Source organism: Miscanthus floridulus, chromosome 8 (genome assembly GCF_019320115.1).
Source record: "Miscanthus floridulus cultivar M001 chromosome 8, ASM1932011v1, whole genome shotgun sequence".
Lineage (NCBI taxonomy): Eukaryota > Viridiplantae > Streptophyta > Magnoliopsida > Poales > Poaceae > Miscanthus > Miscanthus floridulus.
This window is the reverse complement of record NC_089587.1, coordinates 149,328,188-149,400,276: the sequence shown is the minus strand read 5'-3', so window position 1 is coordinate 149,400,276 and position 72,089 is coordinate 149,328,188. Positions and strand designations below refer to the sequence as shown.

At 45.0% G+C, this 72,089-nt stretch overlaps 2 protein-coding genes and 1 pseudogene across 3 annotated transcripts in view; 1 reads left to right on the top strand and 2 right to left on the bottom strand.

Annotated features, from left to right (window-relative positions):
* Nucleotides 1-18,349: 18,349 nt before the first annotated feature.
* LOC136473675 (uncharacterized) lies at nt 18,350-18,979 on the bottom strand. Its single transcript, XM_066471324.1, has one exon. The coding sequence runs from the start codon at nt 18,827-18,829 to the stop codon at nt 18,548-18,550; it is 282 nt and encodes a 93-aa protein (XP_066327421.1). The 5' UTR covers nt 18,830-18,979; the 3' UTR covers nt 18,350-18,547.
* A 2,051-nt stretch (nt 18,980-21,030) lies between these two features.
* On the top strand, nt 21,031-63,484 carry LOC136470002 (uncharacterized; annotated as a pseudogene).
* Nucleotides 63,485-71,009: 7,525 nt separating this feature from the next.
* LOC136473674 (uncharacterized) overlaps nt 71,010-72,089 on the bottom strand; it is a 1,275-nt gene continuing 195 nt past the window's right edge. Inside the window, exons 2-3 of one of the 2 annotated variants that reach the window (XM_066471323.1) lie at nt 71,894-71,984; nt 71,010-71,770 (exon numbers count right to left, since the gene is read on the bottom strand). In XM_066471323.1, the coding sequence (XP_066327420.1) occupies nt 71,389-71,745 (357 nt within the window). In that variant the 5' untranslated portion in view covers nt 71,746-71,770; nt 71,894-71,984 and the 3' untranslated portion in view covers nt 71,010-71,388. The remainder of the gene's footprint in view (nt 71,771-71,893; nt 71,985-72,089) is intronic. The other variant, XM_066471322.1, reaches the window with a different exon arrangement.

The window sequence follows — 72,089 nt, the reverse complement described above, 5'->3', positions numbered from 1 at the left end:
CTTCTTGGCCATGATGACGAGGATGAGTAAAGGTATTCATGTATTTTTTGTTTTATTTTCAAGAGGAAAAAGAAAGTATATGACATAGGCACGACGTCGTGATGACGTAATCAAGCTAATAGCAGGCCACAGAGCATGCATGCAGCGGCTGTGGCTCAGCCACGCTTAGGCGCTCAGCCAGAGCTCATCGGCGCTGTGCGGCGAGCTGCGTGCACGTGCGTGCAGGGAGGCGGCACAGGGGCTATCTTCGTCGATGAGCTCCTGCTCAGGGCCCACTCCTGCACCGCCACCTCCTCCTCGTCGAAGTCACCATCGAACATCGAAAGCATCGTCGTCGGAGGCGACGAGCGAGACGAGCTTTTGGCCACGGCGAGGAGGAAGAGCGGCAACGAGCGTGTGCCGCCGCGGGTTCTCATCGCGCTCTTCGGCACGGCGCGCTCGGAGCCACCCCACTAGCGAACAGGCCACCGTGGGTGCTTGTTGCGCTCTCCGCCTCACGGCTCGCCGTCGCGCCGCTCACGCGTAGGCCACCACGGGCGCTCATCGGGCTCACGCCGCCACTCCGTTCGTGCGCTGGCCGCCGCAGGTGGGCTTGTTCAGTGTTGGGCTAAGTCAGCGTAGGCCCAGGTCCAAGGTGGCGCCAGCAGTGCAAAAACCAGCGTGTATATCGGGCATGGGTTCACGTGCACAGATTTGATAGATGAGGGAGCGTCTATGTCTGGTTTTCGAGTTCAGAGAGGGAGATCGGACTTTCGTAAAAGATAAGAAAGAAAAAGTGGACTTTTTTCAAAAAAAAGATAAAAAAAACAGAGAGCTGATGACAACCTTCAAAGCTAACAACTCTAAAATTGTCACGCGATCATGGACGCCCAATCGACGTTTGTTTGTCCCTGGGAGGCTTCGGCTTCGTCGCTGATAACATTCTAATGGATGTTTTTTACGGACTTGCTAGTGTTCGGATCCTGCTCCGTAGAGGGAGTAAACGAGCGCATAGCGCGTCGAGTTCGCGAGGGAGCACACCAGCAATGGGCCCGTGTTGTCCCAGACTCATCCATGTCGCCCCGAACGTCGTCCGCCCCGCCGACCGCTTTCCACGCGCATCCCATGTGCCACATGATCTACTTTCGAAACATCAAGAAGCAACATTTGCAACATACAAAAGAAGACAAATGAAACACTTAAAAAATACTTGCGAAAACGCCTGAAAAACATTTGAAGACCATTGCAAATATGTGCAACATCCATATAAAACACTCGCAAACATATGTATGAAACATCTGAAAACATTCGAAACATATGCTTGCAACTTGAATGTATATGTAACATCCTGATATATTTTTGCAACGTCTATATAAAACACTTGCAACATTCGTCCGCAACAGATGAAATATTTGGAACATACACTTGAAACATACGTGTATAGCCATTACAACATGTGCAATATCGCGATCTACTTTTGCAACATCGATATACAACACTTGCAACACAGGTCTGAAAATATCTAAAACACTTGAAACATACTTTTGCAACATGCGCTTTTAGGGTAGCATCTGTTTGCTGCTTGGACGAATGGAGGCTCGTCGACACGGAGCTCGACGCCATCGGGGAGCTTGATGCCGCAGAGTGGCGCTAAGGTCGCCGGTGTGGAGCTCGTCGGTGGCACTGACCTCGGCAGGGGCAGGCGGATGGAGCGCGGTCGTGACGGGAGGCGCGAGTCTGGGCAGGGGCATAGGGGTGCGGGCGGGTGGCGGGGATGCGGACGTGGGTGCACTGCCGTGGGTAGGGTCTGTCCCAGAGTAGAAGCGTGCAACGTGCTGAGCGAGCAGGCGACACGGCCAGGGCGGCACATGCGAGGCACAAAGCGAGCGGGCGACTTATGCGGGACCGTCCGGACGGACTGACGACCTATAAGCAACATTATCGTTTTTTACATAATAGAAAAACATCCTGCTTTATTATCCTCTAAAAAGAGAAATCAGACCTTTCTAGTATAAAATAATCACTCTGTGATGACATAATCAAACTTACAAAACAAAACTGGCTAAAAGCTCAATTTTGAAACTAGAAGATCATCCATAGGACACAAAGAAACACAATGCCACATTCTGTAGTTGAGGCAAGCCTCTAACACCAACTCATGTGACTCACACCGCTACAACTATGCCCAGGGACGAAGCCAACCTGTTCCCCTAACCTACAGAAGAGTTTTGTGTCTGACATTTTTCAAAAACAACTCCGTTCCGACAACCTTCGTTGCTCCTATATATCAATAAAAGCATCTAAAAGTTTTATCCGTATTGTGATACCAATTATCAAATTCATATAAAATATATATACTATAAAAAAGGTTATCAATATTTATTAAACCAAATATACATATATATACTATAAAAATATATTTTATGACCAATCTAATAACACTATTTGATATCATATTTTTTTATATGAACTTGTAATAACCAAACATAAAATGTTTTACTTGGTAGGACGGTAGAATTGCTTTTTCCTTTGGAGGGATGGAGGAATATCTATATCTATGCCTACTAATAAAGAGGCAAAATTTCCGGTTATTTTTTTCGTCCATCTATTTTTTTTCATCCACCTCCCTCTAACAACCGGTAGTCGAGAGTTTCTTCTGTCCGGACGTATATATATAGCCCATGCTCATACAAATTAGAATAATTCTTGTCTAGCATGATACGGAGTCTGATTCCAAAACGTATTGGATCATCTGCAAGAATAGGAGTACGCGAAAGAAAAAATGGAAAGGGAAAAGAAAGTAAAAAGGAGAAACAAAAAAAAAACAAGTGGAACACGGAAATCCATATCTATACCTACTAATAAAGAGACAAAAATTTTAGCTATTTTTATTTCGTCCATCTATGTTTTTGTCCACCTTCCTCTAACTACCGGTAGTCGAGAGTTTCTTTTGTCCGAACTTATATATATAGTCCGTGCTCATATGAATTAGAATAGCTCTTATCTAGCGTGATATGGAGTCATGGTTCCAAAACATATTGAATCATCTGCAAGAATAGGAGTACGCGAAAGAAAAATCGGAAAGGGAAAAGAAAGTAAAAAAGAGAAAAAAAAAACAAGTGGAACATGGAAAAAAGAAATAAAGAGGAGCATATGAACACGGTAGGAAAAAAATCAAGTAAGAGTCTGAATTAGGATTCTTTTCGCTCAAAAAAATTAGGATTCTTTTCTTTGTGGTTTAATATTAAGGAAATATTTATGTTATCTTTATTCTTATCTATTTGAATTACAATTTCTATTCAGGTTATTTAGAATAGATGTATCTATTTGGATTAGAAATCCTAGCTATTCAGCCTTAAAACTTATATCGAAGTCGTGCATATTCATATAATATATAGGAGGGTTGAGATAGTTTTCACATTATTTATTATAGGTATAGATAGATACGGAACGTGGCGTGCTCCCAGTAAAAATTTCATCCAGCCCGATCCGTCTTTGTTTTTCCGTGTCCTTTTCCTCCCCAGTCCCCAGCGTCCGATTTCCCTGCTTCTTTTCTTTTTCTTTCCATCTTCCATCTCTGTTTCTCCGTTGATTTGTGCTGTCCGCGTTCATCCATGATTGTTTTATTTCTCCCCCGTCCTTTTCCGGTAGGACGTTCCTCCGAGCTGCTGGCGTTTTTGTCGGTTTTTTTTATTGATGAGTATCTCTGATCCAATCTTTTCTTATATACAGATAAGCATATTAAAAGGATCAAGATACACAAGAGAGGATCAATTAGGCTGATTCTAAATTTTTGCAATAATTAAGCGCTACACTTAGCCCATTTCACCCCTGTATCTAGAATATGTTTCCATTGTTCTCCCATACAAAAGTTTTGCACCCTAAATTCTAATTCTACTCTAGCATGGCAATTTTAGGAATGTAAAGACATTAAATGAATTACTCAAATATAAATGCTCAAAATAAAGTGAGGGAAAGGAACACGATGATGTTTTCCAGAGGTATCGGAGAGTCGCCACTCCCCATTAGTCCTCGTTGGAGAACCCACGCAAGGGTGTAGCTCTCCCTTGATCCGCGCAAGGATCAAGTGCTCTCTACAGGCTTGTTCTTTGACACTCCATCGTCGTGAATCGTCCACAACTGCTCACAAAATGATTTGGGTCATCCACAAGCTCTGCCGAATGATCACCAAACTCTCAATCATCACCGAGCCGTCTAGGTAATGGCGATCACCAAGAGTAACAAGCACAAACTCTTACTTGACCAAGACAAACCTAATGAGTAAGGTGGATGCACACTTGCTACTCCCTATGCACTAATGAAGTCCTTAATCTTGGATTATCAAATATCAATCACTCCACTAGGCTCTTGCTCTCCCTTGCACTCCAAAGATGTTTCTCAGCTAAAACAATAGGCAAGAGACCTCAAATGGACGAGTAAGATATGTATTTATACCCTTTCATTCAAAACATAATGGTTGAGGTCCAACTCAGCAAGTATCGGGATGACCGGACGCTCCGGTCAAGGTGACCGGATGCACCGGTCCGTGTAATACGTCAGCGTGTCAGAAAGAACCGTTTGCTCTGACCGAACTCTGGCCTGCATCCGGTTAGCACCCATCGGACGCGTCCGGTCATCAAAACCTTCTCTGGAACCTTACTGATGTTGACCGGACACTGGCACCCAGAGTCCGGTCATTTCTCTGTTCATCATCTGGTCTGTGGTCAACAGCCTATCCACGCTGCTACAAATACGGCTAGTGTCTCGTCCGATGAGCACTGGTGTCCAGCATCCAGTCACACTCTGACTGCTGCTGCCGATCAAATAAACTGACCAGACTCTCCAAGCTGCGTCCGGTCACAACCAAACCAGCGTACGGTCAGTCATTTGACTCTCCATTTACTTTCAATTCAAAATTCTTTATTAATAAAGTTGACTTCTATCGATCTTAGGGCTATTCCTGAGCTACCTAGTGCTAAGTTTGATAAGTGTGCACCACACCTAATTCATTAGACTCACCTAGGTTAAGCTACTAGTCCATACCCCCTTAATAATACGCCCAAAGGAAAAACAAAGTCCTAAACTACTCTAAGTGTCTCTTCACCACCAAACAACACTTAGAACTAGGCCGTCCTTAACCTTGTCGTTCATCCTTTGAAAATCAAAACGATTTCCATCGATAGGGGCATGACAATCATGATTGCCTAATCAATTTCCATTACCATGATCTAACTCAAATTGCCTCTATAAAATACACATTAGTCATAGTAATCTCGTGTCGTCATTAATCACCAAAACCCAACTGTGGACCTAGATGCTTTCAATCTCCCCTATTTTGGTGATTGATGATAACACAACCTCTAGTATGTAAAAGAGATAAGTGAGGTTTTCAACATGCTTGGTTCACATAAGGTTTTAACAATAAGAACAAAAGAGTTAGGCATGCTTATATGACTCAAGCCAACATGGTGTACTCAAAAGATATGAATTCAGCATGAGTACATGAAGTAAAGCTCATTTGAATCGGAGTAAAACACGGAAGCAAAGCCAATGAGTATAGCCAAGTGACATGATATATATATATATATATATATATATATATATATATAGAGAGAGAGAGAGAGAGAGAGAGCACACATGTCACATAAGTCTCACCATCACATATATATAATACAATGCATGAAAGTAAACGTGAATGCACGAAATATCACGCACGAAAGACCAAAATAATCGAGTCCATCTCACACGCTCCCCCTAAATCTAACATACTCGGTCCCTCTCCCCCTTTGGCATCAAGCACCAAAACCTAAAGGTCGGATGGCGGGACAGGAGCAGTCGAGTCGGGCGCTGAGGTGCGGTGAGAGACCTAGAACTGAGCTGCATCATCCTCTGACCCTGAACTCTGAGGGGTCTAACCCTCTGTAGCTAGAAGTGAAGGTAAAGTGGTCTGGGTCTGGTCAGTAACTGGTGTGGCCTGTGACTCTATAGGTGTCACTATAGAAAGGGGAGCCACATCTACCGCTGTCGTTGTTGCTGAAGCCTCAAGTGTAGAAGCCTCAAGTGACTGTCTGAGGTGGCTCAAATGATGCAATAGACGACGGAATCATCTTGGTAGTCCCGATAACTAGAGCAGCTATGGTAGGGATAGGGACTCGAAACACTGGAGGTGTAGGCTGCCCTGTAAGCTCACTGAAGGTAGCACTGAGACTCCTAGAGACTGGGGTGTCCATCACTAACACCAAAGAAGTTTGAGTCAGAGTGAAGCCCATACAATAGGAGTAAAGTGCGGACCCTGAGCTGTCCCTGGTGAAGCAAAACACTGAGACACCTGATCTATAGGTGAGGCAAACTGAGGAGCTAGCTATCTCTAACTCAGAAGCCCACTGGGTTGTACAGCCGAAGTCACTAGAGTGGTGATGGTAGGCTGACCTATCTGAAATATAGACTGCTGACAACCCCAATTGTAGTGAATACATACTGCATGAAGCCGAGTAACTACTACTGAATCATAAGCTGCTGCTGCATGGCTTGCTGCTGTTGTTGAAACTCATCCTATCATGCCTGAACCTGAGCAAGTGTAGCGGCAGTCTTCTATGCCTGACGTGCCTAGTTCTGCCTCATCCGCTCAAGTACAACTAGAAGTGCCATGTCTGTCTACAGTGGCTGTGGTGGAGCTGAGCTGGAGCCACTAGCCTCTCTATCGTGTGGACGAGGTGCCATATGTGGAATCAGCTGATAGCCATCGTCTGAGCTGTCACTTGGGTCGGTCTTGACCCCATCTTCCTACTATGCATCAAGCTCCTCCTCCTTATCTTTGCGATGCCCTTGATGATCTCATCCTACTGAGCTACTATCTCTGGTACCTCTGGGCGGTGACTTGGCTATGCGAGGTGTCCTCGCACGACTATGACATAGCATCTGGCTCATGTCATACTGTGGAAACTTAGTAGTAGCACCTATCCACTCTGCCATTGTCTCTAGGGACTTGTGTGGAACTGCCTTTTGAAGTAAGAAAGTGATCCAATGAGCATAAGGTAGCTGACGGTGACCTCTAAAGCCCTCTTCTAGTGTGTCCTCCATCTCTGAAAGCATCACATCCCAAATATCAAAGACAGTCTGAGACACCAGGTAATTCACTAGCCACAATTGAATTCGAGTCATGCCCTCGTAGTAGCCCATGCTTAGAAGTAGAGTCCTCCTCATAATAGCATCAAGGAGCCAAGCTATAGATGTAAGGTCACGTGGTGTCCTGCTCGACCACTCGCCAAATGGCTCTTTGAAGCACGATTTGACAAGATCTGTAGGTGGCACAAGTCCATCGTGAGGGTGTCTCGGAGGCTCTGTCTATCCATAGCATGCCTCGTGAAGATGAATAGGTGACTCTAGAATCCTCAGTATCTCTCTAACCCTCAAGCTCTAGAGCCTGTAGTCACGCCTCAGAAAGAAAAATGAATAAACCTATATCTCGGGTCAATCCACAAGGAGTAGAACTCACGGACCCAAGATGGAACATAACGACCAGTCCGTCCAAGGAGATCTGACAAGTCTGGCAGATAAGTGTGGTTAGGATAGATCTACTCACCTGCAGCTGCAACTAGAGACTAAGGAGCAGACCCGCTGAGATCTAAAGGCAACACCGCTGTTGAGATATGCACTATAGAAGTCCTCCTGCAACATAGTGTAGAAGTGCTCTGAGGCACGCTCATCCCACCTCGGTGGAAACCAATTCTCAAACTGTACACCTGTAATTGCTGCATGTGTCTGACTATGGTTGCCCTTAGGTCAAGGTGAACAACCGGAGGCAGACCCTATCATCTAGGAGGTGGATGAGAGCCCCACCTCTATGTCTAAGGCCTCAGTGACACCTGAGTGCGTGTGCGACTGGAGCATCGAAGCTGTGGCTGTGCTGCCTACTTTGCCTTCTCAACCTGCTCTCCCTGCTGAGCGTCCTCTGTCTGCTCTGCCGACTATGTCTGCTGCTTAGTCACCCCCTGAGTCTGACTTTCCTCTAAAGAGACACACCATCCTCCAAGCATGATGGTCCCAGGTGGACTACCAAGACTAGCATCAATCCTCTCAACGGCGACCCTCTGAGCCGGTGACAACTGATCGCCTATATGAATGCTACTGCTAGATCCACCTATCTCGGCTCACTCTGTGGTGGCTGCCACTGCTACTACTCTCTCTGCCTCAACATCATCGAACTTGTGCTTCTTCTTTATAGTCTTTTTTGCCTTTTCTTTTTGCTGAGCAGTCAGACAAGGCGGGGGCCTTGGACCCTCATCATCAGGACCATCCCCGACGTTCTTACAATGAGCCATCTCTAAAGATGACAAGAATCACTGCCACTGATAAGGAACAACTGCCAACTGACACTCGTGAGGCTTGGCCTCAATCCATACTCGTAGGCTTGGCCCCAAGTAAATCTGTCAACTACCCAACTGCCAAGCAGACTCACTGCCCGAACTGACTACACAATAGAATAGAAGGTATATATATAAACAACTTTATATACTAGGGAAGCGATTGACCTAATGGAAAGTAAGCAGTAGGAAAGTAATGAGCGAATGACCTAACATGCGAAGGGATAAGTTGTCGATCACAGCGACACCACATGGGAACGACAATAGCACTGTAAGGTCATATGGTCGAGAGAGGAATTAGAATTGAAATCAAGGCCTGTTGAGATGATTCATCGAACACGTGGTAGGCAATGGAGATGGCTTACCCTTAGGGCTAGGGTTTGGTGTCACAAAGTAGTGCGGCGATCGAGGAGGCACGACGCTAGGAAACCATCGGTGTGAGAGGATGGCAACTTGGTAACGCGGTGGTGCGCGAGCACGCTGCGGGATAGTGGAGCGTGAGTACATGGCAGCGAGCGAGGATGGCTGCGTGGGCGAGATGTGTGTGGTGGCACGGCGGCGTGATGCAGGCAGCGTGGGTGTGCAGGCTGCACGACGGCGGGGCTGCGGCGACCGGAAGAGAGCATGGCGGCGGTGGTTAGGGCAGCAGTAATGGCGCGGCGTACGAAGGAAGGACAGGGGACACAAGATAGAGAGAACGGTATATATGGTAGCCCCCCATGACAGATAAGGAAAGAAAAGAAAAATCTTTTTTGCTTGCACTTCAGTGACCGGACGCATCAGCAAAGACGATCGGACACAACCCTCTAGAGTCCCGTCAACAATAGAGAGGTCTAGATACCCTCAAATCATAACTGGACACGTCCGATGACCTTTGATCGAATGCAGCATAGAATCTAGTCCTTCCCTAAGAACCATTTTGCGCTGACCGAACGTAGAAACATCGTCACACCGGATGCTATAGGAACACTGTTCATCATCCGGTCCTCCTTCAGCAGTTGTTCCTCCTTCAGCAACTATAGAAACACTGACTGGATGCTCAAAAGCAGAGTCTGGTGCAGCATTCGATCACTCTTTAGCTGCAGTCTTCCTTCATTCCTGCGTGCCGCTTTTTCCCAATCGAGTCCCAACTTCAATAAGACCAAAATAAACACCAATTAGGACTGATATGAGAGACCTCTCCCAAACCCTCAAGTTTTTCAAAATAATTTGCCTTCGCCTATAATTATTTTTAAGAAAATAGGCAACAAAAGGAGCGAGGAGCACCATGTAACCACACAAGAGAGTTTTATGACCAATAAGAGCTTCAAATGCTCTCCCTATTTGTGGATAAACACAACATGTGCTCAAAAGATAACCGAAAAGAAATGACAAAGCAACACACATGCACATGCAATACAATACTTGAAAGTAAGTCTAGTTGCTTGTCAAGTTTGATCCAAGGTTAAGCTTCTTCACACGCTTTTTGGCGGTTATCTCAACCATGTTAGACAAGCCCTAAGTGCATTACTAAAAATTAAACATGTTTTATATTATAGTGCAATGCAAGGGACAACACAAGCTCATTTTTAGTGAAGTTACTAGAGTCAAGAACATTGAGCTCATTCCTCAACCAACAAAATGTAGCCTCATCTAGCAGTTTAGTGAAGATGTCCGCCAATTGATCCTCGATCCTTACACCTTCTAGTGATATATCATTTTTAGCAACATGATCTCTAAGAAAATGATGGCAGATATCTATGTGCTTGGTGCGAGAGTGTTGAACCAGATTATTAGCAAGCTTTACCGTGCTCTCATTGTCACACAAGAGAGGTACCTTTTCTAGAACTACACCATAGTCTAGAAGAGTTTGCTTCATGTAAAGAATTTGTGCACAACAAGCATCCGCAACAATGTACTCCACCTCGGCGGTGGATAATACCACACTATTTTGCTTCTTTGAGGACCAAGACACTAGTGATCTACCAAGCAAATAGCACCCTCCAGATGTGCTTTTTCTATTAATTTTGCAACCGGCATAATCCGAATCGGAATAGCCAACTAGTTAGAATCTAGCTCCTTTAGGATATCAAAGACCAATGCTTCGTGTGTGCTTAAGGTACCTAAGGATTCTTTTAATGGCAACAGTGTGAGCCTCCTTAGGATTAGCTTGAAATCTAGCACACATACACACACTAAACATGATGTCGGGCCTAGATGCGGTCAAATATAATAAACTACCAATCATAGAACGGTTGAGAGTTTGATCAACCGATTTATCTCCCTCATCTAGGTTGAGATGTCCATTAGATGACATTGGTGTCTTGATTGGCTTACATTCATCGATTTTGAACCTCTTGATAAGGTCCTTGGTATATTTTTCTTGAGAGATGAAAATTCCCTCTCTTATTTGCTTGACTTGAAAACCAAGAAAGAATGTAAGCTCTCCGATCATAGACATCTCGAACTCCTTTGACATCAATTCACCAAACTCTTTGCAATAGTCTTCATTTGATGAGCCAAATATGATATCATCAATATATACTTGATAAATGAAAATCTCTCCATCAAGCTTTTTGGTGAATAGTGTGGTATCAACCTTCCCAATGGTGAAGCCCTTCTCAATGAGGAAATCCCGAAGGTGCTCATACCGAGCTCTTAGGGCTTGCTTAAGCTCATATAGCGTCTTGGACAACCTATAGACATGATTAGGATATCTAGGGTCTTCAAACCCAGGAGGTTGATCAACATAGACTAGTTCATTTATGAAACCATTTAAAAATGCACTTTTAACATCCATTTGATATAATTTCATTTCATGATGGGATGCATATGCAAGAAAGATACGAATGGCTTCAAGTCTTGCAACCTGTGTAAAGGTCTCTCTAAAATCCAACCCCTTCGCAACTAGCCTTGCCTTGTTCCTAACAACGATGCCTTGATCATCTTGTTTGTTGCGGAACACCCACTTTGTTCCAATGACTCTTGCATCTTGTGGTTGTTCTTCAAGTGTCCAAACTTCATTTTGGGTAAAATTGTTCAACTCTTCATGCATGGCATTTATCCAATCCGGATCTTGAAGAGCTTCTTCTACATTTTAGGCTCAATGCAAGAAACAAACGAGTGATGTTCAATAAATGAAGCAAGTTTTTGAGAGCGAGTCATTACACCCTTTGAAGGACTCCCTATGATGAGATCTTGTAGATTTTCTTATAGTAGGAGTGAATTTCTTCTATCAACCACTTGAGGGGGAGGTTGTGGAGCATCAACATTTTGAGCTTGTGCCACCATTTGATCATGGGAGACATGAGTATCTTCATTTTCTACTCTCCCATCTTTATCATCATGTTGTGGCACATTTGATGAAGAAGGTGGTTCAATCACTTGTACATCATCCTCATCATCTTTGGGCTTGATGTCGCCAACCGGAATGTTCTTCATGGCCTCCCTCAATGGTTCATCACCTACATCCTCAAGATTCTCATGTGCTCCTTGAGAGCCGTTAGATTCATTAAATTTCACATCATAAGTTTCTTCAACCAAGCCGGTGGCATGATTAAATACTCTATATGCTTTGGACTTTGATGAGTAACCAACAAGAAAACCAATATCACAACATCTTTGGAACTTCTCTAGGTGTTGCCGCTTCTTGTAGATGTAGCATTTGCAACCAAACACCCGGAAGAATGATACGTCTGGCTTCTTCCTATTGAGCAACTCATAAGGGGTCTTGCCAAGAATTTTTTGAAGAAATAGGCGATTGGATGCATAACATACGGTATTGATAGCTTCCCTCCATAGAGCTTCGGGTGTATTGTACTCATCAAGCATTGTTCTTGCAAGGGTGATAAGTGTTTGGTTCTTTCTTTCTACTACACCATTTTGTTGAGGAGTGTATGTTGCGGAGAACTCATGCTTGATCCCTACTTCATCACAATATGCTTCAATGTTTGTGTTGTCAAATTCCTTTCCATTGTCACTTATTATCTTCTTGAGCTTCACTTCAAATTCATTTTATGCTCTCTTGGCAAACTTCTTGAAACATGAGGCCACTTCGGTCTTGTCATGAAGGAAGAACACCCAAGTATATCTAGAGTAGTCATCAACTATCATAAGACAATAGAGATTTCCTCCCAAACTCTTGTAAGTTGTTGGTCCAAATAGATCCATGTGAAGAAGCTCTAGCACTCTTGTTGTTGACATGTAAGCTTTGGTTGGATGAGTGTTTGCAACTTGCTTGCCGGCTTGACATGCACTACAAAGCTTGTCCTTCTCAAATTTCACATCCTTCAAACCTCTCACCGATTTATTCTTCATTAGCTTCTTGAGTGAGCTCATCCCAATATGTGCAAGTCTTCTATGACATAGCCACCCAAGTGATGTTTTGGTGAATAGACATATCTTCAAGTTTGCATCTTCGGAGGTGAAATCCACTAGATATAGGTTGTTGTATCTAAAACCCTTGAATATAACTTGATCATCATCTTTCTTTGACACAAGCACTTTCTTCTCGGTAAACAAACATTAAAAGCCAAGATCACACAATTGACCAAGGGATAGCAAGTTGAAACTTAATGAAGCAACATATATCACATTTGATATTAAATGATCATTTAATATTGCAACTTTGCCCAATCCTTGAACTTTGCCCGTTGAATTATCACCAAATGTAATCCTTTCTTGACCATCTACTTCTTCATCTAGTGAGGTGAACATACAAAGATCACCGGTCATATGTTGTGTGCAACCACTATCAATAACTCAATAACTTCCATCGGTCTTGTAGTTCACCTACGCACAAGAGATCAAGCTTGTTATTTAGGGACCCAAACTTGATGAGGGCCCTTTACTTTCTCAACTAGTGACTTTGCAACCTAAATTTGCTTAGGCCTATTCTTGTTGGGTGGACCTAAGAACATGACTTTTATTTTTCCACTAGAATCCTTTCTAAGCATGTAGTGAGCATTGAAGGCAAAGGGTCTAGCATGCTTGGGCAAGGGTTGTGGTGGTGGAGTTTGACAGTCATGAGCAAAGTGACCTTCTTGTCCACACTCAAAACATCTCTTTAGCTTAGACTTTGACTTGTATTGTTGTTGATGTTGAGCTTGAGCTTTCTTCTCTTGATTTACCAAGTACCCAATACCACTTCTATCCATCTTCATCACGGTATTCATGAGTAGCTCACTTTGGAAATATTGGCCTCTTGTGAACTTACTCAAACCGGTCTTGAGATGTTCTTTCTCCAACTTAAGCTTCTTGTTTTCTTCTCTAAGTTCATCATGATTTTTCTCCATCTTGAGTCTCTTGTTCTCTTCTTTAGGCATCTCATTCTCAAGAGCTATATCATAATCATTGTCAAGGTTCTCTATCACAATTGTGTTGGTGGTTGATAGCTTTTCAAGATCTTTCTTAAACTTTTCATTCTCATTCTTGAACTTGACATAATCATCATAGTTGTCGGACTCAACCGCTTTCTTGCCTTTGCTACTAGAACCTTGCTCAATGCTCTCAACAATCAAGTCATCACATGATGTAGCTATATCAATCTTAACAACATTGTTAGTAGCATCATGTGGCTCATTGAATAATAACTCATGAGAAAGAACAAGATTGTCATGATTAATCTTGAGATTGGTGTACTCTTCTTTTAGCATATTGTAACTAGTAGTGAGCTCATTATGTATTCCCTCAAGTTTATCATGTTTTTCTCGAAGCTCCTTTTTAGAGGATTTGAGCTCCTTGAATTTGGATGACACAATTTTATTTTCTTCTCTAAGCTCAACACTAGCTTTTTCGGCTATGTCATACTTTGCTAAGAGTGAGTCCTTCTCAAGTTCTAGCTTTTTATTTTTAGCTCATGTCTTTCTAATGATTTTAGTGTATTGGTTTAGCAACATGACAAGATCATCATAAGAAGGTGATTCAAATTCTTCATCACTATCACTACCACTTTCATCATTGCTAGCATTATCGTCACCACTACTATTATTATCATTTTGTACCTTTCATTCACCCTTGGCCATAAGGCATAGGTGTGTAGAGGATAACGACAATGATGTCGGTGAAGATAGTGAAGAATCAATCACAAGAGCAGCCACCTTCTCCTTCTCATTCTCACTTTCATCATCGAATGAGCCACTCGATGATTTAAGGTCCGTGAGTCAATCACCAACAATGTATGCCTTGCCATTCTTCTTCTTCTTGTGAAATTCCTTCTTCTTGCCATTCTTCTTGTATGGCTTGTTCTTCTTCTTCTCATCATCATTTTCATGACTTGAGTCATCTTTCTTGCCCTTATACTTCTTCTTGTACTTGTCTTTCTTAGGTTTGGGGCATTGATGAGCTAGATGACCAAGTTCTCTACAATTATAGCAATCCATTTTAGAGATAGGTTTCCTTCTATTACTAGTGAAGAATTTCTTCTTCTTGCCATCAAACTTGTTACCATTCTTATTTAGCTTCTTGAGCATCTTAGCAGTTCTTCTCACCATGAGAGCAAGACTTGCGTCATCAATCTCATCATCACTTGAGCTATCATGATCAACTCTTGCTTTGCCCCTCTTCTCTTGGCTAGCCTTGAGTGCCAAATCTTTCTTCTTGGTGGAAGAAGAGCCATCTTATGGAGTGATGTGCATGTACATCTCATGTGCATTGATCTTCCCCAATATTTGAGTTGGTGTAGCGGTGGAAAGATCACCTTGATGAAGCACCATCACAATATGCCCATATTTGTCAATAGGGAGGACACTCAAGATCTTTCTCACAACATCAGAGGGTTGCATTTGTGTGAGTCCAAGCCCATTGACTTCCTCTACAGGAACATTCAATCGTGAATACATCTCATTGGTACTTTCTCTAGGAAGCATCTCAAATGAATTAAGCTTTTTCATCACAAGGTGGTAGCATTCCTCACGCTCACTCTTGGTTCCCTCATGGAGCGCACAAATGTCCGACCATAGTGCATGGGCGTCTTTGTGGTTCCGCACATGGTTAAAAACATCCTTGCAAAGGCCTCTAAAGAGGGTGTTTCTAACCTTTGCATTCCACTTCTCGTAGTTAACCTCATCGCCTTGAAGGTTGGCAGGATCCTTAGGTTTTGGAAAGCCTTATGAGGCGGCTCTAAGAACTCCAACATCTAAAGCCTCTAGGTATGCCTCCATGTGAATTTTCTAATAAGGAAAATTTTCTCTCTCAAAGATAGGAGGGGGTCCATCCCCATGGGACATCTTGCTCTAGCCGGTTAAGCCTAATTTAGGGATCACAAGGCTCCAATACCAATTGAAAGGATCAAGATGCCCAAGAGGGGGGTGAATTAGGCTAATTCTAATTTTTTGCAATAATTAAGCCATACACTTAGCCCATTTCACCCCTTGTGTCTAGAATGTGTTTCTATTGTTCTCCCGTACAAAAGTTTTGCACCCTAGGTTCCAATCCTACCCTAGCATGGCAATTCTAGGAATGTAAAGACATGAAATGAATTGCTCAAATGTAAATGCTCAAAATAAAGAGAGGGAAAGGAACACGGCGATGTTTTCCCGAGGTATTAGAGAGTCGTCACTCCCCACTAGTCCTCGTTGGAGCACCCGCGCAAGGGTCTAGCTCCCCCTTGATCTGGGTAAGGATCAAGTACTCTCTACGGGCTGATTCTTTGACACTCCATCGCGGTGAATCACCCACAACCGCTCACAAAATGACTTGGGTCATCCACAAGCTCCGTCGGATGATCACCAAGCTCCCAATCACCACTGAGCCATCTAGGTGATGGCGATCACCAAGAGTAACAAGCACAAACTCTCACTTGACCAAGACAGGCCTAATGAGTAAGGTGGATGCACACTTGCTACTCCCTATGCACTAATAAGGTCCTTAATCTTGGATTATCAAATCTCAATCACCCCACTAGGCTCTTGCTCTCCCTTGCACTCAAAAGGTGTTTCTCAGCTAAAAAATGGGCAAGAGACCTCAAATAGACGAGTGGGATATGTATTTGTACCCCCATTCAAAACGTAACGATTGAGGTCTAACTCAGCAAGTATTGGGATGACCGGACGCTCCGGTCAAGGTGACAGGATGCTCCGGTCAAAGTGATCGGACGCACCGGTCCGTGTAATACATCAGCGTGTCAAAAAAAAACCGTTTGCTCTGATCGGACTCTGTCCTGCGTCCGGTCAGCGCCCACCGGACGCATCTGGTCATCAAAAACCCTCTCTGAAACCTTACTGATATTGACCGAACGCTGGCACCCAGAGTCCGGTCATTTCTCTGTTCAGTGTCTGGTCCGTGGTCAATAGCTTGTCCACGCTGCTACAGATATGGCTAGCGTCGTGTTCGGTGAGCACTGGTGTCTAGCGTCTGGTCGCACTCTGATTGCTGTTGCCGATCAAATGAACTGACCAGACTCTCCATGCTGCGTCCGGTCACAACCAAACCAACGTCCGGTCAGTCATTTGACTCTCCATTTACTTCTAATTCGAAATTCTTTGTGAATGAAGTTGACTTCTATCGATCTTAGGGCTATTCCTGAGCTACCTAGTGCTAAGTTTGACAAGTGTGCAACACACCTAATCCATTAGACTCATCTAAGTTAAGCTACTAGACCATACCCCCTTAATAGTATGGCCAAAGAAAAAACAAAGTCCTAAACCACTCTAAGGGTCTCTTCAACACAAAACGACACTTAGAACTAGTTCGTCCTTAACCTTGTCGTCCATCCTTTGAAAACCGAAACGATTTTCATCGACAGGGGCATGACAACCATGATTGTCCAATCAATTTCCATTACCATGACCTAACTCAAATTGCCTCTGCAAAACACACATTAGTCATAATAATCTCGTGTCGTCATTAATCATCGAAACTCAACTGGGGGCTTAGATGCTTTCACATATAAAAATAAAAAATAAGTATAGTTTCACAAGTTTTGGAACCTTGATCCATCCTAATAAACAAATATTCTCACCACTAAATTATCAATATCGTTTTAATTAGAAATAATCATGATCTATGCCTAAATCAGCTAAGCAGTTTCTCGTTCAATATAATTAAAATAAATATATCTAGAAAATGTATGTATATACCAGTGCTATCCTCGACGAGGGCTGCCACGTTGAAATCGAGAGAGGTCTTCATCATAAAAGCATCAACCGACAAATCAATTCCTAACACGACGGCAACTAACTTCTTAGTTCTTACTGAATTTAATCAGATACTACAATTACTCCCTCCATTCCAAATTATAAGATGTATTGGTTTTTCTAGGTACATTGCTTTTATTATGAATTTAGACGGTAAGTGTATAGCAAGAGCAATATGTCCAGGTGCTATGCGCAATTTGATTCTGTAACTTTCGTGCTGCCCCAGATAAAAAAAAAGAGAAGGCCATATACGTGTGGCTAGGTGTAGTGACGTTGGCAACCATAAAACATGATCGATTTATTTTCGTGCTGCTGTATATACAAGCTAGATAAAAAAAGGTCATATACATTTGCCTAGGTGTAGTGACGTGGGCAACAATAAAACATGATTGATTTTTTATTATCCAAACCAAAAAATTTAATTATTATATGAAAATCTTTCATTTTATTTTTCGTTGTAACGCACAGACATGTTTGCTGGTACGAGAAAATGTGTGGTATAGATGTCGTCAATTGTTGATAGACCATGCCGTCTAGGGGGGCATCTCCACCATGTTGCTTCTTGATTTTCCTCTTCCTCCGATTTCTCTTTTTCTTCCTACTATATTTTCTTCGTTCTCTCCTTCATCTATACACAAAACTTGTAGGGGTGCTTCATACTGTGATATCAGTGGGAAATCCACAGTGGAAGAAGAGGCCAGATTTTGGGAATATGTCTGCAACGAACTGAGCCGAAGCGCACAGCACAATGCACATGCGAATCTTCTCGTCACATCGGAGGCACGAGAGAATATAGTTCGGTAGGAGAATGCATCATGTATCACTCTGCTAGATGCCTTGTCTGGATTGTATGTAATAATAAAACTGAAAAAAAATAAAGAACCATTTCCCACGCAATCTAGAGCTTCCAATGCAAACAAAACAAGAAGCGAGAGGTCAGTACATTTCATTTCCACTAGCCGAAGAGGTTAAATACATCCACATCTATCCGGTACCGGGAAGTGGAGCACATGATGCACACAAGCATATCATCAGTGCGCCGCTGTAGCGACAGAAGGTAAGGTGCAGGAGCCAGGGAGGGAGTAGCAGGTGCTAATACGGCTTGAGGTAGTCGAAGAGATGCTCCCGGAATGTCGCCGCATCCGCCGTCGGCGACCCGACGGGAGAGCGCGGCACGTCGGCGTGCTGGTTCTGATCCCTCGGCCTCTGCTGGCCCGGGGCTGCTGCGGTTGCCGGTGGCAGCTTCAGCTTGTCGATCTCTATCTGCAGCGCCCTCAAGTGCCGCCGGCGCCGCTGCGGCTGCTGCTGCTGCTGCTGCTTCTTCTGCTCCCGGCGCTTGTTCACGTACTCCTCGTGGATGAACACCTCAATCATCTTCGCTCCCCAATCAAGCTCCCATCTGCTTCCAAATCGCGGACTCGCTGTACTAGAAGCTCCCAGGATCTGGAGGATGTTGACAGAGTTGAAGAGATCAGGAGCACTACAACTGATGAACTGAAGAGCACAGATGGGCAGCAGGAAGAGTGGTGGTGCTGGTATTTGTGCCGAGCTAGAGCTTAGCGTCCGCATCTTTATAGGCAACCAAGCCAAGTCAATTATTCGTGTGCTCAGACACTTGTCCAGCTTACACTGGCCAGCAGCTGCTAGGCATGGGCCATGAAAGGGTCCAGCCAGCAGTGTGACTGACAGTTTAATAGCCGCTTATTGGCAGTATGAGCAGTTAAGACATGTTAGCCCAAAGTTGGATATTACTACCAGTTAGCACTACGCGTAATAATTTCTGACATGTGATGCAACTGCATTATTTTTATTTTGTTTGTCTGGAATCGGATCCGTGCTTCCACTAGACCTTATCCGCTACTAGCACTCTAGCAGCACAAACAAAAGCAGCAGGGCTCGCTGTTCCCATCACCGTGAGTCCCGTTTCAGGACTTGATTAATCCCTGAAGATGCTTAACATTGATGGTGTGTCGAGCATGTTGTATTATACAAGTCCATACAGTATCAGCGGAGCTGCTCGAGGGGACAGTGAACAGGGGGACGGTGCGCGTGCCCGTCCAGGTGGCCTCCCTGCCTCTGCCTGCTTGCCTCCTGGGTCCTGGTGCGTGGTATGTGAGGCTCTGACAGACGGACGGATAAACTACCCGGTTCAATTAGCACTCAACTGTGGCAAATCGCAGCGGCATCAGCGATGTGTTGGCACGTGGATTAGAGAAAAGCGCCATAATGCAAAGAAAACGGCATATCATCTGCTGCAAGATGGTACATGTGCACATGGAAATTGGATTGGGTTCGAATTTGACAGTAACTTGTATTCTTTAAGTCAAGTTCCATCCTGCTGCAAGTTTCATCCTGGCACTGAGAATTAGAACTGATAAACTCACTCGTCAGTCGTCACCCCTAGTACAACAACTAATTCCAATATTCCATCAAAGTAAAGATACTAATAGAGCAGAGAAAAGGGAGATGCATACTATCACCCTGTTCGTTTAGCTGATAAGCTATGACTGAAAATACTGTTGTCTGATTTATTGTAAGAGAAAAATACTGTTCATTGGCTAAAAAAATACAGCTTATAAGCGAAACTAACGGGGCGCATATCGTGGCACAGCCTCAGCGGCTGCAGTGGCAAGATTTGTACTATGCGGGAAAATGTTGCAGGTATGAGTGAATATGAATACTGCAGCAGCAGGATCAATCACAGCCGAACAATTTCAAGACACCAGTATTAGCATTTGTCGTTTTCAGCACAAAGATCATAGTTTTCCCAATTCCTACAATTGGGCCCAAATTGAATTTCAACACGTACAACAGCCGATGCGTCCTATTCGCTTCGCTGAAAAATCAGGCTAAAAAATATTGCTCGCTGATTTGCTGTGAGAGGTTGAGTCAACTTGCACTTTGTATCAGCACTCCGAGTTCCCGAATTCTTCCATACTCCAGAAAAAAGAAAACTCCTCTAGGAAATAGATTGTGATGATTATGTGTTAAATAGAACTAACTCCATTTGACATCGAGGGGCTATTTGGTTGAAGGCCTTGATGGTCGCTAGGCCTTACCAGGACACTAAGAGCAATTCCAAGAGTTCTCAAAAATATAACTCCCAAAACTCTGTATTGAAGGCTCTCTTAAATAATTGTTTTTCAAAAACTAGTTTCCTCCACAGCAGCTCCCTAATATTTTGCACCCAAAAATATTTTTGAACTTGCCACATCGCCATTTAGTTGGATGAGGACGGGCTAGAAACAGAATTAGTTGGATTCTGACTTTTCCGTGCTTGACTTGTTTCGTTGGCCAGTTGTTCCTTCCTCCGTAGCTCCTGAAGTCTGACCTTTTCTGTCCGCTCATCCTTCCCGGTACGGTGACTCCAGGTCTCCAACCTTACAATACACGTACGAGGACAGGCTGATCTCCAGATATGCTAGCGCCGCCATCAAGCTTGTGCTCATCGCCATCACCTGTGTCCTTGCCTGTTCTCTGCTAGCGGTCCTCCTCTTGTCGACTTGTTACGACACCACAAAGATCTTCCGCAATATTGTCTAATTCTAGTTCGAGATAAGAAAAAAGGATCTGCCATGGATCAACATAGCTTTCTCATGAACCAGGTGTTAGATGATTCATCGTCGTTAGGTGATGACGATGATTTCTTTTTTGATGTCGTACATGCGGTAATTGATGAGGATGAGTCTGATGAAGAACCAAAACATTGGGGTTCTGTTCATGGGCATCGAGTGCTTCAGCGTGATAGACAGGCGGGACATCAGAGGCTATACCAGGATTATTTCGCCGATGATCCAACGTACGCGCCAAATTATTTTAGACGAAGGTATACCATAAAACACATTTTGTAGAAAAGATGCTTATATATGTGTCTAATTGTTTTATAGTGCAAGTTTCGAATGGGTCGTACATTGTTTCTGCGCATACTACAAGCTGTAGAACAACACGATGAATATTTTGTGCAAAAAAGGAATGCTACCGGTACACTTGGTCCGTCTAGCTTGCAGAAGATTATAGCAGCATTTCGGATGTTAGCTTATGGAGTAGCAACTGATGCTATGTATGATTATGTTCGTATTGGTGAGAGTGCTGCAATTGAAAGTCTCAGAAGGTTTGTCGTCGCTGTTGTAGAAGTTTTTGGAGACGAGTACTTGAGATCACCAAATGAAGATGATACCGCTAGATTACTTGCAATTGGAGAAAGAAGAGGTTTTCCTGGTATGCTTGGGTCCATATATTGTATGCACTGGAGGTGGAAAACTGTCCTCATGAATGGCAATGTATGTACAAAGGGCATGTGCATGAGCCTACAATTATACTAGAAGCTGTTGCTTCAAAAGATTTGTGGATTTGGCATGCTTTCTTTGGGATGCCTGGTTGACACAATTACATCAACATTTTGCAACGTAAAAGCATCTAGGCCCCTAGTTGGTTTTCGGTGATTAATGATAATACATGATTGCTATGACTAACGTATGTTTTGCAGAGGCAATTAAGTTAGGTCATGGTAATGGCAATTGATTGGGCAATCATGGTTGTCATGCCCCTACGATGGAAATCGTTTCGGTTTTCAAATGATGGACAAAAAGGTTAAGGATGGACTAGTTCTAAATGTCGTTTGGTGTTGAAGAAACACTTAGAGTAGTTTAGGACTTGGTTTTTCCTTTGGCCATACTATTAAGGGGGGTATGGACGGATAGCTTGACCTAGGTGAGTCTAGTGAGTTAGGTGTGATGCACACTTGTCAAATCTAGCACTAGGTAGCTCTGAAGTAGCCCTTATATCAATTGGAGCGAACTTTATTCACATATGATTGTGAGTTGGAAGTGAATGGAGGGTCAAATGTTGACCAGACGCTGGTTTTGGTGTGACCGGACACTGGCGTAGAGTCCGATCAGTTCATTTGATCAAGGTGAAGTCGTCTGGTTGCGACTGGACGCTGAGAGAAGAGTGACCGGACGCTGAGTGTCAGAGTTCGATCAACATCAATAAGGTTTTAGAGAGCAGTTTTTATGACCGGACGCGTCCGGTCAGTGCTGACCGAACGCTGGTCAGTGCTGACCGAACGCTGGTCAGAGTCCGGTCACAACTTAACTGCTTGGTGTCGGGGAGAACTGACTGGAGCATCTGGTCACCTCGCAGAGGCACATAACGGTTTGTTTTGAATGAGGGGTTATAAATACTTTCTCTATTCACTCAAGGAGATACTCTTGCCCATTTCAATAGCTGAGAAACACCCTTGAGAGTGCCAAGGAGAGCAAGAGTCTAGTGAGGTGATTGAGATTTGAGAATCCAAGATTAAGGCCTCATTAGTAAAAAGAGAGTAGCAAGTGTGCATCCACCCTTCTCATTAGGCTTGTTGTGGTCAAGTGAGAGTTCTTGCTTGTTACTCTTGGTGATCGCCATCACCTAGATGGCTTGGTGGTGATTGGGAGTTTGGTGATCATCTGGCGGAGCTTGTGGATGACCCAACTCAAGTTGTGAGCGGTTGTAGGTGATTCACCGTGATGGAGTGTCGACCCGTAGAGAGCACTTGATCCTTGTGCAGATCAAGGGGGAGCTACACTCTTGCACGGGTGCTCCAACGAGGACTGGTGGGGAGTGGCGACTCTCCGATACCTCGGCAAAACATCGCGGCATTCCTCCTTCTCTCTTTACTTTAAGCATTTACTTTGAGCAATTCAATTCGTGTCTTTACATTCATAAAATTGTCATGCTAGAGTAGGATTGGAACTTAGGGTGCTAAACTTTTGTGCAGTAGAACATTAGAAACACATTCTAGGCACAAGGAGTAAAGTGAGCTAAGTGTAGGGTTTAATTATTGCAAAGAATTTTAGAATTAGCCCAATTCACCCCCTCTTGGGCATCTTGATCCTTTCAATTGGTATCAGAGCCTCATGCTCATGTATTTAGGCTTAACTGCCTAGAGAAAGATGTCCCATGGGGATGGACCTCCTCTATCTTTGAGGGAGATGATTTTCCATATTGGAAAATCCGCATGGAGGCGTATAGATGTTGGAATTCTTAGAGCCGCCTCTCGAGGTTTCCCAAAACCTAGGGATCCCACACACCTTCAAGGCGATGAAGTGAACTACAAAAAATGGAATGCAAAGGCTAGAAACACCATCTTTAGAGGCCTTTACAAAGATGTGTTTAACCGGGTGAGAAACCACAAGGACGCACATGCACTATGGTCAGACATTTGTGCGCTCCATGAGGGAATTAAGAGCGAGCATGAGGAACGCTATCATCTTGTAATGAAAAAGCTTAATTCTTTTGAGATGCTTCCTAAAGAGAGTGCTAATGAAATATACTCACGCTTGAATGTTCTTGTAGAGGAAGTCAATGGGCTTGGACTTACACAAATACAACCATCCGATGTTGTAAGAAAGATCTTGAGTGTCCTCCCCATTGATAAATATGGGCACATTTTGACTGTGCTTCATCAAGGAGATCTTTCCACCGCTACACCAACTCAAATCTTGGGAAAGATCAATGCTCATGAGATGCACATGCACACCACACCACAAGATGGCTCATCCTCTACCAAGAAGAAAGACAAAGACTTAACATTCAAGGCTAGCCAAGAGAAGGGCAAAGCAAGAATTGAGTATGAGAGCTCAAGTGATGATGAAGTTGATGATGCAAGTCTTGCTCTCATGGTGAGAAGAACCGCCAAGATGCTAAAGAAGCTCAACAAGAATGGCATCAAGTTTGATGGGAAGAAAAAAAAAGTTCTTCACTAGCACTAGAAGGAAGCCAATCTCGAAGATGGATTGCTACAATTATGGAGAACTTGGTCATCTAGCACATCAATGCACCAAGCCCAAGAAAGACAAGTACAAGAAAAAGTACAAGGGCAAGAAAGATGACTCAAGTAATGAAGATAAAGATGAGAAGAAAAAAATAAGCCATACAAGAAGAAAGATGGCAAGAAGGACTTCCACAAGAAGAAGAAAAATGTCAAGGCATACATCGTCGGTGATTAGCTCACAGACATTGATTCATCAAGTTGCTCATCCGATGATGATAGTGAGAATGAGAAGGTGGCCGCAATTGTGATTGACTCTTCATCATCTTCACCGACACCACTGCTACCATGATGATAGTAGTAGTGGTGATGATCATGCTAGCAATGATGATAGTGATAGTGATGATGATGAATTTGAACCACCTTTATATGATGATCTTGTTAAATTGCTAAATCAATACACTAAGATCATTAGAAAGTCAAGAGCTAAGAATGAAAAGCTAGAAATTAAGAATGACTCTCTTTTAGCTAAATGTGACACAGCGGAAAAGGCTAGTGTTGAGCTTAGAGAAGCAAATGATGCTATGTCATCCAAACTCAAGGAGCTCAAATCTTCTAAGAAAGAACTTAAAGAAAAACATGACAAACTTGAGGGGATACATAATAAACTCATCACTAGCTATAACATGCTAAAAGAAGAGTATACCAACCTTAAGGTTAGTCATGATAATCTTGTTATCTCTCATGAGTTTTTATCCAATGAGCCATATGATGCTACTAGCGATGTTGTTAAGATTGATATAGCTACATCATGTGATGATTTAATTGTTGAGAGCATTGAGCAAGGTTCTAGTAGTAAAGGCAAGCAAGTGGTTGAGTCCGATGATTATGATGAGTATGTCAAGATCAAGAATGAGAATGAGAAGCTAAAGAAAGATCTTGAGAAGCTATCAACCACCAACACTATTGTGTTAGAGAACCTTGATCATGATTATGATGTAGAGCTCAAGGAAGAAAACGAGAAACTTAAAGAAGAGAACAAGAAACTAAAGATGGAGAAAAATCATGATGAGGTAAAAGAAGAGAACAAGAAGCTCAAGTTGGAGAAAGAACATCTCAAGATTGGCTTGAGCAAGTTCACAAGAGGCAAGCATCTTCAAAGTGAGTTACTCATGAACACTGCCATGAAGATGGATAGAAGTGGAATTGGATATTTGGCAAATCAAGAGAAGAAGGCTCAAGCTCAACAACAACAACATAAGTTAAAGTCAAAGCCAAAGAGGTGTTTTGAGTGTGGACAAGAAGGCCACTTTACCCATGAGTGTCAAACTCCACCACCCCAACCCTTGCCCAAGCATGCTAGACCCTTTGCTTTCAATGCTCATTACATGCTTAGAAAGGAATCTAATGGAAAAATGAAAGTTATGTTCTTAGGATCTCCCAACAAGAATAGGCCTAAGAAAATTTGGGTTGCAAAGTCACTAGTAAAGAAAGTCAAGGGCCCTCAACAAGTATGGGTCCCTAAATAAGCTTGATCTCTTATGTGTAGGTGAACTACAAGACCGGTGGAAGTCATTGGGTAATTGATAGTGGTTGCACACAACATTTGACCGGTGATCCTCGTATGTTCACCTCACTAGATGAAGAAGTAGATGGACAAGAAAGAATTACATTTGGAGATAATTCAAAGGGCAAAGTGGCAATATCAAATGATCATTCTATCTCAAATGTGCTATATGTTGCTTCCTTGAGTTTCAACTTGCTATCCATTGGACATTTGTGTGATCTTGGCTTCCAATGCTTATTTACCGAGAAGAAAGTTGTTGTATCTAAGAAAGATGATGATCAAGTTATATTCAAGGGATTTAGATACAACAACCTATATCTAGTGGATTTCACCTCCGAAGATGCTAACTTGAAGACATGCCTATTCACCAAAATATCACTTGGGTGGCTATGGCATAGAAGACTTGCTCATGTTGGGATGAGTTCACTCAAGAAGCTTATGAAGAATGAATTGGTGAGAGGGTTGAAGGATGTGAAATTTGAGAAGGATAAGCTTTGTAGTGCATGTCAAGCCGGCAAACAAGTTGCAAACACTCATCCTACAAAAGCTTTCATGTCAACCACAAGAGTGCTAGAGCTCCTTCACATGGACTTATTTGGACCAACAACTTATAAGAGTTTGGGAGGAAATCTTTATTGTCTTGTGATTGTTGATGACTACTCAAGATATACATGGGTGTTCTTCCTTCATGACAAGACCAAAGTTGCATCATGCTTCAAGAAGTTTGCCAAGAGAGCACAAAATGAGTTTGAAGTGAAGCTCAAAAATATTAGAAGTGATAATGGTAAAGAGATTGACAACACAAACATTGAAGCCTATTGTGATAAAGTTGGAATCAAGCATGAGGTCTCCACAACATACACTCCTCAACAAAATGGTGTAGTAGAGAGAAAGAACTGGACACTCATTACACTTGCAAGAACAATGCTTAATGAGCACAACACACCCAAATCTCTATGGGCGGAAGCTATCAACACCGTATGCTATGCATCCAACCGCCTATTCCTTCAAAAGTTTCTTGGCAAGACACCTTATGAGTTGCTCAATGGGAAAAAGCCAGACATCTCCTTCTTTAGGGTGTTTGGTTGCAAATGCTACATCTACAAGAAGCGGCAACACCTAGGAAAGTTTAAAAGATGTTGTGATACTGGTTTTCTTGTTTGTTACTCCTCAAAGTCCAAAGCATATAGAGTATTTAATCATACCACCGGCTTGTTGAAGAAACATATGATGTGGAATTTGATGAATCTAATGGGTCCCAAGGAACACATGAGAATCTTGATGATGTAGGTGATGAACCATTGAGGGAGGCTATGAAGAACATTCTGGTTGGAGACATCAAGCCTAAAGATGATGAAGATGATGCATAAGTGATTGATCCACCTTCTTCATCAAATGTGCCATAAGATGGTGATAAAGATGTGAGAGTTGAAAATAAAGATACTCATGTCTCCCATGATCAAATGGTGATACAAGCATAAGATGTTGATGCTCCACAACCTCCCCCTCAAGTGGTTGATAGAAGAAATTCACCTTCACTATAAGCTCATCCACAAGATCTCATCATAGGGAGTCTATCAAAGGGTGTAACGACTCGATCTCAAAAGCTTGCTTCTTTTATTGAACATCACTCTTTTGTCTCTTGTGTTGAACCTAAGAATGTAGAAGAAGCTCTTCAAGATTCCGATTGGATAATTGCCATGCATGAAGAATTGAACAACTTTGCCCGCAATGAAGTTTGGACTCTTGAAGAGCGACCACAAGGTGTAAGAGTTATTGGAACAAAGTGGGTGTTCCACAACAAGCAAGATGATCAAGGCGTTGTTGTGAGAAACAAGGCAATACTAGTTGTAAAGGGGTTCTCTCAAGTTGAAGGGTTAGATTTTGGAGAGACCTTTGCACCGGTTGCAAGACTTGAAGCCATTCGTATCCTCCTTGCATCGCATCGCATCATATGTTGATCAACCTCCTAGGTTTGAAGACCCTAGATATCCTAATCATGTTTATAGGTTGTCCAAGGCGCTATATGGGCTTAAGCAAGCCCCAAGAGCATGGTATAAACGCCTTTGGGATTTCCTCATTGAGAAGGGCTTCACCATTGGGAAGGTCGACACCACACTATTCACCAAGAAGCTTGATGGAGAGATCTTCATTTGTCAAGTATATGTTGATGATATCATCTTTGGATCATCAAATGAAGATTCTTGCAAAGAGTTTGGTGAATTGATGTCGAAGAAGTTCGAGATGTCTATGATTGGAGAACTTACATTCTTTCTTGGTTTTCAAGTCAAGCAAATGAGAGAAGGGATTTTCATCTCTCAAGAAAAGTACACTAAGGATCTTCTCAAGAGGTTTAATATGGATGAATGTAAGCCAATCAAGACACCAATGCCATCTAATGGACATCTCAACCTAGATGAGGTAGGTAAAATGGTTGATCAAACTCTCTACCGCTCTATGATTGGTAGCTTGTTATATTTAACTGCATCTAGGCCCGACATCATGTTTAGTGTGTGTATGTGTGCTAGATTTCAAGCTAATCCTAAGGAAGCTTATTTGATTGCCGTTAAAAGAATCCTTAGGTATCTTAAGCACATACCAAGCATTGACCTTTGGTATCCCAAAGGAGCTAGATTTGAATTAGTTGACTATTCCAATTCGGATTATGCCGGTTGCAAAGTTGATATGAAAAGAACATCCGAAGGGTGCCATTTGCTTGGTAGATCGCTTGTGTCTTGGTCCTCTAAGAAACAAAATAGTGTGGCTTTGTCCACTGTCGAAGCGGAATACATTGCCGTGGGTGCTTGTTGTGCATAAATACTTTACATGAAGCAAACTTTGCTAGACTATGGTGTAGTTCTAGAAAAGGTACCTCTTTTATGTGACAATGAGAGTGCGGTAAAACTTGCTAATAATCTGGTTCAACACACTCGCACCAAGCACATAGATATCCGCCATCACTTTCTTAGAGATCATGTTGCTAAGAATGATATATCATTAGAAGGTGTGAGGACTGAGGATCAATTGGCGGATATCTTCACTAAACTGCTAGATGAGGCTACATTTTGTCGGTTGAGGAATGAGCTCAATGTGCTTGATTTTAGTAACTTCACTAGAAAATGAGCGTATGTTGTCCCTTACATTGCATTGTAATATACAACATGTTTAATTTTTGATAATGCATTTAGGGCTTGTCTAACATGGTTAAGATAATCGTCGAAAAGCATGTGAAGAAGCTTAACCTTGGATCAAACATGACAAGAAACTAGAATTACTTTCAAGTATTGCATTACATATGCATGAATGTTGTTTTGTTGTTTCTCTTTAATCACCTTTTTATTGCCTATTTTCTTAAAAAGATTTATAGCCTAAGGCAAAATACTTTGAAAAAATTTGAGAGTTTGAGAGAGGTCACTCATATCAGTCCTAATTGGTGTTTATTTGGGTCTTATTAAAGTTGGGATTTGATTGGGAATAGGCAGCGCAAAGGAACTTTAAAGATTTGCTGAAAAAGAGTGATCGGACGCTGCATCGGACTCTAAAGTCCAGCGTCCGATCAGTTCATAGGAGGTAAACTGTTGCTATGAAGGAGTGACCGGACGCTGAAACACTTCTTTCCCTGCGTCCAGTCAGATGACGTCCTTGCGTCCGGTCAAACGAAGAAGAAGATCTAAGGATCGACCGGACTCTGGCTACGTCCGGTCAGTGGTGATCAGACGCATCCGGTCATGACTCAAGAGGATTTGGACCTCTCTGGAGTCGACCAGACTCTGGGTGGCAGCTTCTGGTCGTTGCCACCGGAGCGTTCGGTCAGTAGAAAACGTGCGGGTTTCAAACTCTTTCTTCTTTCCTTATCCATTACATCTAGGGGCCACCATATAACGTCGCGCCGTGACCTAATCCAGTCACCCACGCCAACTTTGCCGCTCCCGAGCAACCATGCCACGCCCAAGTCACATCGCCCATGCCCTAACCGTCGTGCCGCCGCGCTCGCCTCCGCCACCGCACAGCCGCGCCTCGTCGCCTGCCGCACCGCCGCGCCTACGCCATCGTAGCTCGCCCATGCCACTGCTCCGCACGCCCGCAGCACTCCCGCACCACCATGCCCTACTCTAGTGCCGTCACCATGCTAGCAACGGTGCACCCGTGCCCATGCGCCTGCCTTGTGCCACCAGAGCCGCCTCAATCTCATCGTTCCCCAATAGTGCCGCCGACCAGCGCTGCATTGCCTCGCCGAAACCCTAACCCTAGGCATTTTTCTTGGTGGTGCCCCTGTGATCCGTTCCTCTTCACTTTGGTCACCGATTTGTCAGGTAGCAAGCCATCGCCTCCGATTTCGTATCTAATGCTTGCTTCTTAGGTTTTCATATCTCTAGATGTATATTGAAATTATGCATATATCCAATTTATTCCATCGTGCAGCGAGTCAGTGTGTTTGAGGTCTCTTTGGTAGTTGCTAGTCAACTCGAGGCCAAGCTTGCAAGTATGGATCTAGGCCAAGCCTCGGAAGTGACAGTTGGCAGTTGATTCTTGTCAGTGGTAGTTGTTCTTTTTAGCTCCAGCAATGGCATATGTCAAGAACGCCGGAGGTGGTCCAGGTGATGAGGATCCAAGGCCTCTGCCTCGCTTGCCTGCTGAGGTGAAAGGCAAGGGGACAAAGAAGACTACATCAAAGAAGCGGAAGTTTGCAGATGCTGATACAGTGAGAGCAGCAGCAGTAGCCACTGCCACAGAGCGTGTAGAGAGAGGAGGAGCTCAGAGTGGTGTTGTCATTGCAGATCAGCTTTCACCAGCATAGAGGGCAGCCATTGAGCAGGTTGAGCGTCGTCATGGTAGTCTAGCTAGGGCTATCATGCTTGAGGGACGGGGGAGCCACAGCAGCAGACACAGCCACTAGTGTAGTCAGAGGGTGCTGAGCAGACAAAGCAGACAGAGGAGATAGAGCAGGCACCTTAGCCATAGTTACGCCGCTCTAGTCATACTCATAGCCAGGTGACACCGAGGCCAGAGACACAGAGGAGGAGTTCTTGTCCACCTCCTAGACCACAGGGTCCGCCTCTAGTGACTCATCTAGACTTGAGGGCCGCCACGGCCAAGTAGGTGCTTCAGAGGGTTTCAATACACCACTATAGGAGAATTTCTATAATGCATATCTTAACAGTGGGGTTGCATTCAGATCATAAAGGGTTTGTTCCATTGAGGCCATTGTAGCAGCAGCTGGAGAGCAGATCCGCCCTCATCTCTCTTACTTCCTAGGGCTGACTAACTTACTTGGACGAACATGCAGATATGAACTATGGGGGGTACGACCCTAGATACCCACAGCGGACCACATGGGCTGCGCCCCCAGGGGTGGCCCAACCCACAAGACGAGGCCTTGCGGGGCATGACTCTGCTCGGTGCCTCTCGCAAGACACCAGGAAGATATCCTAAAGATACTACGAGATCTGTTAGGATACGTATGATCCCAAGATTCCTGTAATTTGTTATTACTTTCTAGTTATCTTTGAGATCTAACCGACTTGTAACCCTACCCTCGGACTATATAAGGTGGGCAGGGACCCCCTCCAAAGTCACGCAATATCATACGATAGCTAATACAAACCAATAGACATAGGAGTAGGGTATTATGTCATACTAATGGCCTAAACATGTCTAACTCATGTGTCTCTGTTGCCTTCTTGTTCTTGATCACACGCTTCTCTGCCGATCAATCTACCTTCGTGGGATACCCCTTAGAGGACTACCAATGATATTCTATCGACAGTTGGCGCACCAAGTAGGGGCTTGTGTGCTATTTCCTTATCGAATAAGATGGCTTTTCCGTAGGCCCTTCGTCCCTCCCACAGCCCGACCAGATCTTCACAATCAGATCCATCTCGTGGATCATCAATGCTGATGGAGTCGGAGAGCTCCTTGAGCCGGTGCAGATCGATTCTACGCCGATCACCCCTGCACCTGTAACTACAAATCCAATCTTAGAACCACCTTCGAGGTCACCTTCATCGACAACTCGCCACCCGCTTCCTCGCTTCTAGAGGAGGCAGATCAACAATGATGATCTGATCGCATCTATCGATTGGGTTGGTCTAAAGCTCGCCGATTGCCTCTCCATCACCGAATCGGCTCTAGACACTCTGGTTCAGCGCCGACCACCCTTCGATCTAGATCTATCAGAGGCTGCTTAGAAAACTCTAGGGGCTATGGCCCTACCCTTTAGGTTTACCAATGCTGCCGCTGCTTACCAAGATGCCCTAAGGGGCAGATTCACCGACCAGGTTGGTGATGTCCATCCTCCCGCTGACCAAATCACCGACCAGCCTCCGCCAGCCATCAACATGCTCCACATCGGCCGATGCTCTGAAGCGTCCCTCCAGACCATCCTAGAGGAGAATCTAGACTTCGAGTCCCAAGGCTCTACAGAGACCATTGTCGAAACAACCACCGAGCTACTTCTTCCCCCTTCATTCCATGGCAGCGCAATCTTCAACGTTAGCATCGATAGGCCCCCTCGGAATGGCAAAACTAAGGAGGAACGCGCCGCTCATGAGAACCGAAACATCAACCGTGCACAACACCGTGCAAACAAGATGACCCTTGCGATGGCTGAGCAACAGCTTGACTCGCAAAGAAGGCCACTCCAGCGCAACCTCAACGACGAGTTTCTCCATGTTGATGGCCACGATGTCTACAAGACTCTAAGCGCCAATCTGGCCGTGGCCACCAATGAGCTTGCCCGGCTCCCACAGACACCAAAAGTCGTCAAGGTTGCCGCAGTGCTTAAAGCGGTGCATTGTTAGGTCTATGAGATCCGCTAGGATCAGAGACCTTCTTACTCCACAACCTCGATTCGCCGATCAGTCGCCACAAGCTCCGATCGCCGCCCAAGTCGCTTCACCAACCAGTGCCGCGACGATAGGCAACCCCTCCGGGATGGAGCTAGGGGCAACCACATTGAACATCACTGCCAACCTAACCAGGAGGTCGACCAGGATGTCCGAGTGCACCTCAACAATCTCCAAGATGCACGACGACGTATTGACGAACGCTGCTTCGGTCGCCATGAAGAAGAAGGATGCCACCGCTAGGAGTACGAGCAAGAGTACAGTAACCCAGACTCAGCTCTCGAGCTGCTCACCGACAGCAATGTAAAGAGACGATGGTGTCGACAACCCCAAGGGGCCCCAGCATTCACAAGGGCGCTTTGAACACTTCAGTGCCCCTGTGGTTTCAAAATCACTGGGGTCGAGCCCTACGAAGGAAGGATGAACCCGACCCAGTGGCTATAGGCTTATGCCACTTCTGTCCATGCCATCGGAGGAGACACCAGTGTCATGGCGAACTATCTTCCTGTCATGCTCACATGGGCCGCCATGAGCTGGTTTACAAGCCTTGCCCCAAACTCCATCGAATACTAGGAAGAGCTAAAAAAAGTCTTCACCGACAATTACATGGCTACGTGTACTCAGCCGGGCACCAAGCATGATATGAATCACATCAACTAGAAGTCGTCCGAGCTCCTCCATAGCTACATCCGATGCTTTTCCGAGATGAGGAACTCTATTCCCAACATCACGGAAGCTGTGGTCATCACCGCCTTTATCCGAGGACTCCACCACTGTGAGCTTCGTTCCAAGTTCAACCGTAAGCCACCCACAGGGATTGGTGAGATGATCATGACCGCCAACCAGTACACTAACACCGATGAAGCCGAGGTGCACTTCAATAAGGATGTGGGTACTCATCACCCAACATGCCGCTACAACGACTGCCCCAACGACCGATGCCACAATGACCGCCGCTACGACGACCGTAGTTACCATCGTGACAGCGGCCGTGATCGGCCTGATGGACACAAGTTTGGCCAAAATTGCCACCATCTTCAATGAACCTCGAGCCAAATGCAACTATGATGAGCAATACAAGAAGATCCTCGACAACCCGTGCCCTCTCCACAAGAACGCCAAGCATAAGATGAAGAACTACCTCGGCTGGGCTAAGGAGTTCTAGGACAAAAAGCTGGACGACGACACCAACGACAGAGCCAGAGGCCACCAACCACCTGGGGGCAATAACAATGCCTTCCAGGACCACAACAAGGTGGTCGCCACCATCTTCGGGGGCTTCGCCTCCACCGACAGTAGAAGAGAATGAAAGTTCACCTCATGGCGGGTTCTCATCGTCACTACGGAAGATGCTGCCACCAACCCTAGCTATCGCCCATGGTCTGAGGTCCCCATCACCTTCAGCAAGGTTGACCAGTGGGCGAACATCCCTACATAGGGCATTTTCCCCTCATCCTCGACGCAACTGTCCAGAAGGTGCTTTTTAGAAAAGTGCTCGTCGACAATGGGAGCGCTCTGAATCTCCTCTTCACCAGAGACCTAAAGGAGCTGGGCCTTGGGTTAGCAGCTCTCACACCCTCTGACTCCTCCTTTTGGGGTGTGGTACCTAGTACGACCTCCAAACCACTTGGAGAGATCTCCCTACCAGTACAGTTTAGCACGACAAGCAACTAACGCTTCGAGCACATCAACTTCTATGTCGCTGACTTCAACACCGCCTACCACGCCATACTTGGTCGGCCAGCTCTGGCCAAGTTCATGGTTGTACCACACTATGCGTATCTGGTGCTAAAGATGCCCTCGCCTGTAGGAGTCCTGGCCCTGCGGGCCAACCTCTCCATTGCCTACGCCTATGAGACAGAGAGTCTCGCCCTCACCGAAGCCACTGACCTCTCCATCCAGATGGCTATCATGGTCAACGAAGCTAAGACGGTGCCCGCCGACGACATGGAGATCCTAGAGCTAGAGCCTCCTCATGTATCCGCCAAGTCCAAGGAAATCAAGGAGGTCGGCCTTAGCCTCGACGACCCCTCCAAGATCGTGAAGATTGGGGCTCACCTTGACCCCAATTAGGAAGGCGCGCTCATCTCCTTCCTACATGCCAACACCGACGTGTTTACTTGGAAACCTGTAGACATGTCGGGGGTACCATGGGAGAAATTGACCACTCCTTGAATGTCTCGCCGACCGCCAAACCGATCAAGCAGAAACTCCGCCGATTCACGCCATACAAGAAGGAGGCTATTAGGGTAGAAATAAAATGGCTTTTAGCTGCTGGATTCATAAAAGAAGTGTATCATCCTGAGTGGTTAGCAAACCCTATTCTCATTTGAAAAAAGAATAAAGAATGAAGAATGTGCGTTGATTACACTAATCTTAACAAACACTGCCCTAAAGACCCCTTAGGTCTACCTCGGATAGATGAGGTTGTAGACTCCACTACCGACTGCAAACTGCTCTCCTTCCTTGACTATTACTCTGGCTATCACCAGATCTCCCTCAAGGAAGAAGACCAGATCAAGACGTCATTCATCACGCCCTTCGGTGCGTACTGCTACACCACCATGTCCTTCGGACTCAAGAATGCCGGGGCTACTTATCAAAGGGTTATCCAGATGTGCCTCGATCAATAGATTGGCCACAACATCGAAGCTTACATCGACGATGTGGTTGTCAAGTCCAAGACCGCTGATGATCTTATCGCCAACCTCGAAGAAACGTTCGCCAACCTTAAAAGGTACCGATGGAAGCTGAACCCTTCAAAGTGCATCTTTGGAGTTCCATCCGGTATACTCTAGGGCTACATTGTTAGCGCATGAGGCATTGAGACCAATCCTAACAAGGTCTCCACCATCACCAACATGAAACGACCAACATGCATCAAGGACATACAGAAGCTTATAGGCTGCATGGCTGCTTTAAGCCGCTTCATATCACGCCTCGGCGAAAAAGGGCTACCGTTCTTCAAACTCCTCATGGCCTCTGAGCGCTTTTCCTAGTCGAAAGAGGTAGACATAGCCTTCGAGTAGCTTAAGTTGTTCCTAACAAAGCCTCCGATCATGATGGCGCCATGGCCAGATGAAACTCTCCTGATCTATATCGCCGCTACTTCTCGCGTCATCAGCACAGCCATTGTGGTCGAACATGAGAAGACCGGGCATGCCTATAAGGTGCAATGTCTAGTATATTTCATCAGCGAAGTTCTTAATGAGCCCAAGACTTGTTATCCTTAGGTCTAGAAGTTGTTATACGCCATTCTGATTACGTCGTGCAAGCTCTACCACTACTTCGAGTATTACAAGATCGCTGTGGTCACCGAGTTCCCTCTAGGGGAAATCCTCCGCAACAAAGAGGATAACGGCCATATCATCAAGTGGGCTATTGAGCTCGGCACTTACTCTATTGAATTTAGAAGCAGGCCTACCATCAAGTCTCAGGCGCTTGCTAATTTCATTGTTGAGTGGACCGAGATCCAAGAGCCCATCGCTACCACCTGCCCTGAGCACTAGGTGATGTACTTCAACAGTGCCCTTAACATCAATGGTGCTGGTGCAGGTATTCTGTTCATTACACCGACCAAGGATAAGCTCTGATACGTTCTCGGGATACACTTTCCGACCTCCAACAACGCCACTGAATATGAAGCATTTCTCCACATACTCCATATAGCCATTGAGCTCGGCATCAAACGCCTCATGGTATATGGGGACTCCGTGCTGGTCATCAACTAGCTCAACAAAGATTGGTCCTGCTCCAGTGAGAAGATGGATGCATATTACACCGAAATTAGGAAGCTTGAAGGGAAGTTCTATGGTACCGAGTACCACCATGTGGTACACGATCAAAATCAGCTCGTTGATCACCTATCCAAGCTAGGCTCCTCTCATGCCACAATTCCGCCAGGGGTTTTCATTCAAGATCTTCTGGCGCCATCCATTAAGGAAGATAAGGAAATTTAGGAAGTTCCTCCCACCGAGCAGTTGGTACTTACGGTACCTTCACCGGTCGCCGATTGGAGGGAACAATTCATCAAGTACCACTCCAGCGCCGAAGTACCCACCGATAAGACTGAAACCGAATGCCTAATCCATCGAAGCAAGCATTACATGCTGGTAGATGACAACTTGATGAGGAAAAGTGCTAAGGAAGGGATACTGCAAAAATGCATCACCCAAGAAGACGGAGTGAAGCTACTTCTCGAAATTCACTCTGGTTCCTGCGGCAACCACGCGGCCTCGAGAACACGTTGAGAACACTGGTCGGCAAAGCTTTCCAAGCTAGTTTTTACTGGCCCATGGCCATCTTCGATGCAGAAGACCTCATCAGACATTGTGAAAGATGCCAATTTTTCGCCAAGAAGACCATCCTAGCTTCCTGCCCTTCGCATGCTGGGGACTGGATATGATTGGGCCTTTCAAGCCAGCACCAGGTGGTTTCCGGTACGTATACATCGCCATCGACAAGTTCTCCAAGTGGACCGAGTATAAACCGCTCATCTTGGCTACTACAAAGAAAGCAGTTGAGCTCTTCGAAGATATCATCCACAGATTCAGTCTTTCGAACAACATCATCACCGACCTCAGAACTATGTTTGCTGGCCATCACTTTTGGGACTTATGTGAAGACCGATGCATCTCCATCAAATACGTCTCTGTTGCCCACCCTAGAGCCAATGGCCAGGTCGAACGGGTGAATGGCATAATCCTTGATGCCCTCAAAAAGAGGCTATATCAGAAAGAAGAAAAGCATTAGGGCAGATGGCTCATGGAGCTACCAGCTGTAGTGTGGGGACTGTGCACTCAAGCTAGTTGCAGCACCGGTGTGTCTCTATATTTCATAGTTTATGGCTTAGAAGCCATACTACAAGCGGATATTGCCTTCCAAGCACCTAGGGTGGACAATTATGATGAAGAGCAAGCCGCAGTTGTTCGGTCAGAGGACATCGATAGGGCCGAGGAAGAACGCCTAATCACCTACGTCTGCATAGCCAAATATCTAGAAGGCTTGCAGAGGTACTACAACCGCAACATCAAAGGTCATTCATTTGCTGTCGACAACCTCGTTCTCCATAGAAAACAAAAAACCGAAGGGATGCACAAGCTCTCCTCCCCATGGGAAGGACCTTACGTCATCAAAGAGGTTACCCGACCAGGGTCCTATCGCCTATGTGACTTAGACAAAATCGATGTCCTCAATTCATGGCACATCGAGCACCTTATATGTTTCTATCCTTGAAACACTCTAGATATGTACTCTCCATTTCATGATCAATAAAGTTTTGGTCTCCATAATTTGTCTCCATTATTTCTCCATTATGGTTTAATCTCCACTTACGGTCGCCGAGCTTTTAGCTACTCCATGATGAACTCCAATACAAAATCATCATAACTGCGCCGCCCACGTTTCTCCAAATCTCCAACGTATTCGTCGAACGATTTTTCTCCAAATCACCGACCACGTTTCTCCAAATCTCCAACATTTTCGCCGAACATGTTTTCTCCAAAACGCCGAACAAGTTTTCTCCCAATCACTGACGTATATCGCCGAACACGTTTTCCCCAAATCATCGAACACGTTTTCTCCAAATCACCAACGTATATCGCCGAACACGTTTTCTCCAAATCGCCGAACACGTTTTCTCCAAATCGCCAACGTATTTTGCCGAACATGTTTCTCCAAATCGCTGAAGACTTTTCTCCAAATTTCCAAGATATTCATCGATCAGCGAGCAGCATACATTCTGCTCTATTCTCTATGGAAAAGACCTAGTCTCTAACCTCTCCCTACACATGCCACGGGCTTTGCGATCTACGTTATGGGTGGTCGGCTGTGGTTCCTTGGTCACGCCTGTTCCTCCTACACGTGCATGGGATCCACGCTCGATGTTATGGACTATGGGCTAGCCAAGGCTGAGAGCTCCATAAAGAACTAACTACTCAGATGCCACTTATACTACGTTTCTCTCCAAATTATTTTGCCAACCGTCGAGTAGCATATGTTCCGCTCTGCGCTCTATGGAGAATACCCAGTCTCTGATCTCTCCCTACATGTGCTACGGGCTCCGCGCTTTGCATTATAGGTGGTCGGCTATGGTTCCTTGGTAATGCCTGTTCCTCCTACACGTCCACGGGCTCCGCGCTCGACGTTATGGACTATGGGCTAGCTGAGGCCAAAGAGTTCAGTAACGAACTAACTGCTTGGCTTCTACTTATACTACGTATAATTGCATTGGGTTGTTACTACAACAATTTTTCGCCGCAAATATGAACAAGTCGCACAAACATGCACTTCATAACCTTTATACAAATACATAAATGTTTTCTGCACTCTCGCACGCTCTAACTACCTTCTCTAGATGTTACAGATAATTTTATTCGAGTAGATCATCGAGCTCCATCATCACCGTCTGTCTCGCCGAATAGGTCTATATCAACTTTTTCGCTACATCCTCCACCTCATCCTCCAGCTGCTGGGTCTCTGCCTCACCCAGTCCTTTGGCAAATCCAACCCCTATCGCTTGAAGGTCAATGGCTGGGTAGTGGGACCGAGCCACCACAAGGGCGTGAGTAGCGGTGGTAACAATGGCATCGCAGTTGAAGCTCTTGAAGTTCTCCCACGCTGCCTTGCACCTCTAGATGATGGTGTTCGAATGTTGTGGCCTGCTGTCAGGCTGAGGAGCCACCTCCAGGTCGATGCAGTCGAGCACCGATTTAACTCCAGTGACTATGGCGTCGAACTTGTCCCTTTGGGTCCTAGCCTCCTATACTAGCACATCAAACTGTGCCTTGACTTTATGATGGTAGCCTGCAAGCATTACAAGGTTCCATCAAACAAGAAAACCACCTTAGTAGTAACTCCGACCAGGAAGTATTCACCTTTTAGCTCCTCGGCCAGTTTGTCTACTCGCTCTGACTCCTTCGCCTTCTCCTCTCGGAGTTGTTCGAGGGCCTAGCGCAGCTGGCCGAGCTCCACATCTTGCTCTACAAGCACAACAGTCATCACCAAAGATATAGCTATTCAGCAATACAAAGCACATTCACCGATACGACATACCTTTCTTCTGCTCAGAGACTTTCCACAGCTGCTCCAACTGCTCGAAAACACCCGTCAGTTGCTCGGAGACAGTGGACAGTTGCTCAGACTTGCTCCATAGCTGCTCGAACGTGGTCGCCAGCCGCTCAGATAGGATGCCCTTATGGTATTCTAGGTCCCGCGCGTTGGACTCTGCAAGGTCTCGCTCGCACTAGGCCTTCTGGATGTTTCTCTCCATGAGGTTCATCGCCACCATGAGTTTTTCATTCTCCTCAGCGAGGGGCTCCATCCTCTTTATCAACTGGTGCCGCTGCTCGGTAGTCCGAGTTATCCCCTGCAAATGCACAATGATAATGATGAACTTCGATCTCCAACGTCAAAGACAAGCACTCCTGATGCAGTACTGACCTCGATTCGTTTCATCACCCCACCAAGGGCGGACTTCAGTCTCCTCATCTCCCTGGTGGTGTCCTCCTCCTCGACAACCACCACCTCGTCACCGCGCTTCTAGAGGATTCAGACAGATTGAGGTCGAGGTTCACCATGTTTGATCTCTTCCACCTCATCATCCTCTGATGCAGCTGGAGGCACCACCTAGGGGCTCGGTGGCTGCACCTAGGGGCTTGGTGGCTAGATAGCATGTCCGACCATGCCTTCCGATGCCTCAAGCAGCGCCATCCGCTCCTCTAGCACCATAGGCCCCTCCATTCTGAACACCCGCATGACATTGGCGGCTCTAGCCTTTGCTCCTGAAGATCCAGCGGTTTTCGTAGTTGCCCCGAGCACCGTTGCCGACTCGTCTGCTATCGGTGCCAACTGATCGCCGCAACCAAGTTCACCAATAGCGGCAGCTGACTCCTCTGTAGACTGCCGAGCACCCGAGGACTCCGGAATGGGGTCTACCACCACCTCCTCTATTTCAGGACCAGCCTTCGTTTGCTCAATAGTCTATACAGGTGGGGTTGGATCCTCCGCATGTTTTGCACTGCATCAGTTCAGCTCGTCAATCGCCAAAAAAGCTAAGTAACAATGGCAAAGTGACTCCAAGACAAGGATACTTACCGTTTGGTCTACCGGTACAATTTCTTGAACCGGCGGTGCCTGCCCGAACCTCTAGCCATGGCCTTGGGGTGGACGCCTGCATCCTAGGGTGGAGGTCCTGCCTCTTCCACTGTCAGCCTCTGCTCTGCCCGCCGCTCTGGGACTTCCTCCGCCTACTGCTCGGGGACTCCCGTCGCTTGCTTCTCGAGGGCTCCCGTCGCCTGCTGCGTGGGGACTTCCCTCGCCCGCTGCTTGAGGACTTCTTCGCCTCTCTTTGCTTATTCCTCCACGCACGTCCTGTGCAGAGGTGCTTTAGTGCTCGGTGGAGGAGCCACCAGACTTTCGTCGTCATCCGACCACTCAAACACCGTGGTCCTTCACGTTTGAGTGGTTTGGTCACCACCAAGCGAGATGCCACCCGGTTTGAGGGGAGCGGCGGCCACCATCTTCCTCCTCTTTTGGGCTAGCTTGTTTGCCACTGCCCTCTTCCCTGGATTTTCTCTGACAATGGGGATGAACTCTCTGATGAGATGCTGACTGCTCCCTCCTCAGGCTGCGGTGGGGCCAAGCGTCTACTCCCTTCGGCCATTCGCTCCTTGGCATGCTCTAGAAGTACACCGCCCTATCCTACGAATGGATCTTTGCATAAGTGAATCAGTCCAATGCTCGAAAATGACAAAAGGTAAAAAGCATCAGGAACATACAACTGAGATATTTACCTAAGGAGGTAGATTCTTGCAATTAAAGGCCTTTGTATACCCTGACATGCTTAATAAGGCAAACGGAGCGAATAGCTCTGTAGCTCGCTCTTCCACAACATCCCTTGACAACATCTATGGCCTCTCCCGAGTACCGTCGGTCTCCCCCTTGAATTCAAAGGCGGGGTAGGCTCTCTCCTTGCAGGGCTGAATGCGGCGCACTATAAAGCTTGCCACCACCAATCCACTATTGGTTTTCACACCCTTTATTAAGCTAAGGAGCTCCCTCACTTGCTCCATATCAGCGCTGCTTGGCATCTCTGACCAGCTCTTCTGGCTCTTCGGGATGTGGCCGGTGTCTCAGCGGATGGACAGGTGGCTCTGCCTCATGTAGAACCACCTAGCATTCCACCCCTTTAGTGATGTGTTCAGATGCACAGTAAGGTACTCCCCCGCCATTCCATCGCACAGCTAAAGGTATACTCCGCCGACCACCTTGGAACCACCAACGCCTCTCTTCTTCAGCCAGAACAGGTGATGGAAGAGCTTGAAGTGGGGAAGGATTCTGAGATATGCCTCATAGAAATGGATGAAGATAGAGATGTGTAAAATGGTATTTGGGTGGAGATTGACTAACCACCCAAAGCTCCAACAAATCCCTCAGAAATGGATGAATAGGAAATCCCAACCCATGCTAGAAATAATCCTCAAATACCACCACTTCGTCGGTATGAGGCGTTAGGAAGGGCTCACCGAGGGCCAGCCACCATTCGGTGGTAGCATGGTCAGGAAGAACGCCAGCTTCCACCAATTTGTTGAGCTTCGTTTCTCCCATTCACGATGGCACCCACTCTTCGTCACGCCGGGCTTCGGTGCTCGCCTTCTTGGGGCTCGTCTTCTTCGATTTGGTAGCTCCCTTCTCCGGCGCCATCTCTCAGATTTAATTAGGGTTTCGCGGTGAAAGCAAGTGTGGATGTGAATCTAGAAATGTGAGGGCTAAGGAGGAAGATGAAATGGCAAAGTGGCAAAGGTGGGAACGTGGGATGCGGCGGCGCGGTTATAAAGCACTTTCCCCACCCTTTTGTGTTCAAGGGTTTTTGGGGAACCATTTCGGTGATTTACGCCACCCCGAATTCTTTGCAACAGCAAGGTGGTCCGTTACCTGGGCTTTTTCGCGACCACGGCCCATATCGCCGATTTATCTCCGCAATTTGTTACGGCCCGCTAATTTTTCGCCGACTTCTTCTCCAATCGTTATGGCTCAGTAATTACTACTATACAACCATTACTCCAGTATTTTCTCTGTGTTTGGTTTTCTCCAAGACTTCCTCTTGTGGCTCGGGGAATGTGTCAGCATTATGTCTCGGTTCCTCTCCGCATAGGGGATTGTACTTCAATTGACTGCTGTTTCTGACCCTGGCACCACGTGACTACATCACCTACTATTAGGCTCAAGGACTAAGTGGGCACACTTCACCTCGCGGTGAATGTGTTTGTTTTATTCTAGAAGACTCTGCGCCTCTTGAAGCTAAAGAAGACTATCTCCTTTTCTCATGGTCAGACTCTAAGTGGGCACACTTGGTCCACTATGAATAAATTTTTGATTCTGAACTTGAGCTCCTTACACCCTTATGGTAAGCCGTACTTGGGTTACGTTGCTCGGCTATAGTTCATGCTGCTCGGTGATGGTACATACTGCTCGACAACAGATCACAACTGCTCGGCAACTCATCACGGTGGTCGAACTATGAGTTTGGCTGCTCGGCTTTGTTCACACCTGCTTAGACAAGCTCAAGACGCCATTGCACAATGGGTACAAGGCGCTCAGGGACTAGCTATGGGGGGTACAACCCTAGATACCTATGGCAGACCACATGGGTTGTGCCCCTAGGGGCGGCCCAGCCCACAAGACGAGGCCTTGCGGGGCACGACTCTGCTCGGCGCCTCTCGCAAGTCACTAGGAAGATATCCTAAAGATACTACGAGATCTGTTAGGATATGTATGATCCTAAGATTCCTGTAATCTATTATTACTTTCCGGTTATCTCTCAGATCTAATTGACTTGTAACCCTGCCCTAGACTATATAAGGTGGGCAGGGACCCCTCCAAAGTCACGCAATATCATACGATAGCTAATACAAACCAACAGACCACAGGAGTAGGGTATTACATCATACTGACGGCCTAAACCTGTCTAACTCGTGTGTCTTTGTTGCCTTCTTGTTCTTGATCACATGCTTCTCTGTCGATCAATTTACCTTCGTGGGATACCCCTTGGAGGACTGCCGACGATATTCTATCGACATGTACCATCATGGGTCCGTGAGTTCTATGCTACACTTTGGATTGACCCAGGCCATAGGTTTATTCACTTTGCATTCAGAGGCCGTGATTATAAGCTAATGAGCTTTAGGGTCTGAGAGATCCTCAGGTTATAGGAGTCACCCATCTGCATTCACAAGGTTTGCTATGGACACACAAAGCCTCCTAGACGCCCTCACGACAGTCCTATGCCTCCCACAGATCTCATCCGACCTTGCTTCACAGAGCCATTTGGTGAGGGGTCGAGCAGGAAATCTAGAGATCTTACTCCTATAGCTAGACTGCTTGATGCTATCATGTGGAGGACCCTGCTACCGAGGATGGGATATCACGACAGATTGACTCGCATTCAGTTGTGGCAACTGAATGCTCCAATGCAGCAGACAGTGTTTCATGTATGGGATGTCATTCTTTTTGAGATGGAGGATACACTTGCAGAGGGATTCAGATGTCACAGGCAGCTATCGTATGCTCACTAGATCACTATCACACCCAATTTTAAGGATAAAATTGAATGCAATAAGCTCATGTGTGCCCAGGGATCAGTCACACACACAAGTTGACAAATTATAAAAAGTATCACCACGGTGTATCTTACATCACGTTTAATAACAACACATAATCTTACACAACACAAAGGAAGATAAAATGATACTCTCTCATGGAACTCCATCACAGGGAAGGTCAACTGGTTGACCACAAGCCTAATAATCCTCAGGAAACTCCTCATACCCGTTGTCATCTGTTACCCATTCGGGTTTTTTATCCAAATATAGAAAGTAAACAAGCGTAAGTACTTCCCGTACTTAACAAGATAACATGGGGTTATGTAGCTCAAAAAGGATGACACTGGTTCACTGCAGTTAGCACTTTTAGTAAGTCTAGATTTTATTAACAAGTATAATCAAGTTTTGCTGAAGCTCCCATTTAAACCCACATAAACAGATATCAGAATCATTTGCATCATATTATCATCGTACACCATCATAAATGATCCACAATGAGCAACCAATTATTCTGTGAGTTTTTCCGGGCTGCTCGTGACCATGAGCACGGCTGTTATAACAGTTTGTAACCCTCTACAGAGGTGGTGCACATTCACCGCGAGTCGTGATTCCCATATGCCCGGGTTAATTACTCCCATGTCACTGCCAAGGTGAGTGGGCAGGGTACACTATGAAGCCATTTCATAGGTTTCTCTAACAAGTTAGGGCTACTAGGTTTCCTCAGCAGGCAGATGTAGGAACCCCCCTTTCGTATGGCACATATCCATCGCAGCTATGCACATAGGAACAGAGGCAGCCCTATACCCAAAGTGGCAAGCCCCTTTTGCGCCATAAAGGTAACCTCTAACAAGCTAGAAAAGGTCCTATTACTAAGCTAAAGTCAGAGCCATATGACTCTCACGGTTGCACTGTCAGTCCCAACTTTTGCCGATAGATAAGTCCTTATGGAGGGCCGAGAGCAACATGATCGAAAGTCATTTGCTCCTTCGCCCTATGGATCAGTTGTTATAAAGCATGTTTTACCTTTAGTTCCATAGAACCATTAACCCTTGTATAGATCGTATTCAGTTAGAGCACTAGCAATCTACCCATATGCAATTAATCCAAAGGAGTCAAGGGAAACATGTCATCAAATGACTAGGATGTCCTTATGGTTATCAAAGTTAGACACATGCACATGAGTAAACAATTAAAGTGAATAGGACATCAAGGTAGGCCCATGCTATACTTGCCTTGGTTAGCAAACTCCTGCTGATCCTACGGGTCGTTGAAGAACTCTGGGTCTCCAACGTTCTCCTCACCGTCTGAATGCGACCAACACGGCAACATACAACATTCCAAAGGCATTCATGCAAAGCAAACAATCCTATAGTTAGAACAGTACACCAGCAGTATAGAAAATAAGATAAAATGTTTATGAAAAGAATCTACGTCTTGCTACGATCACGTCAGCGCGAAGTTCATGAAAATCGGAGCTAAAACGCGAAAGTTATGAATTAAACGGGTTTTCCTATAGCACTTTATTTAATTAAACCTAACCATGAAATTTAAAACTTGCAAACTTGATTAACAGTGGTACTAACACGTAGATTATTAAATTACAAAGCTGACGCAATTTGAATGAGTTAATTCGGAGCTAAAACGAAGTTTTTATGAGCAAAACAAATCTAGTGGCATTTCTGTAAATACTGAAAACGTATTTTGGAATAAAACAGTGTACTTTACGTTTTCAAAACGAGAAAGCGTACTCTGGAAACTGCGCTAGGGATGGCAGGTTCAATTTGTCTGAACCCGAGGGACTCTTTAGCATAATCACCCGCGAAGGTGTATCGGCTTCTGTGAGCCATTGATCAAACGATGGAGGGCTCAGATTAGAGAGGGGAAGAGAGAAAAAGGGAGGCGCCGGCCGGAACAGTAACTCCGGCGGCAAGGCTCCATGGACGATGGTGAGGTGGTCAGCGGTGCACGGGGAACAAGGCCTATGGGCCATGGTTCAAAGAACCGAGGACACCGGGAGACGGCGGGAGTGAAGGGGAACCCGCCAAGGCCGATACGGCGGCCGGAGGGGAGTGCCGAGACGGCGGTCGCCATGGCCGGCGATGAGAGCACGTGGCCGCACGTGAAACGGGTTCTAGAAGCCATGAAACGAGAAATAAACTACATGGGGGGAGAGAGGGGAGAACGATGAAGCTCACAGCGGGGAAAAACGGGGTCGACGGCGGACCACGCGGAGGCGGACGGCGGAACCTGGCGCGCGCTGTGGCGGTTGCTGTGGCTTCCTCAGTGCCTGGCAAATGCGAAGAAGAGAGCGAGGGGCAGTAGGGGTGTGCGCAGGGGTTCGGCACCCTTTAAATGAGGCCGGGGAGCAGGACGACGCGCCCACGACACCAGGAGCAGACGGCGGTTGCGGCTTGGACTCGCGTGACGGTTGCAGGAGGAGGGAGACGGCGCTGACGCACGGGCCTAGGCTAGCTGTGGCTGAGACGCGGCGGCAGTTGCTAGCGATGCTGGGCTATGGCTGAGGAAGCAGTTCGGCTTGGCTGGGCCAGCCCAAGAAGGGAAGAGGGGGAGGGCGAGCGAGCCACAGGAATGAAAAGGCCAGTTGGGCTGGAAGTGAGGAAGGGATGGAGAGAAAAGAAGAAATCCTTTTTCTTTTTATTTTTAGAGTTTTTCAAAAGTATTTTTCAAACGGATTTGAATTCTTGTTTTCAAATTTGGTCAAACCAATCATCCCAAAAATGAATATGCAGCAGCATGTATGCATGAAGAGGTTACTAACCTTATAATTGATTTTAATTCCATAAAAACTATTATTTCCCTAGTTCAATGCTCACAAAAATTGCTTAAATAAATCAATTTGGCTATTTTAGAAAATGCAAATTTTCAGGGTGTAACAATTCTACCCCCCTTAAGATGAATCTCGTCCTCAAGATTGGTTGATCGCTTACTCGAACAGTTGCGAATAAGATTTTCTCAGATCCTCTTCTCTTTCCCAAGTAGCCTCATCCTCTGAATATCGATTCCACTGCACCTTGCACATCTTTATAGTTCGGCTTCTTGTAACTCTTTCTACAGTTTCCAAGATCTTTATCGGATACTCTTCATATGTAAGATCTTCCTTAACAGCAAGCTCTTCTAAAGGAATCTGCTCTTCTGGTACCCTCAAACACTTTTTTAATTGAGAAACATGGAACACATCATGCACACCTGACAAACTTTCAGGTAGTTCTAATTGATAGGCTACTTCTCCACATCTCTCTAGGATCTTAAAAGGTCCAATATACCTTGGTGCTAACTTTCCCTTCATATTGAATCTTTTCACACTTCTCATTGGTGACACCTTCAAGTACACATAATCACCAACTTCAAAAGTCAACTCTCTTCTACGAGTATCAGTGTAACTCTTCTATCGGGACTGAGCCACTCTTAAGTTGTCTCTAATCATTCTCACTTGTTCTTCTATGTGTCTAAGGACATCGGGTCCAAACACTTGAGTTTCACCAGTCTAATTCCAGAACAAAGGCATTCTACATTTACGTCCATACAGCACCTCGAAAGGTGCCATCTTGAGACTCTTCTAGTAACTGTTGTTGTACGAGAACTCTGCGTATGGCAGACTCTTATCCCAACTATTACCATACTGTAGTGCACAAGCTCTCAACATATCTTCCAAAATTTGGTTGATCCTTTCAGTCTGTCCATCAGTTTGTGGGTGGTAAGTAGAACTTAAATTCAACTTTGTCCCCAAAGATCTATGTACTTTATGCTATAATTGCGATGTAAACTAAGTGCCTCTATCCAACACAATTTTCTTGGGAACACCATGTAAGCACACTATTCTTTCTATGTACAACTCTGCTAACCTTGCACCTGCATAGGTAGTCTTGACTGGTAATAAATGAGCAACCTTGGTGAGTCAATCCACTATTACCCATATTGAATCATAACCTCTTTGAGTGCTGGGCAAACCTACGATAAAATCCATACCAACTTGTTCCCATTTCCATTCAGGAATCTTCATTGGTTGTAATAACCCTACAGGTCTTTGATGCTCAGCTTTCACCCTTTGACAAGTGTCACACAAAGCCACATACTCTGCCACATCTCGCTTCAAACCATACCACCAATACTTCTCTTTGAGATCCAAATACATCTTGGTACTTCCGGGATGTATGGAATAGGCAGACTCATGTGCCTCTTGCAGAATTACATCACGGATAGCCTTCACTTCAGGTACACATATCCTTTTTCTGAACCAAAGAGTACCATTCTCATCCATCCTGAATCCTAGTGCCTTTCCAAGCACTACATTCTCCGCTATCTCTTTTAGTTTTTCATCCTCCAATTGACCCTTGCGTATCTCTTGCTCTAATGTAGTCTCTATCACCAATTCCATTGCATTAGTGACAAAACTCAAGTTGAGATGCTCCATTTCAGCACACAACTCTACTGACATAAATGTCATCCCAAGTCCATTAGCATAACTCTTCTTGCTAAGTGCGTTAGCTATGACATTTGCTTTTCCCGGATGATAATGCACTTCCAGATCATAGTCTTTGATCAATTCTAACCAACGACGTTGTCTCAGATTCAGATCTGACTGGGTAAAGATATACTTCAAACTCTTGTGATCTGTATAGATATCACTCTTATGCTCAATTAGATAATGTCTCCAGATTTTCAAAGCATGAACCACAGCTGCCAATTACAAGTCATGAGTAGGGTAATTCAACTCATGCTTCCTCAATTGTCTAGATGCATATGCCACCACTCTTCCTTCTTGCATAAGCACACATCTAAGGCCCAAACGGGATGCATCACAATATATAGAGAAGTTCTTGCTTAAATTGGACAAAATCAATACTGGAGCTGTAGTCAATCTCTTCTTTAGCTCATCAAAGTTTGCCTGTCATTTATCCGACCATACATATTTAGCATTCTTTTCCAACAGAGCTATCATAGGCTTAGCAAGCTTGGAAAAACCTTCAATGAACCTCCTGTAGTATCCAGCCAATCCCAAAAAGCTACGAATCTCACTTACATTGGTTGGTGGTTTCCAATTCAACACATCTTGCACTTTGCCTGGATCCACTGCTATTCCACCATTGGAGACAACATGACCCAGAAAAGAGACTTCCTTCAACCAAAACTCACACTTGCTCTGCTTAGCATACAACTTATGTTCTCTAAGCTTTTGCAAGACCAACCTTATATGTTCAGCATGTTCTTCTTTAGTCTTGAAGAATATCAGTATGTCATCTATGAATACCACCACAAATTTATCCAGAAACTCCATGAACACCTTATTCATCAGATACATAAAGTATGCAGGTGCATTGGTCAATCCAAAAGACATAACGGTATACTCATACAAGCCATACCGTGTAGTGAATGTTGTCTTGGGTATGTCCGAGTTTCGAATCTTAAGCTGATGGTATCCTGAGCGGAGATCAATCTTGGAGAACACATAGGCTCCTCTCAACTGATCAAACAAATCATCAATCCTAGGCAAAGGGTATTTATTCTTGATTGTAACCTCATTAAGCGAACGGTAATCCACACACATCCGTTGACTACCATCCTTCTTATCCACAAAGATCACAGGTGCCCCCCACGGGGAAGAACTAGGGCGTATGAAACCTTTTTCTTGCAACTCTTTTAGTTGTTTCTTAAGCTCTTCTAATTCATTAACCCCCATTCTATATGGACGTTTAGCTATTGGTGCAGTTCCAGGTAATAATTCAATAATGAATTCAATGTCATGGTCAGGTGGCATACCTGGCAAGTCATCGGGGAAGACATCCGGGAATTCCTCCACAAGACGATCTTGTTCATTGGCATCACCATCCAACTGGTTCACTGTGGCTGTAGGCTGAGCTTGCACTACCACTTCTACACAGATTCTATCTCCATTGAGTGATGTCATAACCACAGATTTCTCCTAACACTGAATCACTGTCCGGTGTTGTTTCATCCAATCCATTCCTAGAATAAGATCAATTCCCGCTGTTCTCAACACAATAGATTTCACTTTGAAGTCTACCCCCCTTAAGGAAATGCTAGTTGAGGGACTCCAATAAGAAGCGAGCATACTACCTCCTAGTGAATTTACTAGTATGGGGTTTTTCATGGCACACAAAGGTATGCTATGCATTCTAACAAAAGCTTGAGATATAAATGAATGTGAAGCACCGGAATCAAAAAGTACTATAGCAGAGATAGCGTTGACGCTGAACGTACCCAACATGACCTCAGGCGTCTCCTGAGCTGCATCAGATGACACATAGTTCACCTCCACAGTGTGAGGTGGTCGGGCGTTGAACTTCTGATTGCCAGTCTGGTTCTGAGGAGCCTGTTGGTTCTACTTCTTTGGACACTTATGAGCATAGTGACCTACTTCTCCATAATGGTAGCATGCATTGGGGTTATTGGGTGCACCACTCTTCACTGGAGCATTGTTGGTCATTCCCTGGCGTGTTGCTGGATTATTGGTCTGTTGTAGGGGACGTTGATTACCATATTGTTGTTGGTACTAAGGGCATTGCTAGAACTAGTTACACTGAGGATACTGACCATGGTTTCCCTGGTTAGATGGTCCTTGATTCCTCTGCTGAAAACCCTACTGGGGATAGGCATGTGGGTGGGTGTTGCTTCTAGAAGCTTGCCCTTGAAGCCTCCTCTTCTTAGCTTCCATCTCTTTGCGCTTATCGTCAATCACAATAGCGCGGTTCACCAAAGACTAAAAGTTAGGATAGGTGTTGGACATCAGCTGAAGCTGCAGTCCATCATAGAGTCCCTTGAGGAAGTGGCGTTGCTTATCCTTATCCTTAGCTACATCATTTGGAGCATAACATGATAGTTGAGCAAACTTGTCATGATACTCCGCCACAGTCATGGATCCTTGCTTAAGGGATCTGAATTCCTCTTGCTTCAATTCCACCAGTCCATCGGGGATATGATATGACCGGAAGTTGTCCTTGAATTCCTGCCAAGTGATAGCAGGAGCATTGTTGGGGCATCCATACTAGAAAGAATCCCACCAATCCTGAGCTGCTCCCTGGAGTTGACCAGAAGCATACAACACTTTCTCAAGATCGTTGCATTATGCTATGTTAAGTTGCTTCTCCACAGCACGCAACCAATCATCTGCCTCCATAGGGTCTGAGGCATGGGTGAACACCGGTGGGCGACCCTTCATAAACTCCACGCTTATCTCTGACCTGAACAGGCGGTGGTATTCTTGCAGGTTCGTTATCCAAGCGTTGCATCATGGCTTGCATTAACTGCGCTTGCATTCCCATCAATTGTTCCATGGTCACAGGTGGCGGTGGTGGTGGATTTATGAGAGCATCACGTCCACAACCATGGCCTCTGCCTCTTCCTCCTCTTGTGCCCATCTGCTTTCCAACAAATGCGCAAAATTTTAGAGATTTCTAATTTATAGAGAGCTTATAAAGATAAGGAACAATACTGAAAATTTTCTAGACAAGATTCAAATACAGTAGTTCAGTAAATCTGTTATAACTCGAGTTTTAGAGATCCAATAGAGGTGTACCAAGAACAGTTGGAAATCTTAGGAGATCAGCTACCACTTCTATTTAGATCACTTTTACAGATTCTGACATACACATGGTCATAAATAGAGCTAAACCGAATCTGTTCTGGGTTCCAGTCAGTGCAGGAACATCAACTTGTGACAGCTAGATCTCACAAACCTGAACAGCTATTGACGTGATTCCAGAGACATTTGAAATATACAGAAGTCTAGTTATCTCCACAAAAAATTCAAAATTTTTGGCAGCTCAGATTTCGAGATACAAGATAAAGAACACAGGCTGCTCCAGAAAACAGCACAGCAGAGATAAGATAAAGCAAACCATCTGCATTAAGATTCCATCTAAACTTAAGGTTTCAATCTATGGAATTTGTAGACATGCCCACAAATTTCCAGCAAACAACCAAACTCCAAATCAACCAAGTTCACAAATTAAAACATCAAATCATCAAAGTTCACAAGGCCAGACAAGACTAAACATGAAGCACGAACTAACAACGTCATAGCTTTAAAACAAGGCACCTAACATCTATGGGGCGGTGTCAATCATGGTGAACGACCGGCGCTTCTTCTTGTAGATCGGTGGCTGCCCAAGTTGAGCACGTAGTTCATCAACTTATTTTTGGAGACGTCTCTCGGCCCTCTGTGATGCACGCAGCTCTCCCTTGACCTCTTCATCTACCCCCTACATGGCATGGACATGCTGCACTGTTGCTTCCAGAGTTGGGTCACTCTCTGGTGGTGCCAGGACCTGCCAGTTACCCTCATGATCATTGCGAGGAAGGAACCTGAAACGATCCTCCTTCATAGCCTCAAAACGACAGCCATGGTAGTAGATGTAGGCGTCCTGCGCTGCATCTTCCATGCCATCCAAGGCATGGGCCCTCCTGGCAGTGGCACGGTGGACAGTCTCCACCTCATGTCCATTCTTTATGTCATTCCAAGCAGTGACAACCAGCTCTACCTTCCAAAAGGTTGCCTCCAAAGGATGCTGGTACTCTGCACAATGATAGCTGATGGAGACATGCAGATCAGGATAGTAATCATCCAGCACATGAGTAAGGAGGGTGTGGTAGTAGGCCGTCTCTGGGGCTAGCTTGAAGTAGTACTTGCACTTCTAGCCTATCTCCTCATCCACCATAGGGACAGCTAGGGATGGCACAGGTGTAGGTGAAGTAGCTGATGACTCCTCAGGTGTAGCTACAGTAGGATATACAGGTGCATCCGCTAGAGTAGGAGTAGGTGTAGGTGTCAGGATAGCCATCTCCTCATCATCGGAGATGATCACAATCTCCTTCTCCGCCTGTGGAGCACGTGGGGTGAACAAGGCACGGTAGCCTACAGTGCTGAGGCGGGCAGTCTTCGGGTTTTGAGACATCTATAGATTTAAAGTGAGATAGAATTAGAATCAACAATTTTATATAATAGATTAAGGTATGAAAAGCATAAATGTTTTAGTAAATAACAAGAATAAGACAGTAAGCATGAAACTAGAGGAGCAAGATGCTAAAACGACCGTTTCTAACTAGGCTTGCGTCCTACAGTCAACACGGCTCTAATACCAATTTGTCACACCCAATTTTAAGGATAAAATTGAATGCAATAAGCTCATGTATGCCCAGGGATCAGTCACACACACAAGTTGACAAATTATAAAAAGTATCACCACGGTGTATCTTACATCACGTTTAATAACAACATATAGTCTTACACAACACAGTGGAAGATAAAATGATAACTCTCTCGTGGAACTCCATCATAGGAAAGGTCAACTGGTTGACCACAAGCCTAATAATCCTCAGGAAACTCCTCATACCCGTTGTCATCTGTTACCCATTCGGGTTTTTTATCCAAATATAGAAAGTAAACAAGCGTAAGTACTTCCCGTACTTAACAAGATAACATAGGGTTATGTAGCTCAAAAAGGATGACACTGGTTCACTGTAGTTAGCACTTTTAGAAAGTCCATATTTTATTAACAAGTATAATCAAGTTTTGCTTAAGCTCCCATTTAAACCCACATAAGCAGATATCATAATCATTTGAATCATATTATCATCGTACACCATCATAAATGATCCACAATGAGCAACCAATTATTTTGTGAGTTTTCCGGGCCGCTCATGACCATGAGCACAACTGTTATAACAGTTTGTAACCCTCTGCAGAGGTGGTGCACATTCACCGCGAGTCGTGATTCCCATATGCCCGGGTTAATTACTCCCATGTCACACGCCAAGGTGAGTGGGCAGGGTACACTATGAAGCTATTTCATAGGTTTCTCTAACAAGTTAGGGCCGCTAGATTTCCTCGGTAGGTAGATGTAGGAACCCCCTTTCCTATGGCACATATCCATCGTGGCTATACACATAGGAACAGAGGCAACCCTATACCCAACGTGGCAAGCCCCCTTTTGCACCATAAAGGTAACCTCTAACAAGCTAGAAAAGGTCCTATTACTGAGCTAAAGTTAGAGCCATATGACTCTCATGGTTGCACTATCAGTCCCAGCTTTTGCCAACAGATAAGTCCTTATGGCGGGCCAAGAGCAACATGATCGAAAGTCATTTGCTCCTTCGCCCTATGGATCAGTTGTTATAAAGCATGTTTTACCTTTAGTTCCATAGAACCATTAACCCTTGTATAGATCATATTTAGTTAGAGCACTAGCAATCTACCCATATGCAATTAACCCAAAGGAGTCAAGGGAAACATGGCATCAAATGACTAGGATGTCCTTATGGTTATCAAAGTTAGACACATGCACATGAGTAAATGATTAAAGTGAATAGGACATCAAGGTAGGCCCATGCTATACTTGCCTTGGTTAGCAAACTCCTGCTGATCCTGCTGGTCGTCGAAGAACTCTGGGTCTCCAATGTTCTCCTCACCGTCTGAACACGACCAACACAGCAACATACAACATTCCAAAGGCATTCATACAAAGCAAACAATCCTATAGTTAGAATAGTACACTAGTAGTATAGAAAATAAGATAAAATGTTTATGAAAAGAATCTACGTCTCGCTACGATCACGTCAACGCAAAGTTCACGAAAATCAGAGCTAAAACGCGAAAGTTATGAATTAAACGGGTTTTCCTATAGCACTTTATTTAATTAAACCTAACCATGAAATTTAAAAGTTGCAAACTTGATTAACAGTGGTACTAACACATAGATTATGAAATTACGAAGCAAACGCAATTTGAACGGGTTAATTTGGAGCTAAAATGAAGTTTTTATGAGCAAAACAAATCTAGTGGCATTTCTGCAAATACTAAAAATGTATTTTGGACTAAAACAGTGTACTTTACGTTTTCAAAACAAGAAAGCGTACTCTAGAAACTGCGCTAGGGACGGCGGGTTCAATTTGTTTGAACCCGAGGGACACTTTAGCATAATCACCCACGAAGGGGTATCGGCTTCTGTGAGCCGTTGATCAAACGATGGAGGGCTCGGATTAGAGAGGGGAAGAGAGAAAAAGGGAGGCACTAGCCGAAACAGTAACTCCGGCGGCAAGGCTCCATGGCTGACGGCGAGGTGGTCAGCGGTGCGTGGGGAACAAGGCCTACGGGCCATGGTTCAAAGAACCGAGGACACCGGGAGACGGCGGGAGTGAAGGGGAACCCGCCAAGGCCGATACGGCGGCCGAAGGGGAGTGCCGAGACGGCGGTCGCCATGGCCGGCGACAAGAGCACGCGGCAGCACGCGAAATGGGTTCTAGAAGCCATGAAATGAGAAATAAACTGCACGGGGAGAGAGAGGGGAGAACGACGAAGCTCACAGCAGGGAAAAATAGGGTCGATGGTGGCTCAGAGATGGCGGACCATGCGGAGGCAGACGGCGGATCCCGGCGCGCGCTGTGGCGGTTGTTGTGGCTTCCTCGGTGCCTGGCAAACGCGAAGAAGAGAGCGAGGGGCAGCAGGGGTGCACGCGGGGGTTCGGCACTCTTTAAATGAGGCCGGGGAGCGGGACGACGCGCCCACAACGCCAGGAGCGGATGGCGGTTGGGGCTTGGACTTGCGTGGTGGTTACGGGAGGAAGGAGACGGCGCTGACGCGCGGGCCTGGGCTGGCAGCGGCTGAGACGCGGTGGCAGTTGCTGGCAATGCTGGGCTACGGCTGAGGAAGTAGTTCAGCTCAGTTGGGTCGGCCCAAGAAGGGAAGAGGGGGAGGGCGAGCGGGCCACGGGAATGAAAAGGCCAATTGGGCCGAAAGTGAGGAAGGGATGGAGAGAAAAGAAGAAATCCTTTTTCTTTTTATTTTTAGAGTTTTTCAAAAGTATTTTTCGAATGAATTTGAATTCTTGTTTTCAAATTTGGTCAAACCAATCATCCTAAAAATGAATATGCAGCAGCATGTATGCATCAAGAGGTTACTAACCTTATAATTGATTTTAATTCCATAAAAACTATTATTTCCCTAGGTTCAATGCTCACAAAAATTGCTTAAATAGATCAATTTGGCTATTTTAGAAAATGCAATTTTTTAGGGTGTAACAATCACTTTTCTGATTCACAGGACAGTCATAGTGAGGCCTCCTGAGATGTTTCCAGCATATAACATGACTCAGATGCTCCGCCACAGTGCAGCAAGGACACCTAGCTAGCCGCGCCATCGTTCAGAGGTGCTAGAGACTGTAGCCCAACAGGATGAGACTATCAGGGGCATTGCAGCGATAGAGGAGGAGCAGCTAGATGCTCAGCAGGAGGGTATGGTCGAGAGCGACCCCAGTGATAGCTCAGATGATGACTACCAGGATATCCCTCAGAAGCCTCCTCGACGACATGATGGTGAGGCCAGTGGCTCTAGCTCAGCTCCAACAGCATCATAGATAGACCCCACTCTACTTGCTATTCTTGAGCGAAAGAGGTAGGATCAGGCTCGCTAGGCCTAGGAGACAGCAGCTGCTCTAGCATAGGTTCAGGCTAGATAGGACGAGTTCCAGCGACAGCAGTAGGCTATCCAGCAGTAGCAGGCCATGCAGCAGTAGCAGTTCCTCATGTAGCAGCAGTTCCTCATGCAACAGCAGTTACTTGGTTTCATGCAGCATGTTGTTACTGCTATTGGGGATCCACCGCCACAGCTTACACCTCTGCTCGGCTAGCCCGCCACCACTTCACAGACTCTAGTTGTACATCCCAGTGGGCTTTAGAGTCAGGGACAGCCAGCGACACAGTTTCCTTCACTGATAGAGTAGGTGTCCTAGTGGTTTTCTTCGCCTTTGACAGCCCAGGGTCTTTCCTTCACACCTCTACATATGGGCTTCACACCGGCTCAGAATTCATCGCTGCTTGTGACAGACACCCCAGTCTCTAGGAGCATTAGTGTAACATTTAGTGAGTTGATAGGGCAGCCTACACCGCCAGAGCTACATGTCCCTGGTCCTTCCATAGTTGCTCCTATTACTAAGACTACAGAGACGCTCCCAACATCAGTTCCATCATTAGAGCCACCTGCTACAGTCATACCTATAGAGTCACAGGCCGCACCAGTCCTAGATCTGACCTAGACTGTTTTAGCATCACTTCCAGTGATAGAGGGTCAGACTGCTCAGAGCTCAGGATCAGATGATGATGCTATCCAGTTTCAGATTGCTCATCGCACTTCAGCACCTGACTCGTCCGCTGCTGCCCCACCGACCGACCCTTAGGGTTTGGTGTTTGACGCCAAAGGGGGAGAGGGATCGAGTATGATTAGACTTAGGGGGAGCGATATATCTAGGGGGAGCTTATCTATTACATTTGGCTTTTATGTGTGATACATTTTTATGCATTCATGTTTACTTTCATGCATCGAACTATATATGTGTGATCGTGATATTTATGTGATAGTGATAGATATGTGACATGTCTGCTCTCTACTTTGATCTTTATTTATATCATGTCACTTGGTTATGCTCATTTGCTTTGCTTCCACGTTTTACTCCAATGCAAATGAACTTTATTTCTTGTACTCATGCTTATTTCATATCTATTGAGTACACCATGTTGGCTTGGGTCATATAAGCTTGCCTAACTCTTTTGTTCTTATTGTCAAAAGCTTATATGAACCAAGTATGTTGAAAACCTCATCTCTTTTACATACTCGAGGTTGTATTGTCATCAATCACCAAAAAGGGGGAGATTGAAAGCATCTAGGCCCCTAGTTGGGTTTCGGTGATTAATGACAATACGTGATTGCTATGACTAACGTGTGTTTTGCAGAGGCAATTAAGTTAGATCATGGTAATGGCAATTGATTGGGCAATCATGGTTGTCATGCCCCTATGATGGAAATCGTTTTGGTTTTCAAAGGATGGATGACAAGATTAAGGATGGACTAGTTCTAAGTGTCGTTTGGTGTTGAAGAGACACTTAGAGTAGTTTAGGACTTGGTTTTTCCTTTGGCCGTACTATTAAGGGGGGCATGGATGGGTGTAACACCTCGGGTGTTTAACATACTAAAACTGCCATATCATCATATGCATTACAAGGCAATTGGTCATATTAAAAACTTTGAGATGCATACACTAAAACAAGTTTATATTCATGTGGTATGTGTTGAATTGTATTGTTTGACTTAAGTTCAAAGTTTGTTGGATTTTGAATTTTTCGAGAAAACCCTGATTTTCAGCATTTAAATCCTACCCTAAAAATCCATTTAAAAATCTAAGCATATTTTGGGGTTGAGCCCAAAAGCAAAAGTGTAGAGCTTGTCAAGTTATACAAAGTTTGTTTTTGGAGTTTTTCAAGTTGTTTAGAAAAATTTTGAGTAATTCAAAAAGGCGTAATTCGTTAAATTTCCCTATTCAAATTCAAAAGTTCATTTCAAAATCTAGACCGAATTAGGAGATGGTTATAGAAGCAAAGTTGTAGAACTTTTGATTTTGAACAACTTTTGTTTTTGGAGATTTTTTAGTTGTTATGAAAATTTGGTAGTAATTTGTGAAATTTGGCGAATGGCAATTCTGTAAATTTGATGAACAGTGTTCACCGCTTGCGCTACACCGCCGGCGAGCTTCGGTTAGCTTCCAGTCGCGCGCGTGGCCGTCTGGGCGTCGCGTTGGCACGGCGAAGGCTTCCGCGTGGCTTCTTTGTGCTTCCTGGTCGCGTTATAAGCCAGCCACCGTCGTCGTTCTTCGTTTTCTCTTCTCCTCTATTTTCCAGTCACCGCCGCCGCTGCTCCGTCGAGCTCTCGCCGTCGACCTAGTGCCGTTGCCGTCTCGGCAAAGCCTGTCCCAGCTTCGCCTATTCCTTGTGCACCCAGCCAACCACCTTGGTCGCTTGTATTCGCCGAGAACTCACGGTGCACGCTCTTCTTCCTCGCGGCCGGCAACGTCCCCGTCGCGAGCGCTTCGCCGTGGCCAGTGTGTTACCGTGATCCTCTGCCCCTGCTGAGTCTTGTTTCAGCTTCGCCACGATGATGTAGTCCTCCTTGACCCTTTGATTTCTCATTTTGACCACCACAGCTCTCGGAACATCGCCACTGACGACGATCTGCTCCGCCGTGCTTGCTCGGAACGTCGACCCACCTCTCCGTTGCTCCTCCGGCCTTGTGCTCTGCTCAGTCGCGTTTGGGGTGAGCTGCTGATGCTTCTTAGGCCTTCTGTTTAAGCTGTATAGGTCTCATGTCGCTGGCGTAGCGCTACCGTGCCACCGTCTCCGCCATGGCCGACGACGAGCTAGTATAGGGCCGTAATCAGTACTGATAAGGACGTCAATCGATGCGCCTAGTCTTGGTAATCATTTTGGTGCTTTAGCCGTCGCCGTTGGACTCACCGTCGACGAGTTTATGCCGGTCAGCGCCGTCGCCGTCGTAGTCAAACGCGCGAGGTTAGGGATGATAGGTGGGACCCGTTGTCAGTGACTCAGCGTTCAAATGGATTTTTCTATTTTCAGATTTGAATGAATAGTGTCTGTTTTTGTTATTTTTGTGTAGATTTATTTAGAACTCCAAAAATTATGAAAAGTTTTGTGTGATTTCCCTGTGATGTATAGTATTTAAGAAAAATATGAAATAATGTTTTTCAGTACTTTTTGAATGTGATAAAAATTGCTCAATTTATTAATAAATGGATTTCTATGATTTTTCTAGACTTATTTAATTGTCCAAAAATTATGAAATTTGTTTTGCCACTTACTTATCATGTAATGAACATGTACTAAAATTTTGAGTTCAATTAGAATAAGTTGATTTATTTCATAATTTTGAATTAAATAATTAATTCATAAAAGCAAATAGTAACCTTTAATGATTTAGGTTTTTGTTTGAAATTTTGGATTTAGTGATGACCTTGGGTCATTAGTTGATAATGATCCTTGGCAATTGATGTATGTGTTACGAAAAAGATTTAGTTGTTTGACTTGCAACTGTACCGCGAAGGAAAGTTGTATTCAAATTATTAATTTTGCATCCATCATCAAGCATCATGTTTCGTATTCCGCATCATGTTAAACATGGCATTGTTATTACGTGTAGTGAACGAAGGTGAACACGTGGTAGTTAATCAAGTTGTTGAGAAGGTTAATCCGTCTGTTGAGGTCGGATAGAATACTTGTGAAACGTCGCAGGAACCAGACTTTTCCATCAACGAAGGCAAGCCCCGGATGCATACAACCCTACCTTGTGTTTTATAAATTAATTTTGCTTTTGCTTTCCGTTACTGCATTAAGTGATTAGGAGTTAAGTAAGAGCCTAATTGGTGCATTACCATCCTTGTTATTCCATATTTACCTTATTACCAGTTTTAAACTCGTATATGCCTAGTTTTGCTTAGCTATGCGTAGAACAATAAAAGTCGGGTGATTACCTGCCACCTGTAAGTTTTAAATGGAACATTGGTTAATTATGTTAGCATGTGATATGGGAATGTGGAGTAATAAATCTAGACCGGGCGGACTCGGTGTGTGTGAGCCACAAGACATGGAGGTCTTGTGAGCGGGTTCTTTCCGCCTGTGTCGATTAAGGCACGTCCGTTGTTGAATTGCATGAGGTGAGAATTTGTAGTACTAACCACATACTCCGATAAGCCTTTACTCGGCTATTCTATTATGAGAATGGCTACTCACGCACTGGGAGTGGAGAGATGGCGGGAATAGCGTGTACCCACGTGGCAATGGGCTGGATTGGTGGAGTACTGTATTCTCGGGTGGCGCGGACTCGTTCTTGCTTTAGAGGATCCGAGAGTAGGTTGATATATGTAGGTCGGGGACCTACATATGTCGTGTGGTCTAGAATTCCCAGCTGGGTTTAATCGGTTCGAATCATCATTGCTCCTCGATTATGGAGACTCAACTCACTGTTCATCATCGTAGTATTAATAACTGGAACTTGAGAAAGGTTTGCGAAAAAGATTGATATGAAGTTCATGTTCTCATTACGGATCATGGCAGATTCATATATGGTACTTAAAAAGTTTTACCTTGGTATTAAAGAATTTTGTTAAAGAGCTTTTACGCAAAAGAACTTTGATTATTGTTAAAGCCATACCTTGAATCCCATGAGCCGGCATTCCTGAATTCTATCAATTTATTTCGGTTAAGTCTTGTTGAGTACTTTTGTACTCAGGGTTCGTTGACCCCTTGTTGCAGGTGAGCCTCATGAGCAGATCTGTTTTGGATCGTGCTGCATGACTATCGTTCGTTCTGACGATGAGAAGTAAATGTGTGATCCTTGGGCAGGATGTTTATTTTGTGTGTTATGTATATATGTTAATTATGCCACTCCACTACTACTATGGTTTGTAATAATTATCGAACTTAGTTTGTAAGGTTTGAAACAACTGGTTTGTAAACTATGTTATCGTAAGACTTCCGCTGTTTTTACTCTGGTGTTGATTTTTGAATAAATGTTATAATACTACAATGACTCTGTAACGTGATCCTGCTCGGAAATCGTGGATGATTCGGGGTTCCCCGAGGACACCCGACAGTCTTTTTAAGTTATTGGAAACGTATGCATAAATGTTAAAGGTCATCGGACAGCGACAGGTGCATGTGGGCCCTATAACTTAGGAGGTTCTGCCACAATGGGTAGCTTGACCTAGGTGAGTCTAGTGGGTTAGGTGTGGTGCACACTTGTCAAATCTAGCACTAGGTAGCTCCGAAGTAGCCCTTAGATCAATTGGAGCTAACTTCATTCACATATGATTGCGAGTTGAAAGTGAATGGAGGGTCAAATATTGACCGGACGCTGGTTCCAGTGTGACCGAACACTGGTGCAGAGTCTGATCAGTTCATTTGATCAAGGTGAAGTCATCTGGTTGCGACCGGATGCTGAGAGAAGAGTGACCGAACGTTGGGTGCCAGAGTCCGGTCAACATCAATAAGGTTCCAGATATCAATTTTTGTGACCGAACGCGTCGGGTCAGTGCTGATCGGACGCTGGTCAGAGTCCGATCACAACTTAACTGCTCGGTGGCAGGGAGAACTGACCGGAGCGTCCGGTCACCTTGATCGAAGCGTCTGGTCACCCCGCAGAGGCACATAACGGTTTGTTTTGAATGAGGGGTTATAAATACTTCCTCTATTCACTCAAGGGGATACTCTTGCCCATTTCAATAGCTGAGAAACACCCTTGAGAGTGCTAAGGAGAGCAAGAGCCTAGTGAGGTGATTGAGATTTGAGAATCCAAGATTAAGGCCTCATTAGTGAAAAGAGAGTAGCAAGTGTGCATCCACCCTTCTCATTAGGCTTGTTGTAGTCAAGTGAGAGTTCTTGCTTATTACTCTTGGTGATCGACAGAGTTTGGTGATCATCCGGCGGAGCTTGTGAATGACCCAACTCAAGTTATGAGCGGTTGTGGGTGATTCACCGTGACGGAGTGTTGAAGAATCAACCCGTAGAGAGCACTTGATCCTTGCGCGGATGAAGGGGGAGCTACACCCTTGCGCGGGTGCTCCAACGAGGACTGGTGGGGAGTGGCAACTCTCTAATACCTCGGCAAAACATCACCGCTTTCCTCCTTCTCTCTTTACTTTAAGCATTTACTTTGAGGAATTCAATTTGTGTCTTTACATTCATAGAATTACCATGCTAGAGTATGATTGGAACTTAGGGTGCTAAACTTTTGTGCGGTAGAACATTAGAAACACATTCTAGGCACAAGGGGTGAAGTGGGCTAAGTGTAGGGTTTAATTATTGCAAATAATTTTAGAATTAGCCCAATTCACTCCCCCCACTTAGGCATCTTGATCCTTTCACAACGATCACCTCTATTTGCAAGGCTAACTGAAGGTCAAGCTCTAGAAGTGAACTATACCATTAATGGCCATGATTATACAATGGGTTATTATCTTGCAGATGGCATATACCCTTCGTGGGCCACATTCATAAAGACCATACCCGAGCCACAAGGTAATAAGAAGAAATATTTTGTCGTAGCCTAGGAAGCTTGTAGGAAGGATGTCGAACAAGCTTTTGGAGTTCTCTCATTTTGCTATCGTTCGGGGGCCAGCTCATTTTTGGGATGATGATACGCTTAGCCTAATCATGAAGGCATGTGTCATTATGCACAACATGATAATTGAGGATGAGCGTGATGAAGAAGATGATTTCAATTATGATGTGGTGGGAGAAAATGTGAAAATTTCCCATGACTCTACACCTGAACTTGAGGAGTTTATTTAGAACTACAAGAATATTAAGGATCAAGAAATTCATTCACGGCTTAAAGATGATCTAGTTGAGCACCTTTGGCAAAATCATCCGGGCCTATATAAACAAATATAATTGTTTTCTATATATGGTTTTACTTTACTATTTTCTAGAATAATTTTAGTTACTAAATTATTGTGGCCATAACTTATAAGCTTGAATCTATTTCATATTTGGATGATATATATTCTTGGGAATATTTAAGATTCACATAAGCCTGAATCATATATATTTTTGGACATAGTTCTAACACTTACACATGTATGCTGATAGAAACCACATAGTTCTAACACTTACACATGTATGCTGATAGAAACCACATAGTTTGGACACCTACAACTATATGCTATACAATGCAAGGTTTGATTCGAACATGAAAAGGAATTGAATTTAAGATCTTTTGGTACTGCGGTGACAGCTCATGATCTTAGACCGATAGCACATGTAGTACTGCTTCTTATCATCAGGCAGCGCACTAAGGTCCATTGTCATAATCCTCTCTTCCTCCTTTTTGTTCTTCAACTCTACCTCCTGTGCCTTCAATTCTAACTCCTTCAAGTCAAGATTTAATTTCTCATTCGCAACCCGCTCTTGTTCAAGTGCAAAAGCTTGTTTGAACCTTTCGTCTTTCTTTAGCTCCTTGTCAGTATCAAATTATTTCTTCTTCGCCCACAAGTTCTCTAACGCTTCTGTACAACCTTTTTTGCCACTTTGATATATTTCTGCTTTAGCCTTCTTATGTCCTATTGGTCTCGACGATGTATTCTCCTCTAGAGCAGCAACTTCATGTCCTTCTGTAGTAGAGATCCAAGGTGTAGCCATATTCGAATTGGAGGTTTTCTTTTGCTTCTTATTAGATGACTTTGTAGCAGCCAATTCGTCTAGTTTAGCCATCCATACTGCTTGTCCTCTCAACTGTTTCCAGCAATTCTCAAACGAAAATGATCTTTTTGGGGGGTCTTCGGACTTGTATGATTTATGTGTTTGATTTGCTCCTGTGATTGGATCCAAGCTCACATTTAGCCACGCAGAAACCAAAATCTCATCTTCCTTCTCATTGAAATTCTTTGATCTCTTGTAATTTGATCTTGCAGAGGAGGCTTCTGGATTCACTACCACTTTCTGTGATTGTTGCTCATTACAAGGGGTGCTAAAATCTTCAAAATCCACTGGATGAGTGTCTTTAGTCATGTTGGTATAATAATTTCCGTTTGCCGCCATAGATCCTATTAAAAAAATTAAAAACACCAACCTTATATAGAGAATTAGATATATTACTTTTACATCTACACTTAAGCCAACTTAACTTGGTTCATAGAATATCACACACACACACACACACACACACACACACACACACACACACACACACACACACACACACACATCTACACGAGGCAGGCATCAAGCAAGCAAGCAGCCAGAGAGGGAGACAAACAGGGACAGGACAGACAATGGTGATGGTGGCTGAGAAGGCAGTAGTAGGACCATCAGCAGCATCAGAGAAAGCAGTAGTAGTACGAGCAGCAGCACCAGAGTAATTGCATTCAATCTCCATTCTTAATGCAAACAACATAATCATCAGGCTGGTATATCAAAATCCCTACCCCATAATGAAACCAAAACATTGAACTACTTCCCTCCAAAATGAATAGAAACTCAGAATTTTTTTAAGGTACTAAGCGTTGGCATTTCTTCAAGTGGAGTGCACTCATGCTTTCAAAAATAATCTTCCTTTAGCACAAAATGCAATTGTACTACAGGGACACTTGCCATTGCCCTCTTAGCCAGGATGGACAAAGCAAATAATGATGGATTGATATTAGGTATATGATAGACAACAATTGACAAGCCAGCTTCAAAAATAACAGAAACCCAAACATTATCACAACAGAAGAGACAACTTAAAAGAAAATAAGTTAAATCATGATCACAGGTAACTGAATTGTACTATCAGATACTATGTAAACTATAGTGCCACTGATATGCTGATACCCAAACACACATTCAGTTACTGAAAAGTTCAGGGTTTTCTACAGAAACACTTGCAGAAGACATATTAGACTTATCAGGATATCACCCATTGCAAAGATAAAATTCCTAAACCACATGTTGTACATATAACAAGACAGGATCCTCAGTAACACTTGGAGCAATTAGAAGATCTTTCTGAAGCCACGTGTGCAGATTATGTTGGCATCAAGTAAACCACATTTGAGATATTTTTAGAAACCACATAAAAATGCATGTAGTTGAACAAGCATCTGGTGCAATCCATTACTTCAATCAGAATGGATTAGATTTTTACCACTGCAAAACATGTCAACATCGTCCACATCTTCCAAGGCCTCAGAGGTGTCATTAGGGAAGGAAAACACCATTCGAGCCTAGGGATCTGAAGTATCGCCGGCATATGTCGCAGGCCGAGGAAGACCGCAGTTGCGATGCGTCGCAATAGCCATCATGGGCTAGACCTCGACGTTGCTGTTCACTCCAGTTGTGGGTGCTATCAGTCGGATCGATGTCGTTGCAACCAAATTCTGGCAGAAATCGACCGCCTCTGGCCTGGGGGTTGTGACCACCAGCCGACGGGGCCACAACCCGCTTTTGTACGCCATCACGTACAGCATGCCCCAGGGCGGCGGCAGCAGGTCATGGCGGCCGCATCTGAAGGTGCTCGCGGCCAAATTGCAGGACGCGCAGCACCTCTCTATGTCGATGCTAGGACGAAGGGCGTGAAAACTGCTAGAAGAATGGCGTGGACGGGAGGAGGAGCGCCGTCGATTTGCACATATGAGGGTGCGAGCAAATCTTGGGAAGGTTTGGGGAGCTGTTGGAGCAGTGGTTTTTCTCCTAAGCACGCAAAATTCAGTTTTGGGGGTATTATTAGCCTTCTCTTGGAGATGCTCTAAGTAGCACCCCTTCCGTCCTAAATATAATACAATTCTCGCTTCCAATGAAACCATCAATCTTAAGTTTGACCAAATATAAAAAGGATAATAATATTCATAACGAGTAAAAATATCATTAATAGCTAAACTTAAGAAAGTTTGAATTCAATTTTAGGATCACTTTTTTTTGCGAATTAGATTACAGTCATTTTAGGACGGAGGTAATATTTTACTAGAAAAAAGTTCACTTTACCTCCTTAAAGTATCTTTGTATTATGAATTTCTTCCTTGAACTCCAAACCCAGACATCACACTCCTTAAACTCTCAAAACCATTCAAATACCCCTTTGTCCTTGGTTGAAATGGTTTTGAAGGTTGTTTTGTCTCTTTTTGTTAGTTAAAAAACAATATATAATAAGGTTTTGAGCCACATAAGATGTCTTTAAGCTTCTAAAAATTCCAAAAAACTATAAATCCATAAAACATCCCAATCGATGTCTAAACATGTTTTTAAAACTTTTCACAACAAAAATACGAGATGCAACTAGCATAGATGCAACATACATCAATGTGGAATGAATTGATGCTATGCATTAGCTCCGGCTGCTTCTTACACTTTTTTTGCTATGGAAAACTTTCAAAACATGTTTAGACATCAATTAGAATATTTTAGGAATTTTTTTTGATATTTTCCTATTTCCTTAGAGCTAAATATATCTTTTGGAAGCTCTTAGATATATTTTCACGAGCTCTAAATGTTTTATTTGGATTCTTTATATCCAATCTATAACTAAGATATTTTCCTAGGATTTTTCGTAGCTTAGGGACATTTTCTATGGTTTAAAAAACCCTATAATGTATTAACATAGTTATTTATAATAACTAAAAAAAAGTCAGGACCTTCTTTGAACAGTTTGAACAGTTTTGAGAGTTCAGGGGGTGTGATGTCTGGGTTTGGAGTTCAACAAAAAAAAAAATTACAACAATAGTTAAAATTAAAGGTTTTCCTATTTCATTGCTGCCGGCCTAGGAGGAAAATACAGAGTGCCACTTCCGGTGCGCTTTGGGCCTTGAGGCCGGCGCCTCTCGGTCTCGGCCTACCGTGGGGAACCGCTCACTCGTGACTCGTGGGCTTGTAGCGTCCTCCGGCCCGCGCCTCTGTGCCACCGCCACCGCAGCACAGGAAGCAGATGACTCGAATCCCCCACCTCCAACCAGTTTTCGTCAGACTTGAAACGGAACGATGCCCCCAACGGCTCGCCGCGAACGCGAACGACCGCTTTTTATCAAGAGAAAATTCCCTCATTACCACTAAAAATTATAGCATTTCCTTCATTTCCATAAAAATTTCCCAATTTCCCTCACAACCATCAAATTAATTTTGTGATTCCCTGACTGCCATTTCCATCACTTCCCGTTAGCAACGCCGTTAGATAGGGCTAGGCGCGGCCAGGCCGGCCCACAGGCGTCCGTGGCGCGCCGGTGCGGGTCAGTGCGAAGAGGCCGGAGGCCGCGGCCGGCGCCGCGCGGCGCGGCGCGATCCAGCGCGAGGTGACAGGAGATCGGGGTGGCGGCCGGCAGCGACCGCAGCAGGCGCTCCGCGGCGCGGAGCGACGACGGGGACGAGGACGGCGAGCTCGCCGGATCGGAGCCGACCTCCACGACGAGTCCCTGCCAGTCACTCCTCCTTGCTCTGGTTCGGCACGACGCCGGACACGCGTTCGTCGGGTTCTGCCGCCGAGCCGTCGCCGTAGTTCGGCTATAAAATGCCGAGGCCGCCGTCATGGATGCCATTGCGGTCCGCACCAAAATTCACAGCACACAAGCCGCATCTCTCCAATTCCTTGCACCTACAGCTACTCGAGGTTCCTAGCTATCCACTGGGGAAGACGGTAACAAGTATCATTCACTAGCAGACTCAACCGAGGCATTTTCTTCGCCGCCGGCCTCTAGCTCCGCGGCGCAATGGCGGGATGCCTCCAGCTCCTCCACCTTCCATAGCGCGCGGCGCGCGCCACCGCCGCGCACTGCCGCTTGCGAGCCCGCTCCAGCCCTGCGCGACGAGGAGGCAAGAGAGCGGAGAGACGACGGGGACGGGGACGGCGAGTGCGTCGCGCTGCGGCTGCGAGCGCACGGCGACGGGGTCATGCGATGTAACAGAGGTAAAAGGTGAGACCCAGCTGTCAGCGACAATAACTTAGTATGTTTTAACAGAAGTGGCAGTCAGGGAATCACAAAATTAATTTGATGGCTGTGAGGGAAATTGGGAAATTTTTTATGGCAATGAAGGAAGTGCTATAATTTTTAGTGGCAACGAGGGAATTTTCTCTTTTACAGTGACAAGGAATTGCCGTCGTCCCCGTCCAGCAGCTGGCATCAATAGTGGACTACTGTAAATAAATAAACGATAGAGAATCTCTCGTGCATCCGCCGGAATCAATCATCGCCGCCGGTTTGTTTAGCAGCAGCTACGTACAGCTTGACCCAGAGCTGCACAGATCATAGCATTATTAGAATCATCACCCATCATCACCAACAGGCAGCAACTACAGCTTGTCAGTGTGGAGGCCAAAGAAAGAGGAAGGCCGGTCGACGTCCATCTCCTGCCAGCACCGAGTACATAGCACATGATCGCGATGGAGACCTGGGGGTGGGTGGGCACGGCACTGGACCTTGCAGAGCAGTACTGTAGGAGTATCTGTATCTTGTAGGCCGACGTCTGTTCGGCTGGTATTAAAGTCGACTGATAAGTCGATTGAAACTATTTTATTATGAGAAAAAAATACTATAGATTCTAGCCGATAAACCGGTTGATATGTACAAGCGAACAGGCCAGTGTAGATGCAATGCTCTCTCACCTGGAGGCTGGAGCAGGAGGGCAATTTTTCTTTTGGTGCCACAAGCGATGCATCACTGATCAGTGGTTTAGTTCTAAAAAATTTCACCCCAAACTATCACATCGAATCTTTCGGTACATGCATGGAGTATTAAATATAGACGAAAAAAACTAACTGTACAGTTTGGTTGGAAATCGCGAGACGAATGTTTTAAGACTAAGGAGTCCATGATTAGCCATAAGTGCTACAATAACTAATATGCACTAATGATAGATTAATTATGTTTAATAAATTCGTCTCGCAGTTTCTAGACGAGCTATGTAATTAATTTTTTTATTAGTATCCGAAAATCCCTTCTGACATTCCTGAAACATCAGATGTGACGTCCAAAATAATTTTATTTCACGAACTAAACAAAGCCTTACTTACGTGTTCTGTCAGTCAGAGATACTGTGTTCGTGTGTGCGTGTGCCCCAGTAGATCTAATAAAAGGGCAACACCGATAAAAGACAAAGCGAGAGGTCCGGTACGAATCGCCATCCTAACCCTATCTTAATCCGTCAAGGTCAAGCTAGTACTAGTAAAATCGAAACGGAATATATGTTGAAAATTGTCCTAGCAACCAGCGAAAGCCACATCACGTCGTCATCTTCGCCTTGAAGGCTTCAGCTGTTGTACCTTCCACCTCACCTCAAGAACCCTAGAACATGGACGATCCCAAACTGACACTGATGAAGATCTTCCTTTTATGTACGCTACCAGCTCTTTACCAAATGCTATAGCAAGTGACAACTGAAGTCTTCCGAAACAAGACTGAAAACAAGAGCTGCGGGTTTGCTCAGGGCCTGTTTAGTTCCACCAATTTCCAGAATTTGACACTATATAAAAAGAAGATTCCCCATCACATCAAACTTGCGGTATATGCATGGAGTATTAAATATTGACAAAATCAAAAACTAATTGCACAGTTTAGTTGTACTTTGCGAGACGAACGTTTTGAGCCTAATTAGTGAACGTTTGAACAATTATTGCAAAATACAAACGAAATGCTACAGTAACTACTGTATCTACAGGCTCTCTGACGGCGCCGATTCCGCGCCGAACTAAACGAGGCCTCAAACTGCCCAATCGACGCACACGGACGACAGACCATCACATCACACCAGGAAATCTACAGCCTATTCCTTTATCCTTAGCAATCATAAATTTTTTTATCAGAATAGTATTTTTCTCTCACATCAAATCAGTCAACGATAATAATCCACGATCGTATAAAAGCCCCAGCCGAACAGGCTACTAGAAAGGATCTCGTCTCAGACGTGGCATTCCAGTGATTTCAAAACAAGGGTGATGATACTTCAATCAGCCTACAGCCTGTTCGTTTAGCTATGACTTATTGTAAATGATCATAAATTTTCAGCAGGAACAATATTTTTCTCTCACACAAACCAGCCAGCTGTACTTCTTCACGGACCAGCAACGATATGAACCAGCCAACCGAACAGACTGCTGGTTGCTTGTTAGTTTTAGCCAAAGCTTATCGACCATGCTACAGTATTTTCCACTCATAATAAATTAGCACTAGCCAGGTTGAATACTCCCTCCATCCTAAATTATAAGTCATTTTAAGAATCTTGGAGAGTCAACGCATCTCAAGTTTAACCAAAATTATAGAAAGAGTTACATATATTTATGACATCAAATAGGTATAGTATGAAAATATAATTAATGAAGAATCTAATGATACTTACCTAGTACTATAAATGTTATTATTTTATTATATAAATTTGGTTAAACTTGAAATCATGAAAAGTTTTAGAACAACTTATAATTTAGGACTGAGGGAGTAGTAAATAGAAGTAGAATGGTAAAGAGAGGCAATTAATTTACATAGGCATCCATTTTCATCGTCTCCCACTCAAATAGGATCCAGTTGAGAGGAGCAGCAGTAGCAGGGACAGGGAGCAGCCGGGGAGTCTGATCTTAGCAACGAAAGGAGGGGGGGTGAGGCGGCCGGCAATCAGAAATTCAGAATCAAAGCAGAGCACGAAAGGAGGGAGAATAGGAATCCCACACCGAAACGAGCAGGGGAAAAAGAGGCAAAAGCCAAGAGGGGGAAAAATCCGATAACGCGGATCACAACAAGGGGAATACTAATAGGCTCCCTTCTTCTGACACGACAAGTATCCCTGCGCCTCGCCCGTCATGGTCTCGGTGACGACAGCAGCTCCGCGGGCGGCGGCGGCGTCACTCACTGGGCCTCGACGGTGCGGGAGGAGGCGGAGGACGGGGCGCCCTGCGCCGGCGCGGCGGAGGACGCGCCGCCGGCGGGGGAGACCGGCGGGGACGGGTGCGCGTGGCCCTGGGAGTTGGTGCGGTGGAGCCGGCACTTGAACGACCCGGCGTGGGTCGGGGGCGCGCACACGCACTTGCCCCCGCCGCCGTGGCTGTGGCTCCCGGAGGACGCGGAGGAGAAGCTGCGGCGCATGTTGCGCGGCGACAACGCCGCCGCCGCGCCCGTCGGGGTGGTGCTGGTGCTGTGGCTGTGGCCGTGGGGGCCGTGGAACCTGCCCTCCTCGCCCGTCGTGTCCACGTAGTTGGACGCCATCGATCGGTTTTGCTTCCTCTCTGATCTGCAGATGCCAAGAGATAGGCCATCAGTCAGCGAGCAACATCCACACACAAGGCAAACCGCAATAATAAATGCGAAAAAAAATACTAAATAGAAATCCAGAAACAGCACAGGGAAAATTAACTGCGTTCGTAAATCCCACGCAGAGGAAAGGATGTTACTGTATCCTCCGTTACGAGTTTACGACCAAACGAACCCAGGCAGTACACTGTATCCTGCGTTCGGTCAGTGACGTTCCAGTTCTTATAGTGGAACAAGATTCACTTTCAGGATTAAGATAATAAGCAAGATTTCTAAGCATCTCATCAGGAGTACCCCTA

Excerpts from the sequence above, each read along its gene's own strand:
- LOC136473675 (XM_066471324.1), bottom strand. The coding sequence starts at position 18,829 with ATGATTGAGGTGTTCATCCACGAGGAGTACGTGAACAAGCGCCGGGAG.